This window comes from Arachis hypogaea, chromosome 5, assembly GCF_003086295.3.
Source record: "Arachis hypogaea cultivar Tifrunner chromosome 5, arahy.Tifrunner.gnm2.J5K5, whole genome shotgun sequence".
NCBI lineage: Eukaryota > Viridiplantae > Streptophyta > Magnoliopsida > Fabales > Fabaceae > Arachis > Arachis hypogaea.
Window position 1 is genome coordinate 38,775,404 of NC_092040.1, and position 54,785 is coordinate 38,830,188.

Consider the following 54,785-nt stretch of genomic DNA (forward strand, 5'->3'; position numbering starts at 1 on the left):
GTATAGTGTCATTCTTGCATTTGGTGCTATTCTTGATCCTAGACTTAAGATTTCTACTTTAGAGCTTATGTACGAAGAGATTGATGTTGAGACTGCAAAAGGGAAGGTGGAACATGTGAAAAAGAAATTATATAAGCTTTTTGAAAAATATGACAAGAATTCTCTTCCAACTGTTCAAGCACAAGGACCTAGTAATCAATCTTCATCCATGGCCCATACCCCTGAAAGTGCAAGCAAGAAACGACTTGCGATTGTTGGCGTAAGTAATGTCTAACATATTTAAATTCTCTTATTAATTGTCATTATTCTATCCTAACAAGATGTGCTTATTTCTATTTTGATAGAAATTGATGAAACGTAACCATCAAGCTGAGGTCTCTAGTGGAAAGAATCCACTTGATACATACTTGGAGGAGCCACTTTTGTCAAAGGATTGCTTTGAAGATTTAGATGTTTTGGAATGGTGGAAATTATATGAGAGTCGTTATCCGAAGTTATCAATCATGGCACGTGACTTATTGAGTATTCCAATTACTACGGTTGCATCGAAATCTGCCTTTAGTATTGAAGCTCATGTCATTAACAAATATAGAAGTCGAATGTTGCCAGAAAATGTTGAGGCTGTGATTTGTACTCGCAATTGGAATAAAGGCTTTGTTGATGGTAATTACATTGTTAGTTACTAATTTAATATTTATATGACATTTAAGTATTTATATCTTGTTCTAAATTCGGGTATTCTTCTAATTGTAGGTGAAGGCGAAGGTGAAGATGTGAATCCTCAAGGTGCTAGGCGAGGCGGTGTTTCAACTTCTGGATCAGATTCAAATTTTGTTGATTTAGAAGTTGATAATTGATTTATGTGTGTTGATTTAAGATTTTTTTGGGTATCTTGTTGATTTATGAATTATGTTGTGTTTTGTTTTAATTATAGTAGGATTTATGTGTGGATTATATGTTTGTTTTGTTATTATTATGCAGTTATGTTTGAGACTTTGAGACTTATTATTTGTTATGTTATTTTTATTATTGTTAATTTCAATCAAAAAAATTATTATGGTTAATTATAATTTTTTTATGGATTAATAATTAATTTAGAATATTACTCTATATATTAAAAAACTAATTCGATAAAATAATTTTATTATAAAATAAAATAATTGTTAGTTCTTAGATCGTTAAATTTAATTTTATCATAAAAAAAATTGGTTAAAAAAAAAAGAGGCGGGTCAGCCCGCCAGCCCGCCCTTTGGCGGGGCGGGGTAGCAAGTTGAGCCCATATCAGTTAGGCGGGGCAGGCCAGCCCGCCCCATATTTGGGCGGGCTTTGGCGGGGCGGGGCGGGCCAGCCCGTTTTGCCACCCCTAACCACGAGTGACAAGCAGCATATGAATGGCATTCAAAAACCATCTAGGGGTGTGCATGGCCCGGTCCGACCCGAAGACCCGGTCTGACCCCAAACACTTTAGGGACCTAAACATAAGATTAGGTAACTACTTAATTAAGATTTATTGAGGGACAAATGATAAATTATTATTAGATATTTTCATTTTATATTAAGTGTTTCATTTTAATTTTACACAAGTATCAAGACAATCATTGTATTTAATTGAAAATATAAAGAATCAAAAGAGAAAGACAAAATTATCCTAAATTCTATCTTCTAAATTTTCCGTTCTATTTAATGATAGAAGATATAATATATAAAAATTAATTGATGACTTCTTGAAGTTAAAAAATGATACTTTATTTGTAACGAAACTAAAAATGAAAAGAAATTGAAGGAATAGATCACAAGTGATTTTTTTTAATAAGTGTTTTTGGAATCATACATTAAAAAGAAAACTTGATTTTGTGATCCATATTTATTTTAGAGATAACAAGATGAGGTTTCTTAAATGTGGTCTTCTAGAAACCAAAATACCAAACAGAAGGTAGTCTAGAATCTTAGTCCAAGTGAAGAGTGAGGCAAGTCACTAACCTTTGAAGAATGATTCTGAGGCTCTAATATTTTTGTGCCCATATGTCACCTTTTTTCTTATTCGACAAGTTGATTATCGGCCGTCGCCACTTTAACTTTATGCGAGTGATCTCGGAAATATCACCAGTTGCCGCCTTAACTTTATGAGAGTGCCACCTTAACTTTATGCGAGTGATCTCGGAAATATCCCCAGTCGCCGCCTTAACTTTATGAGTGCCACCTTAACTTTATGCGAGTGATCTCAGAAGTATCGTCAGTCACCGCCTTAGTGATCTCAAAGAAAAACCCGTACCGTGATATTAAATGTGAAGAGTGTTTGGATTTGTTCAATCCATCTGACAAAAAAAAAAGTTTGCAAGTGCTACGTTTTTCCAGGTTTTGGCCCATGCCCAAGGTCCCATGTGATCTGTTTCATCCAATTTGTGATTCCAGATTTAACTTAAACTATCATGTTTCCCCAAAGGGGTAAACATGGGATAAACAGCAGAAAACACTACAGACAAAAATTGAATTATTCTTATTTTAAAATGCATAGTATGCTATGACTGAGGCATAAATGCTTCACCCCTTCATTTCCTTGACTTTCATCACCTTGTAACTTGATGGGAGTGATCTCGGGGAAATACTACGGCATGAGATTAGTACTTGTAGAAAGATAAAGGCTAAAAACTACTAGATACAAATGAAGACCGATTTAAGATATTTTTGTCCTTGGCACTTTAGAAAAATATCTTCACACGTCACCACGAGTGACAAGCAGCATGTGAATGGCATTCAATAACCAGCTAAAATTATACAATAGAGGTTGGTAACTGTTGAGAGATTGTTATGAAACTAGACAATTTTGTTCTCAAGTTTCCTTAATTCGTGCCTTCTTGAAACTTCATGCAAGTGATCCCAACATTCGAGTTCACACCGTCTTGAGACTTCGTGTCGGCAATCCCGGAGGGAATTCTGTAACCCGTAACATAAGATTAATGCTTCAACAAATTTAAACCTGCAACCTAGCTAGTGTTCGCCAACAGATTTTGGCCAAAATTATCACACACACTCGTATGGTTTAATTTTGATGCACTATCAAAAATAAAAAGTTTGAACAGGTGTTCAAGTTTGTCTTGCCAAATCATTTGAAGTCTTTTGAGTGAATCACCCAATACCTTGAAAATCTTACCAATAAAAATATGTGGTTGAATGGCAATGTAAGACTCATACACTGAACTCATCAAAATTAAGTTCAAAATGAAAAGAAAAATGCCATATTCAATTCTGATATTACTTTATGTTCTGTCTTTAGAATAGAGCCTCTAAATGCTTAAGGTATTTTTACATGCCACCACAAGTAAAAAGGAGATATCCTAATAACACTCTAAAACTTAACTAAGAATGCACATCAATCAATGAACCGAGAGATGTTTGTAACTTAAATATTCAGCCACCATGTTTCCTTAATTCTTGCAGTCATGTAAGTTCATGGGGATGATTTCAGAGGAAATTCCAAGTTGCTTTAAAAAAGATATATATCTAAGCTCATTTGTTAGATGAAACAAGCAGACGACACATCTAATAGGAATGTTTATTAAACATTACATAGATAGACACACCATGAGATAATGTGAATTATTACAACTATAGGTGCATCAACATAACTAAATATATATTTAATATTATTCGCAAAAAGTGTTTTATCTTGGTGCCAAAATTGTGCACCAACAATGGAACTGTATAATTAACAAGCCACAATAAGATCATTACTATATCAAGAATAGGTAAAGTACCATTAAAATTTATAGGCATAACACTCCAGGTATATTACATAATTCTGACGACCTTAAAAACAGATTTCTTGCCCAGTCCCAAAATCTATTCAAGATTAATGAATGAGTATATTATACATTTCTTTAATTTGTAATTTCAATTTAAGATTCCAAACATGGGAGACAAGGGAAAGATAACATTTCCCATTAAAAAAGTGAAGAAAGCTCTTATAAATGCTAAGAAATCTCCTCTAACACTCTTCCATTCATTTCGATATACCATATACTTTTGTTAACAAATTTATTTGACCCTAAATATCATTGAGGAAAACAAAACAAAGAAGAGATTATCATCACAGCAATATGAACCTGATTATGAAGAGATTATCATCACAGCAATATCATCACAGCGCCATATAGGGGAACTAATCGTATATTACACTTAACAATATCAAATTTGATAATCATTTCTTGAATCAAAGATAGGTTGAGGTTTAGAACTCACATTCATGTCATAGAATCAGAACAAATAAGCTATTGCCACCCCTGGTGTTCTCCCAAGTCCAGCAGTACAATGCACATAAACTCTTCCTTTTTCCTCTGAGATTGTCCATTCCAATGATAAGACTGCTTTAGGTAGAATATTTTGCAAGGAGTTTGGATCAAAGTCTATATTGCCTAATAAAATAGATTTATAAAATATATCAAGCTATGAATTATAATCCAGTCTCAGAAAAGCAAGCAAAGCATTTAACAAACTTACAACTCTTTCAGAAAAAGGTTTTCTAACCATATGTGAATGTCACTATAAATGCACCTCCTATTGATATTATGCTTCCCACAATTTTAGCTTGGGTTGTTCTAGTTTTTACATCTATCTTTTCCATCCTTAAGTTGTGGTAGTAATAGCATTGTAAACAAACAAAACACGGAACAAGAATGGATAATAGGGTAAGATACTAAGATAGTGATTCAGAAAGAAATTATTAATTACATCACTTATATATGTAATATTGATCATTTATTCCAACTGTAATTAATAAATACAAAACAAGATAACTTTGATTTGACTTGGACTGATTTTTATTATCTTCTGAGCATTTTTGTTTTCATTTTTCTTCTTCTTTGAAACACCTTTGAGCAGCAAATGATGATTGTACAGGTTAGAATTTTGTCAAATAAATCCATAAATTGAGAAAGAGAAAGGAACCTGCAAATGATAACAAGTATGACGGTGAAAGCAGGAATGAGGTTACTGATAGCTGAGGAAAGTGGGATTACTGTAACTAATTCCAGCATAGCCCAGCATCTGTGATGAACATCTGCAAAAAATTCACAACAATTAAGGGTGAAAAGAGCCTTAATGATGGTGAATTCCAATAGTCAACTCAAAGAAAAGGGTATATATAGGAATAGTTAACTTACCCTATGACCCCAAGCAGGGCAATTTTGGAAATGATTGAGAAACTCAGTGGAGGAACCACTCTTGATCTGCAAAAACAAGATGAATTCATATAAATCCATCAAGTGTTGATGTTTTTTCACAATGTATTAACCAGATAGGAAAAATTAAAATTTCTATCTCATGACAATGCCATTATGCAAGATAAGTTGGCCATTGTTGTATATACTTTCATAAAATTCAGAGTGGGAGTCTATTTTCTCAACAAAATTGACTGAAATGCAGGCTTCCCCAATATTCTACATCCTTATCTTGCTGCAAATTCAGAATGTATGTCACCCCCTCTTCCTTCTTGAGGTGATCGATGTCTTCAGGTTTCTGTGGTTGGGATCCCACAATGAGATTGTCAGTTATAAGTGTGTAATTCAAACCTGAAATAAATCAATCACAGATTGCATCAGCAGCAGAAATCATATTACTGTGCTATGCATTTTATAAAATAGACCCAAATTAATACAGCACTAACTGTTCCTTCTAGCACCTTATACAAAATGCAAGTAATTAACAAAGGAAACCCATTATTATATCAAACAGTTGGCAGTCATAACTAACAAAGAGGGAAAAAAGAGGAAACTAACCCAGATCGTGGTGATACTCATAAGGATTCCTCATCATCCTCTTCATAGCAAAATTGTAATCTTCCATTCCGTCCTTGGATTTAGAGGCAGCGGTATTGCTGGTGGAGGGTTTGTGCTTCTTCTCATCAATGCCACTTTCTGATAGCTTCTTGCAGCATATCCGAGTGACAGGACACGATTCAAAAGCAGCGATGTCCAGAGGGGCAGACGACAGCGTGACAGCAGAAGCAGAAGAGGCGACAACCCACAAACGACAACGAGAAGCATCGATGGTGACAACGGCGACGACGGCTTCGCGCAGCTCCAATGGTGACGACGGCGACGGAGCTGGCAGTGACGAGGACAGCCAGGCTCCCCTCCAGTGGCGGCGACGCTACTCCCTCGCGAGCTCGTCTCTCTCTCCCCTCACGTTATTACTCTCCCGACAGCGATAAGACGGCGGCGACGGTGGCAGTGACATCCACCGCCGCCGTCTCCCCTTTTCCCCCTCTCCTTCCTTCTCCTTCTTTCCGTTTCGTGTGTGTATGGTTTAGGGTCTGAGTGTTTGTGTGTGGGGCGGCTGGGGAAAAAAAAGGGCGAGGGTGAGGGTTAGTTAGGTTTTTATTTAGGAATTTTAATAAAATTAAGGTATAAATAAGTATTTTTAATAAAATTAGTAGTAATTAAATTACTAAAGATTTTAAATAAAAAATATCTAAATATTTATAAAAATTATATGAGTTTTAATTAATTTTAAACTCAAAATTTTATAACTTTAATTTAATTATTTTTTAATAAATATATTTTTAAAAATAAAACCATGAATAATTATAATAAATTATAAATAATTTATTATTTATTTTTTAAGAATAGAAGGTCTTATCGGTTTAATGATGGGTGTTAGGTTAAAGTGAGTTTAGGACTAATAGAGGGAGAGAAAAAACTAAATTTTTATATTTTGCTTTTAAGTGAGTTTTTTTTAAATTTATTTAAATGTAAAAATATATTAAATATTAGAGTGTTAATGAAACAAAAAAAATATTTGTTTTAAATTTATTTTAGAGTAGAAAAGGAGGGTGGCTTTGAGTGTGAGAGGTGGAGCCGTGAAGACAGTGAGAGTGGACAAGCGCGACGAACAGCAGAATGAAGAGTGAAGGTGAAAATTAGAATTAGAGTTTTAACTTCTTATATTTGTTTTTATTTTTAAATTTTAACTATTTTTATTTATGTTTAATAATTAATTTTTTAATTTAAAAAAATTAATTTTTAGTCAACATTTAAGACTTAAATATTAGTAAAAATTATATATTAATTTTATAAAAAATATAAAATAATATATACCTTTTTAAAAATTAATCATTTAATCTTTAATTTTTATAAAAAATAATTAATTAATACAAATAATATATTAAAAAATAAAATTTTTGAAATAAAATAAAATTATCTTAAAGATTTTAACATTTTAAAATAAGTTTTATAGTTACAAAAATTTTTATATTTTGTGACAAACAAATAACTTGTTCCAAACAATATTGAATTTTGTGACAAATTAATTTTTTGTTACAAAATAATTGGAGTTTTTGAAACCAATGGACATTTTGTTACAAAATTTTTTGAACTTTTGCAAGAACTTCGTCTTTTATTACCAAATATTATAAATTTTTGCAACAAAACACTGATTCGTTACAAAAGCCAATATAATTTGTAACAAAAAAATCAAATCGTTACAAAATATCAAAAAGTTTTGTAACAAATTGTATTGTTGATACAAAACATTATTATTATGTAACAATTACTAATTTTTGTTACAAAAAAATAATTTTTTGTAACAATTTTAAATTTGTTACAAAGTTTTTGTTACAAATGTTCCATTTTCTTGTAGTGGTAGTTATCATCATCAGAACCCTTCTTCTTAGGCTTGCGATATGTTTCCTCAACTTGCTTTGCCTTGTGCAACGTAGTGTCAATTAGCTTGGTAATGTTAGGAACTTGATAATTTTGAGCCACATAAATGCCACAGACTGTCCCTACTATGAATGAGAAGCAACTCCTGATTATACCCATCAGTACCAGCTCGAGCGATTTCCTGGTGTTTAAATATCCAATATCTGCAAGAATCACTGCCAGAAATCGCCATATCAGATACAATGTCCAAAACAGACTCACTTTTGTTTTTCCAAAGTACATTTACACTAATAAAGCATACAATTCAATTCAGAAAAGAATCCCAAAATCTTTACAAAAAAGTAAAGCCGTCGATTGCAACTCATGACGCCATCTGAATTTTACCTATACGCTTTAATATTAGAGGTTCAAATCCTGAAGTTGCTTGGTGAGATTTTCACCTTATAATCACCTGTTACCCCAAAATTTCATGATCATCGTTGCAAACCAAGATAATAATATTTGTTTTTTTTTTTTAAATAAAGTGTATTTAGACAATATCTATACTATATAAACCAAATCACAAATACAATGTCCATAACCTTAGCCTTATGTAAAACAGAATACAGAAGAGATGCTCTTTGAATCCCTATCTTCCCAAATAACCCTTCCATTTGCATAAATTGAAATGGTTTATCAAGCATGAAAGGCATGAAATTCGACTGTACCAGAACATCTTTTTTCTTTTCGACTTTCCCCCAATCCCAAAAATAAGAAAAATTATATTGTACAATGACTGAAAAAACAAAACAAGGAACAAAGAAAAAACCGTACCGTAGCTAAGGATATTAAGTTGAATTTGAAAACTTGGGCGAAATTACGAAACCCTAAACGCGATAAGGGAAGAAAGATAGTGACGGAAAACTTATGCATCGCCCTGTGAATCCCAAAGTGAATCTCTGATAGTCTAATTTGATTTTCAACTTGTTTCGAAATGCACCGTTTTAGAACTTTTTATTTTTAATATTGAGATTGTGGTGTTATTTTTAAATAATGTGGAGAGTTGGTGTATTTTTTTAGTACTGCTAGAGAGTCAATGGTCTAAGTGTACAATGTATACAATGAGCTAAATCTTTGGCCCAATATGAATAAAATGAACATTACCTATACTATTTAGAATAACCATCTGGGTACGGAGATAATAAACATCTCATGTCACATTATCATGAAACCACTCATCCCAAAAACTTAAACTTTATTTTGAGATTCACCAAAGATCGAACTCTTGATCTCTCGGATCTAGAGCTCTGATACTATGTTATGAAACCACTCATCCCAAAAGTTTAAGTTGATAGAAAAAGATAACACTAATGGTTATATCTCTAATACTGAATCGAACATCTCTAAAATATAAAATAATATATACCTTTTTAAAAATTAATCATTTAATCTTTAATTTTTATAAAAAATAATTAATTAATACAAATAATATATTAAAAAATAAAATTTTTGAAATAAAATAAAATTATCTTAAAGATTTTAACATTTTAAAATAAGTTTTATAGTTACAAAAATTTTTATATTTTGTGACAAACAAATAACTTGTTACAAATAATATTGAATTTTGTGACAAATTAATTTTTTGTTACAAAATAATTGGAGTTTTTGAAACAAATGGACATTTTGTTACAAAATATTTTGAACTTTTGCAAGAACTTCATCTTTTATTACAAAATATTATAAATTTTTGCAACAAAACACTGATTCGTTACAAAAGCCAATATAATTTGTAATAAAAAAAAAATCAAGTCGTTACAAAATATCAAAAAGTTTTGTAACAAATTGTATTGTTGATACAAAATATTATTATTATGTAAAAATTACTAATTTTTGTTATAAAAAAATAATTTTTTGTAACAATTTTAAATTTATTACAAAGTTTTTGTTACAAATGTTCCATTTTCTTGTAGTGGTAGTTATCATCATCAGAACCCTTCTTCTTAGGCTTGCGATATGTTTCCTCAACTTGCTTTGCCTTGTGCAAGGTAGTGTCAATTAGCTTGGTAATGTTAGGAACTTGATAATTTTGAGCCACATAAATGCCATAGACTGCCCCATCAGTACTAGATCAAGCGATTTTCTGCTGTTTAAATATCCAATATCTGTAAGAATCAGTGCCAAACATCGCCATATCAGATACAATGTCCAAAACAGACTCATTTTTGTTTTTCGAAAGTACATTTACACTAATAAAGCATACAATTTAATTCAGAAAAGAATCCCAAAATCTTTACAAAAAAGTAAAGCAATCGGTTGCAACTCATGACACCATCTGAATTTTACCTACATGCTTCAATATTAGAGATTCAAATCCTGAAGTTGCTTGGTGAGATTTTCACCTTGTAATCACCTGTTATCCTAAAATTTTAAGATCATATTTTCAAACCAAGGTAATAATATTTATTTAAAAAAAAAAGTGTATTTAGGCAATGTCTATACTATATACACCAAATCACAAATACAATGTCCATAACCTTAGCCCTACGTAAAATAGAATACAGAAGAGATGCTCTTTGAATCCCTATCTTCCCAAATAACCCTTCCATTTGCATAAATTGAAATGGTTTATCAAGCATGAAAAGTATGAAATTCGACTGTACCATAACATCTTTTCTTTTCGACTTTCCCCCAATCCCAAAAATAAGAAAAATTATACTGTACAATGACTGAAAAAACAAAACAAGGAACAAAGAAAAAATCGTACCGTAGCTAAGGATATTGAGTTGAATTTGAAAACTTGGGTGAAATTATGAAACCCTAAACGCGATGAAGGGAAGAAAGATAGTGACGAAAAACTTATGCAATCCCAGAGTGAATCTCTGATAGTCTAATTTGATTTTCAACTTGTTTTGAAACGCACCGTATTAGAACTTTTTATTTTTAATATTGAGATTGAGCTAAATCTTTGGCCCAATATGAATAAAATGAACATTACCTATACTATTTAGAATAATCATCCGGGTACGGAGATAATAAACATCTAATGTCACATTGTCATGAAACCACTCATCCCAAAAAATTAAGCTTTATTTTGGGATTCACCAAAGATCGGACTCTTGATCTCTCGGATCTAGAGCTCCGATACTATATTATGAAACCACTCATCCCAAAAGCTTAAGTTGATAGAAAAAGATAACACTAATGGTTATATCTCTAATACTGAATCGAACATCTCTAAACCCATTGTACATATTGTACAAATATTTCATTGGCTCCCTATACTTCCTCATTTTTTTTGGTATGGATGGTCACAAATCTGAAGGTGATTTGTGATTTTATTTTTTTTTTAATTTAAATTTGTGGTTTATAATTTTTTTTAACAAAATTGACTAACCGATTTTCATATTCCTTAAAAAAAACTTCAGTCCACACAAATTTGAGACTCAGATTTTTCTATTATCCCAAATCTGACCCTAAGTTTTATTTCCAAAACAAAACTGCTCCTTCGATTTGTGAATTTCAATTTAAAAAAAAATTATCTCCATATCCATAAAAAACACAATATTTTTTTACAATTGAGCATAACACATTTTAAACTTCCATAACTAAAAAAATTACCCACCGTTTTAATCGTATAACGGTCAAAAATTCAAAACTATTTTTACTTGCGGTGCACGTTACTATACACGTGGCCAAGTTTGGTTCATGGTGTGCCAACTTATCGGGGGTGCACTATAATACCTTTTATCTGCTTGATCACTCATGCTCCATCAGCGTCAAGATCACTTTTTCTTTTATTTATTTAGTTTTTATAAATTATATCTTTAATTATGGAAATACAATATATTTTATGATTGGTGGTTCATAACTTCATATTGCGACTTATTTTATTATGATGAAAAGTCATGTGCAGTCAATTTCACGTGAACTTGATAATTGAAAGCCAATAAATAATTTGATCGATTTGACTATATTTTTCAACTTCACATAAAATTGACTGCATCTGAATTTTTACCTTTAATTATTTTGTACCAATGAATACCTTAACTGTATAGAAAAATTCTAATTGTCAACCGATTAAATAATAATCGCAAAATTAACTAGACATCATAGCTTAACTTTAACCTTAAGAGACATCATTGGTTTATAATTCTTAAACCAAACTTAAAAATTAAAATATATAAAATGTACAATTCTCAATTGAAATACAAACAAAAAAAAAAGGTAAATAAATGTACACCTACAATATTACAAAAGAAGAAAAAAATGAAACTACAAGCTAGATAAGAAATTAAAATTAATGAACTACACCATCACCCATCTTCACTCCATGGTAATAATCCTTGCATTCAAACATGTGTGGAAAAGAAATAGCAAAATGTTCTTTGAGGTTCCAACTACACTGATACTGAGGTGGAAAATGGTAACAAGGCTCAGGTGACAAGTCCCTAAGACAAAATTATTCCAAATTCTATCCTCTAAATTTTCCTTTCTATCTAATAATAGAAGATATAATATATAAAAAATAATTAATAAATTATTGAAATTAAAAAATGATACTTTATTTGTTACAAAATTAAAAATAAAAAGAAATTGAAGGAATAGATCACATGTGATTTTTTTATTGAGTGCTTTTGGAATCATACATTAAAAAGAAAATTTACTTTTGTCATCGATATTTATTTTAGAGATGATAAGATGAGGTCTCTTAAATGTGGTATTCCAGAAACTAAAATACCAAACAAAAGGTATTCCTGAACCCTAATCCAAGTGAAGAGTAAGGCAAGAACCCTAGTCCAAGTAAAGAGTGAGGCAAGTCACTAACCGTTGAGGAATGAATCCGAGACTCTAATGTTTTTGCGCCCATATGTCACCTTTTTTTCTATTGGACAAGTTGATTATCGGCCGTCACCACCTTAACTTTATGCAAGTGGTCTCGAAAGTATCGCCAGTCGCCGTCTTAACTTTATAAGATTGACCTTAACTTTATGCGAGTGATCTCGAAAGTATCGTCAGTCGCCACCTTAACTTTATGAGATTGACCTTAACTTTATGAGAGTCATCTCGAAGAAAAACCCCGTACCATGAGATTAAATGTGAAGAGTGTTTGGGTTTGTTGTGTGGTACTTAGGATCGGGAGTTGTTCAATCCATCTAGCAAAAAAAAAAGTTTGCAAGTGCAAAGTTTCATGGTAATTTCAGTTCCAGGTTTTGGCCCATGCCTAAGGTTCCATGTGATCTGTTTCACTTTCATCCAATTTGTGATTCTAGATTTACCTTAAACTATCATGTTTCCACAAAGGGGTAAACATGGGAAAGACAGCAGAAAACACTAAAGACAAAAATTGAGTTATTCTTATTTTAAAATGCATAATATGCCAAAGACACTTATGACCCTATGATTGAGGCATAAATGCTTCACCCCTTCATTTTCTTGACTTTCATCATCTTGTAACTTTATGGGAGTGATCTCGGGGAAATACTGCGGCATGATGAGATTAGTACTTGCAGAAAGATAAAGGCTAAAAACTACTAGATACAAATGAAGACATATTTAAGATATTATTGTCCTTGGCACTTTAAAAAAATATCTTCACACGTCACCACGAGTGACAAGCAGCATGTGAATGGCATTCAAGAACCATCTAAAATTATACAATAGAGGTTGGTAACTATTGAGAGATTGTTATGAAACTAGACAATTTTGTTCTCAAGTTTCCTTAATTCGTGCCTTTTTGAAACTTCATGCAAGTGATCCCCACATTCGAGTTCACACCGTCTTGAGATTTCATGTCAGCAATCCCGGAGGGAATTCCATAACCCGTAACATAAGATTAATGCTTCAACAAATTTAAACGTGCAACCTATTTAAACCTGCAACCTAGCTAGTGTTTTCCAACAGATTTTGGCCAAAATTATCACACACACTCGTATGGTTTAATTTTGATGCACTATCAAAAATAAAAAGTTTGAACATGTGTTCAAGTTTGTCTTGCCAAATCATTTGAAGTGTTTTGAGTGAATCACCCAATACCTTGAAAATCTTACCAATAGAAATATGTGGTTGAATGGCAATGTAAGACTCGTACACTGAACTCATCAGAATTAAGTTCAAAATGAAAAGAAAAATGACATACTCAATTCTGATATTACTTTATGTTCTGTCTTTAGAATAGAGCCTCTAAATGCTTGAGGTATTTTTACATGCCACCACAAATATAAAGGAAATATCCTAATAACACTCTAAAGCTTAACTATGAATGCACATCAATCAATGAACCGAGAGATGTTTGTAACTTAAATATTCAGCCACCTTGTTTCCTTAATTCTTGCAGTCTTGTAAGTTCATGGGGATGATTTCAAAGGAAATTCCAAGTTGTTTTAAAAAAATATATATATCTAAGTTCATTTGTTAGATGAAACAGGCAGACGACACATCTAATGGGAATGTTTATTTACATTACATAGATAGACACACCATGAGATAATGTGAATTATTACAACTATAGGTGCATCAACATAACTAAATATATAATTAATATTATTCGCAAAAGTGTTTTGTCTTGGTGTCAAAATTGTGCACCAACAATGGAACTGTATAATTGACAAGCCACAATAAGATGATGACTATATCAAGAATAGGTAAAGTACCATTAAAATTTATAGGCATAAAACTCCAGGTATATTACATAATTCTGACGACCTTAAAAACAAATTTCTTGCCCAGTCCCAAAATCTATTCAAGATTAATGAATGGGTATATTATACATTTCTTTAATTTGTAATTTCAATGTAAGATTCCAAACATAGGAGACAAAGGAAAGATAACATTTTCCATTTAAAAAGTGAAAAAAGCTCTTATAAATGCTAAGAAATCTCCTCTAACACTCTTCAATTCATTTTGATATACCATATACTTTTGTTAACAAATTTATTTGACCCTATATATCATTGATGAAAACAAAACAAAGAAGAGGTTATCATCACAGCAATATGAACCTGATTCTGGAGTAGCGCCATATAGGGGAACTAATCGTAGTTATCATCATCAGAACCCTTCTTTTTAGGCTTGCGATATGTTTTCTCAACTTGCTTTGCCTTGTGCAAGGTAGTGTCAATTAGCTTGGTAATGTTAGGAACTTGATAATTTTGAGCCACATAAATGCCACAGATGTCCCTACTATGAATGAGAAGCAACTCCTGATTATACCATCAGTACCGGCTTGAGCGATTTTTTGCTGTTTAAATATCCAATATCTGCAAGAATCACTGCCAAACATCGCCATATCAGATACAATGTCCAAAACAGACTCATTTTTGTTTTTCGAAAGTACATTTACACTAATAAAGCATACAATTTAATTCAGAAAAGAATCCCAAAATCTTTACAAAAAAGTAAAGCAATCGGTTGCAACTCATGACACCATCTGAATTTTACCTACATGCTTCAATATTAGAGATTCAAATCCTGAAGTTGCTTGGTGAGATTTTCACCTTGTAATCACCTGTTACCCTAAAATTTCAAGATCATATTTTCAAACCAAGGTAATAATATTTATTTTTTTAAAAAAATAAAGTGTATTTAGGCAATGTCTATACTATATACACCAAATCACAAATACAATGTCCAGAATCTTAGCCCTATGTAAAACAGAATACAGAAGCGATGCTCTTTGAATCCCTATCTTCCCAAATAACCCTTCCATTTTCATAAATTGATATGATTTATCAAGCATGAAATTTGACTGTACCAGAACATCTTTTTCTTTTCAACTTTCACTCAATCCGAAAAATAAGAAAAATTATACTGTACAATGACTTGAAAAATAAAATAAGGAAAAAGAAAAAACCGTACCGTAGTTGAGGATATTGAGTTGAATTTGAAAACTTGGACGAAATTCCGAAACCCTAAAAGCAATGAAGGGAAGAAAGATAGTGTTGAAAAACTTATGCACCACCCTGTGAATCCCTGAGTGAATCTCTGATAGTTTGATTTAATTTTCAACTTGTTTCGAGACGCACCGTTTTAGAACTTTTTATTTTTAATATTGAGATTGTGGTGGTGTTTTTAAATAATGTGGAGAGTTGGTGTATTTTTTTTAGTACTGTTAGGGAGTAAATGGTCTAAGTGTACAATGTATACAATGGGCTAAATCTTTGATCCAATATGAATAAAATGAACATTATCTATACTATTTAGAATAACCATCCGGGTATGGAGATAATAAACATCTCATGTCACATTATCATGAAATCACTCATCCCAAAAACTTAAGCTTTATTTTGGGATTCACCAAAGATCGAATTCTTGATCTCTCGGTTCTAGAGCTCTGATACCATGTTATGAAACCACTCATCCCAAAAGTTTAAGCTGATAGAAAAAGACAACACTAATGGTTATATCTCTAATACTGAATCAAATTAAACATCTCTAAAGCCCATTGTACACATTGTACAAATATTCCATTGGCTCCCTATACTTTCTCATTTTTTTTTGGTATGGATGGTCACAAATCTGAAGGTGATTTGTGATTTTTTTTTAAATATAAATTTGGGGTTTATAATTTTTTTTAACAAAATTGACTCACCAATTTGCATATCCCTTAAAAAAAACTTCAGTCCACACAAATCTGAGACTCAGATTTCTCTATTACCCCAAATCTGACCCTAAGTTTTGTTTTCAAAACAAAATTGATCCTTTGATTTGTGAATTTCAATTAAAAAAAAAAATCTCCATATCCATAAAAAACACAATATTTTTTTACAATTGAGCATAACACATTTTAAACTTCCATAACTAAAAAAATTACCCACCGTTTTAGTTGTGTAACGGTCAAAAAGTCAAAACTATTTTTGCTTGCGGTGCACGTTACTATACGCGTGGCCAAGTTTGGTTCAAGGTGTGCCAACTTAGCGGGGGTGCACTATAATACCTTTTCTCTGCTTGATCACCCATGCTCCATCAGCGTCAAGATCACTTTTTTTATTTATTTAGTTTTTATAAATTATATCTTTAATTATGGAAATACAATATATTTTATGATTGGTGGTTCATAACTTCATATTGCGACTTATTTTATTATGGTGAAAAGTCATGTGCAGTCAACTTCACGTGAAGTTGATAATTGAAAGCCACTAAATAATTTGACTGATTTGACTATATTTTTGAACTTCACATAAAGTTTATTGCATCTGAATTTCTACCTTTAATTATTTTGTACCAATGAATACCCTAATTGTATAGAGAAATTTTAATTGTCAACCGATTAAATAATAATCACAAAATTAACTAGACATCATAGTTTAACTTTAACCTTAAGAGACATCATTGGTTTATAATTCTTAAACCAAACTTAAAAATTAAAATATATAAAATGTACAATTCTTAATTGAAATACCAACAAAAAAAAGGTAAATAAATATACACCTACACTATTACAAAAGAAGAAAAGAAAATGAACCTACAAACTAGATAAGAAATTAAGAATTAATGAACTACACTATCACCCAACTTCACTCCACAGTAATAATCCTTGCATTCAAACATATGTGGAAAAGAAGTAGCAAAATGTTCTTTGGGGTTCCCACTACACTGATGCTAAGGTGAAAAATGGTAACAAGGCTCAGGTGACAAGTCCCTAAGACAAAATTATTGTTGTCAAACTCTCGAGTTAACTCGTAAACTCGTACGAGTTTACGAGTTTAGGTAGTGAAATCAAGTTAACTCGGACACAAACTCGTTTCTGGGTAGACTCGGGTAGACTCGGGTAAAATCGCATAAACTCGGTCAAACTCGCGAGTTTACAGGCGAGTCAACGAGTTTGCTTTGTTTGGCCTTTTTTCGCAAAAACGGAGCCGTTTTGGCCCCAAAAAAAGAGGAAAAAAAGGGAGCAATGTATGAACGTAACCCTAAATAGCTAAATCCCTCACTTTGATCGCCGCACTCACTCAGTCACTCTCTTCTATAATCCCTCTTCGCATTTCGTCTGTCCTTCGTCGCCGTTCGCCATTTGTCGTTCCCCAAATAGCTCGTCGCTATCTCTCTCTCTCTCTTCGTTGTTCTCTCATTCTGCTCTCTATTGACTCTGTTATGCATCAAATCTCATGGACTTGTGGAGCCTTTGCCGTCGCCGCGTCCTCTGCCGGTTCATTGTGTCCTCTACCGGTTCGTCATGTACTCTGTTGCCGTTCGTTCTTGTCTGCTTGCACAGCACAATAATGCCTGGTTCTTCAACTGAGCCTACTCCATTCAGCCATTCAGATTCAGGTATGTTTAAAAAAAATAGTTACTGAATTACTGCATGTTGTAGTTGTTACTAGTTAGTGTTAGTTTAGTTTATTCTTATTTGCTACTTCTTGTAATTTGTAGTTGTTACTTGTTAGTGTTAGTTAATTGTTACTTGTTACTGAATCTGAATGTTTGAAACTCTGAAATTTCAAATCTGAATTTACCAACTTTGATAGTGGATAATTTTACAACTATTAGTGGATAACTATGTAATAACTGAAGGATTTGAATATGTGTTCTAGAGTACTTGTTATAATTGTAGTATTATGTTAATTTATTATATTTTTTTACGTTAAAATTGTTGAGTTTTAATGCCTATATTTGAGTAAACATATATTATACACGACATATATATTTTTTACAAAAAAATTATAACAGATAAACTCATACGAGTCTACGAGTTGAGTCTATGAGTCGAGTCTACGAGTCGAGTCTAGGTCAGCTCCACGAGTTTACCTAGACTCGCGAGTTTGACAACCTTGGACAAAATTATCCCAAATTCTATCCTCTAAATTTTTCTTTCTATCTAATAATAGAAAATATAATATATAAAAAATAATTGATGAATTCTTGAAATTAGAAAATGATACTTTATTTGTTACAAAACTAAAAATGAAAAGAAATTGAAGGAATAGATTACAAGTGATTTTTTTTATTCAGTGCTTTTGGAATCATACATTAAAAAGAAAATTTGATTTTGTCATCGACATTTATTTCAGAGATAATCAGATGAGGTCTCTTAAATGTGGTCTTCTAGAAACCAAAATACTAAACGAAAGGTATTTCAGAATCCTAGTCCAAGTGAAGAGTGAGGCAAAAACCCTAGTCCAAGTAAAGAGTGAGGCAAGTCACTAACCGTTGAGGAATGATTCCGAGACTCTAATGTTTTTGTGCACATATGTCACCTTTTTTTCTATTGGACAAGTTGATTATCGTCCGTCACCACCTTAACTTTATGCGAGTGATCTCGAAAGTATCGCCAGTCCCCACCTTAACTTTATGAGATTGACCTTAACTTTACGCGAGTGATCTCGAAAGTATCGTCAGTCGCTGCCTTAACTTTATGAAAGTGATCTCGGAGGAAAACCCATACCGTGAGATTAAATGTGAAGAGTGTTTGGGTTTGTTGTGTGGTACTTAGAATTGGAGGTTGTTCAATCCATTTGAGAAAAAAAAAAAGTTTGCAAGTGTTACATTTCATGGTAATTTCAGTTCTAGGTTTTGGCCTATGCCAAAGGTCCCATGTTCTCTGTTTCATCCAATTTGTGATTTCAGATTTACTTTAAACTATCATGTTTCCACAAAAGGGTAAACATGGGATAGTCAGCAGAAAACACTAGAAACCAAAATTGAGTTATTCTTATTTTAAAATGCATAATATACCAAAGACGCTTGAAAGCTTAAACTATGACCCTATGACTATGAGGCATAAATGCTTCACCCCTTAATTTCCTTGACTTTCATCACCTTGTAACTTTATGCGAGTGATATCGGAAGAATACTGCGGCATGAGATTAGTACTTGCAGAAATGCTTCACCCCTAGAGGCATAAATGCTTCACCCCTTGATTTCCGTGATTTTCATCACCTTGTAACTTTATGCGAGTGATATCAGGGGGAATTATGCGGCATGAGATTAGTACTTGATTTCCACCTACTTATTTTTTCATGTAGAGAAGAGTACATTAAACATAAGATTAGGTGACTACTTAATTAAGATTTATCGAGGGACAAATGATAAATAATTATTAGATATTTCCATTTCATATTTAGTGTCTCATTTTAATTTTACACAAGTATTAAGACAAAAATATATATTTTATTGAAAGTATAAATAATCAAAAGAAAAAGACAAAATTATACTAAATTCTATCTTCTAAATTTTCCTTTCTATTTACTAATAGAAGATATAATATATAAAAATTAATTGATGACTTCTTGAAGTTAGAAAATGATACTTTATTTGTAATAAAACTAAAAATGAAAAGAAATGATCACAAGTGATTTTTTTTATAAGTGCTTTTGGAATTATACATTAAAAAGAAAACTTGATTTTGTCATGGATATTTATTTCAGAGATAACAAATTGAGATCTCTTAAATGTGGTCTTCTAGAAACTAAAATACCAAAGGGAAGGTATTCAAGAACCCTAGTCCAAGTGAAGAGTGAGGCAAATCACTAACCGTTGAGGAATGATTCCGAGGCTCTAATGTTTTTGTGCCCATATGTCACCTTTTTTTTTATTGGACAAGTTGATTATCGGCCGTCGTCACCTTAACATTATGCGAGTGATCTCGGAAGTATTGCTAGTCACCGCTTTAACTTTATGAGAATGATCTCGGAGAAAAACCCGTACCGTAAGATTAAATGTGAAGTGTTTGGATTTGTTATATGGTACTTAGGATCGGGAGTTGTTCAATCCATCTGACAAAAAAAAAAAAATTGCAAGTGCTACATTTCATGATAATTTTAGTTCCAGGTTTTGGCCCATGCCCAAGGTCCCATGTGCTCTACAACAATAACAACAACAACAAAGCCTTGTCCCACTAAATGAGGTCGGCTACATGAATCAAACGACGCCATTGTGCTCTGTCATGTATCACGTCTACAGAGAAACCGTTTAGATGTAGATACCGATGCAGCGGCTCTTGCTTTGACACTGTACTCGAGCCATACGGCGCGTTGCTTCCGGACAACGACCTAACTTTAGCGCAATAATGTCTTTGATTCATGTCATGGGGAGTTCGGCTATATTTTTATGTTGGTTGCCAAAGACCTAACACAACCCTCCTCCTTTATCCGGGCTTGGAACTGGCTATATACCGCAAGTGTAACATAAGCGGAGTTAAAATCGCTAGAAGGAGGGCTTGAACCTCCGACCTTGTGGTTAACAGCCCATGTGCTCTGTTTCATCCAATTAGTGACTCTAGATTTACCTTAAACTATCATGTTCCCACAAAGGGGGTAAACATGGGATAGACAGCAGAAAACACTAAAGACAAAAATTGAGTTATTCTTATTTTAAAATGTATAGTATACTAAAGACACTTATGACCCTATGACTGAGGCATAAATGCTTCACCCTTTCATTTCCTTGACTTTCATCACCTTGTAACTTGATGGGAGTGATTTCGAGAAAATACTGCGGCATGAGATTAGTACTTGCAGAAAGATAAAGGCTAAAAACTACTAGATACAAATGAAAACAAATTTAGGATATTTTTGTCCTTGGCACTTTGAAAACATATCTTCACACGTCACCACGAGTGACAAACAGCATATGAATGGCATTCAAGAACCATCTAAAATTATACAATAGAGGTTGGTAACTGTTGAAAGATTGTTATTAAACTAGACAATTTTGTTCTCAAGTTTCTTTAATTCGTGCCTTCTTGAAATTTCATGCAAGTGATCCCCACATTCGAGTTCACACCGTCTTGAGACTTCATGTCGGCAATCTCGGAAGGAATTCCGTAACCCGTAACATAAGATTAATGTTTCAACAAATTTAAACCTGCAACCTAGCTAGTGTTCACCAACAGATTTTGGCCAAAATTATCAGACACACTCGTATGGTTTAATTTTGATGCACCATCAAAAATAAAAAGTTTGAACAGATGTTCAAGTTTGTCTTGCCAAATCATTTGAAGTGTTTTGAGTGAATCACCCAATACCTTGAAAATCTTACCAATAGAAATATGTGGTTGAATGGCAATGTAAGACTCGTACACTGAACTCATCAAAATTAAGTTCAACATGAAAAGAAAAATAACATATTCAATTCTGATATTACTTTATGTTCTGTCTTTAGAATAGAGCCTCTAAATGCTTGAGGTATTTTTACATGCCACCACAAGTAAAAAAGAGATATCCTAATAACACTCTAAAGCTTAACTAAGAATGCACATCAATCAATGAACCGAGAGATGTTTGTAACTTAAATATTCAGCCACCATGTTTCCTCAATTCTTGCAGTCTTGTAATTTCATGGGGATGATTTCAGAGGAAATTCCAAGTTGCTTTAAAAAAGATATGTATCTAAGATCATTTGTTAGATGAAACAGGCGGACAACATATCTAATGGGAATGTTTATTAACATTACATAGATAGACACACCATGAGATAATGTGAATTATTACAACTATAGGTGCATCAACATAACTAAATATATAATTAATATTATTCGCAAAAGTGTTTTATCTTGGTGTCAAAACTGTGCACCAACAATGGAACTGTATAATTAACAAGCCACAATAAGATGATGACTATATCAAGAATAGGTAAAGTACCATTAAAATTTATAGGCATAAAACTCCAGGTATATTACATAATTCTGACGACCTTAAAAACAGATTTCTTGCCCAGTCCCAAAATCTATTCAAGATTAATGAATGAGTATATTATACATTTCTTTAATTTGTAATTTCAATGTAAGATTCCAAACATGGGAGACAAAGGAAAGATAACATTTCCCACTAAAGAGTGAAAAAAGCTCTTATAAATGCTAAGAAATCTCCTCTAACACTCTTCCATTCATTTCGATATACCATATACTTTTGTTAACAAATTTATTTGACCCTATATATCATTGAGGAAAACAAAACAAAGAAGAGATTATCATCACAGCAATATGAACCTGATTCTGGAGTAGCGCTATATAGGGGAACTAATCGTAGTTATCATCATCAGAACCCTTCTTCTTAGGCTTGCGATATGTTTCCTCAACTTGCTTTGCCTTGTGCAAGGTAGTGTCAATTAGCTTGGTGATGTTAGGAACTTGATAATTTTGAGCCACATAAATGCCACAGACTGTCCCTGCTATGAATGAGAAGCAACTCCTGATTATACCCATCAGTACCGGCTCGAGCGATTTCCTGCTGTTTAAATATCTAATATGTGCAAGAATCACTGCCAGAAATCGCCATATCAGATACAATGTCCAAAACAGACTCATTTTTGTTTCTCCAAAGTACATTTACACTAATAAAGCATACAATTTAATTCAAAAAGAAACCCCAACATCTTTACAAAAAAGTAAAGCCGTTGATTGCAACTCATGACACCATCTGAATTTTACCTACACGCTTCAATACTAGAGGTTCAAATCCTGAAGTTGCTTGGTGAGATTTTCACCTTATAATCACCTATTACCCCAACATTTCATGATCATCTTTGCAAACTAAGATAATAATATTTGTTTTTTTTTAATAAAGTGTATTTAGCAAGGTTGCGAGAACCGAACCGGTCAATGAATCGGTAGAATGACTGATTTACTGATTCAGTGGTTCAACCGGTTTTATTAAATATTAAACAAAATTATTAAAAATTAAATATATAATTTCAAATATTTAAAAAAACATCATCAATCATCAACAAAATTAATTCAGAAAATTTAACAAAACACCTAAACTATCATCCATCATAATTTAACAAAACCATTCACCATAAGTTCCATACTAATTGGACAAGGACAAACCACAAATGTTTTAGTCCATGCCAAACATTGTTTCAACTTCCAAGCAGGTACTTCATGGCCGCAAAGGGTCTTCATGGATGCTCTAATCTCAGTTGACAACAAAACCACCACAGCTATATTCCAATACAAAGGCATCTCAAACACTGATCCCTTCTCTTCCTTAACTTCAACTTCATGCCAGAAATGACTCATCTTTTGGACAGAGTCTCAACAAAAAACTCCCTTCTCTTCCTCAACTTCAACTTCCTGCCAGAAATGACTCATCTTTTGCACAGAGTCTCAACAAAAAACTCAGAAGCCTAAACTCTGATCAATACCTTGCTCTTGTTCCTCTCAAAGTTGATAGAAACCTCGTCTACACTATTGGTTTAGGCATGAATCCTTGCCCTACGTGTGTCAATGGAACAAGACTAGTTGTTTCATTGAACAAAATTTCAGAAAATTATGAACAAAATTAACTCAGCAAACTCCACAAACTCCACAGTAAAACTTAAATCAGTAAACAATAACCTCAGAAAATCCAGCTAATCAGCAAATCAATTTGAAACAAATAACAAGTATTATCAGAAATCAATTGCTAAACCCTAAACCAGCAAGCAGACGCCGAGGAGATGGCTATGTAGTGCGAAACTGCGAACAAAATATTACTTACCGGCGGCGAGGTGGAAGGCGAGCAACGGCGACGACAGAGGACGCGACACCAGCGAACAGAGAGAAGGCGAGCTCGGCGATGACAACGATGCGGTGGGGGCTGCGGTGGTCAAACCCGTCGCTGCGGTGGCTGCGGGATGCTGTGGCGGCGGGATGCGGTGGCTGCGCGATTGGGGGCTGCGGTGGCTTCTATGGTTCTCAGAGAAGAGAGGAGAGGAGATGCGTTTGTGGCTTTGTGAAGAAGAAGAACAAATGGGGGCTGCGTTTGATTTAGGGTTCACTGCTTCAGTTTTGCCGTTTTGTGTTTTTCCTTTTTTTTTTTTTTAATTTAAGTGACAAAACGGTGCGTTTAGGAGGGTGTATTTCCTTTTTTTTTCTCCACTTCATCTTTCCTTTTATTTTTTATTTATCCTTTACATATTTAAGCAAGCTTATTTCTTTCAAATCAAAATTATTTGCTGTAGGTCAAATCTGTTAAACATGTATTTTGACTATGTTCCCATTTATAGGCTTGCTGCAATCGGCTTTAAGGCATGCAAATAATCTAGATGGATACATTTTTTTTTTTTGGGGGGGGGGGGGGGGGCGGTGGGTTTCAATTATTGGGTGTAAGCTTTTTGTATTCTGACTGTGTTCTTGTTATATCCGGAAGTACAGAGCCTTGAAAAGGATTAAAGAAGTTTGATATTGAATTTTCTGTTGACATTTTCAGGAAATGAAAGACCTGAAGATGAAAGCAGATATGGTTTAAAAGTTAATGGAGAAGGAATATCGTGTGAAGGTACTCTCTTTTTTTCATATATGGAATATGCACTCTGGTTTTGGATTAGGTTACTGCTTAAGGCTTGTGTTTAGGTTCTAGGTTTGAGAAATAATAAAAGAACAAAAAAGAGATAATCTAATAAGATCTTGCTCTTTATCACATCAAATATCACATTAGTCAGTTGCATTAATGACTGAGGATAATAATGATGGCGAAGAAGACATTGACGACGAGAGCAATGGTGATGATGGCTAGGTTAGAGTGCACTTGGTTTCCCTTAACTCGGTTAGGTTAGTACTTACGTGAGTTACTAAGTTTGGGATAGTTTAAGAGAAAATCACCTGTATGTGGTAACTCTAGAGTCATTATTACCATTAGAATAAAACAGTGGTCTAGCATAGTTATGTGTCTGACCAAAAACAAATAGCTTAGTGTGTAGAGTAGATTCTTGACGTTTTTATATGTTTATGACACTGCATAACAACCTTTGAAGCTGTGTTAAAAAAAAAATAGAGGATTACTGTTATATGTTCAGGGAAAAAATGCTTATAACATTTGCGAGTTAGAATTTTGGAAATGGTTTAGTTTCTTGTTAGGACACTAGATACTATTATTATCTTTTCCTATTTTGTTAACCTATAACTCTTCAGGATTCCAATTAACAATTGAGCTTTTAGGTGTGGCTTTTATTGCTGTAATTCTCTTCCTGACTTTGTTCTCTTGGGTTATGTATGCAGGCCCTTGCCCAGCAACATAAGTTCTTATAAGGTACTATTCTTTGCTATCATGAAACAAATGTTATCAAGTGACTAATGTTTGTCAGTTTTGGTCCTTCATTATATGTAGCTGCAACTTTTCCATTGTAGTGCTATTAGTGATAGTTGAGAGTGCCTTAACTTGTCAACTTTTACTTCGTCTTCATAGTACTTAGCTTCAGATTCTTAGATGCACTTGTGGATATTGTCACAATCAATAACAACATTTTAAGATATGGCGCACGGCTAACTTGAATTCTGATCTAAAATGACATTTTACTTATTATTGATTGTGAGCACAGTTCATGTGTGTCGACATATAAGTCTGTTTAGTTGATTTTCATGTCTATGCTTTATGTTAGGCTAACATCAATTTCATGCTTCAAGTGGCATTGTTCTAATTCACGGTTACTTGACCTTTATGAGGCATGCGTCTCAAAGCATTGCACATAATTGTCTCAAATTCCTAAATATTTCAAGGGATCTTCAGATGAGTTCATTGATGCCAACATTCAACTCGCACTGGCTGTTGTGAAAAAGCTCCAGGAGAAACAGGAGACCCGAGCTTGCTTAGTAAGAAGACGCATTATTTTCGTCCCATCCTTACTTAGAAGAAATATTTATTTTCATGAATAAATTTTTACCTTCTGTTTTTCTGGAGAAGATCTTATGATATATGTTCCCGGATGTAGGTCTTCCCTGATAAGCCAGAAATGCGCAGAGCCTCCGAGTTGTTCAAATCAGCTCTGGATTCGGTAATGAAAATACACTTATTATGATTTTTTCCCATCTTTCTCATGGATTTATCTTATTTTCCTGCATCTTTCTTATTTTGAAGTGTCATTTTTGTTGTGCATTCAGATTGATGGCATTACCATTGGTTCCTTAGATGATGTCCCTGCTGGACCTATGACTTCATTTTTCCGATCCGGTAGGAACACCCTTGATTTTGATTTTGAAGATGAAAATGAAGGTTTGTTCTTTGGGGAAAATGGCATTAGGATATTGTACTAAGTCAATAATTTTTTTCCAAATTATCATCTTCGAAACTTAGGGATGAGAGAATGTATCAAAAATTCAAAATTAATAATAATGCATGATGACTTGATACCTGAACTGCAGATAGATGGAAGTCTAATGAGCCTCCATCACTCTACATATTCCTTAACTGCAGTATGCGTGAACTTGCAAATATAGAGAAGTATGTGGTATGGTGTCTCTGCCTTTTGAATGTTTCTTGAACCTCTTTTCACTTTTAATATTTGATGTGCTTATGAAATTTCGCTATTCCTTATTTGCATTGGCTTGTTGTTGGCTTATTCATTCAGAAAATGTTTAGTTTTTTTCTTTGGTGATAACATGCAATGGAATATAAAGCTTGAATCCTTTCATTTGATTTTGGGACAGCATGTAACACTCTTTTTTGTATACTATTTTCTTCCAACTCTAGATTTTGTTAGCCTTTGTTGGCTGTATAAGCGATTCTTAATTATTAGCTATTGAACAGGTTATATTTCTGACTTGTTTCATGTAGGTGGCAGTTACTTTAATGTATTTTATATATTGTTACCCGTTGAATTTTGCAGGAAAAATTTGCTGTGTGCCTGTGTCTACACTAACACTTCTATTTAATCTTGAACTAGACACACTACGGTATATCCCCCTCCCTCAAATAAGTCTATCGGATTTTTGTTCAAGAATGAAATCTTATTGGAACTGTCCAGTTCATCCTTCGGAACCATATCCCATCCCGGATCTGATGAAATAGGATGAATTGAGACAGTATTTTGTAAATACATAATTATCTTGAATATAATAACAATTTCTTTACTTTCCGATCGCCCGGAAAGAACAAAAGACATCTTGTTCTTTCTTCAGCAATTTCTGATCTCTAGTAGATACATGTTGCAGTGCTAAATCCATAATTTTAATATAATTATTTTTGACAGAAAGTTAGTATTGCATTTACAGTGCTGATTTAGGCCTTTTGGGCTTCCCTCCCAAAGATTTGCATTACCGCTTCCTTTCACAATTTACTCCATTATTCTACATTAGAATCAAAGAGTATTCAAAGGTGCCTCTTCTTTATTGAATTGTTTTTACCTGATCATTTTCTCAAATAATTGGTATTGATTGTTTTCTTTTTATGTTTTTAAGACAGTTGCAATAGCACCTTATATTGTCAATTACAGTGGAGCAGTGTTCCGCCAGTATCCAGGTATGGCTATATGGTATTTTGATCTTAGTATATAACTGGTGCACAAAATTGTTACTTCATGGTTTGTGGTTCAGGTCCTTGGCAGGTGATGCTTAAGCAAGCAGATGGTTCTTACACTTGCATAGCGGAAAGCACAACCCGCTTCACCCTTGGTGAAGTAAATACATGATCTTCAACTCTATTCACTTTTTAAACTGTAAACACTTTGTTATTAACTTTTAAACTGATGTAGGCCAAAGAAGAGTTGTTGAGAGTCTTGGGACTTCAAGAAGAGGAGGGAAGCTCTCTAGAATTTCTTCGAAGAGGCTACAAGGTGTTCTATTTTGTTAGTTTATCAGTCTATGTTTTTGTTTATGCTTGTTGCTTGTTTGTTGGCGTGTCTCTTATTCACAGATAAGGCCATAAGGGTGCTTTTCTTCAGCTTATTTTGCCAAAATACTGTATAAGAAAGCCAGGTTTCACATATTTGGATAAAATTTAGAAATAATCAGGATTTTGCCAGTTTTAAGCTTTTTTATTTTGTTGGAGCTGAAGATAGTAGCTTATAAGAAAATCAAATTTTAGTTTTTTCAATTATAAAGAAACTTCTGTCAAACATGCCTGAAATCTTTTACCTGCCTCATTTGATATTGCAGGCAAGCACATGGTTGGAAGATTTTGATTTGGAAGCATCTTCTGCATGGAGGAGCTGATCACTACACTGTAAAACTACTATAAGAGATTCTCTCTGTTTTTTTTTTTTAAATTTAAATGTAAGTTTTATGTAATATTCCCAATTTTCTGTTCAGTTTGAAACCAATGTGACCCATTTGTGGCATTTATAGTTGAATTGTTGCAAACAAATATCAGATGGAATTTCCAAACCCAATTGTATCAAATCAAATTGTGGGAATCCACTAAGGTATATCAGCAATTAGTTTGATAAAAGATTAAAGAAACCCATCATATCCCTGAAAAGACCATTAATCTCTCTATCTTGCGGAATTGATTTGGATCCTCTCATACTTAGAATAAAATAGCTTGCTCTAACCAGATCATGTTTGCTTCAAACATGAGAGGATTTAACTATGTAATCCCATAGTTTGATTTGCTAACATGCATAATAAATAGATGATGATTTGAAATGTAATTGTATTTATGCAATCTGCACAAGCAATACTATAGTCTTCATTTCTTGTGACTATCACCATTTAAACTTTTTATCTTTTGTTTATAATTATGACAAGAACTTGATATTGCCATATTAGTTGTAACGTTTCTCCTCTGATATACTAGGAAGCCTAAGCTTATATTGGTGCAGATTTTTTGCCAAAATTTTACATGCCAGACTTTGTTAGCTAACATGTTTACAGCACTTTACAAATGCAAGAAGTCTTACACTGAGAGACTGCAATTGGTCCTCGTTTCTACAAACAGAAAAGAAAAAGATAGAGGTCACTTTGGACCATAATGACTGAAGTCAGGTTCAGATGGTTTTTGAATTCTTCCTAGACTAGTGGAACTACCTGCTTCACGAAGCCTATGACCGTGAAGTACATTCGCGGCAAAGCGTGAAGCATACATGGTTGTGGCAAAGCTAGATGAACTTGAGGAACGTTTAACCAAGGCCTTTGCAGAATCACCACCACTGTCATCAGAATCATAATAATACTCTTCCTCCTGCCTTCTTTGCATGGTGTGTTTCCTCCTCATATACCTCCTCCACGCGGCTTGAATGTAGATAGCGGCCCATGTCCTCCATTGCTGTGAGTAGAACCTGAAGGTATGCTGAACCTGCCTACTATGAATGTATCTAAACTGCGAAGCGACAAACTTAAGCTCCTCAGCTTCCAATGCGAATGCCTCGACCTCATTTATGGCCTTCACTGTCCTAGTAGATGATGGCAAGTTTGCTGCAGCTTTTGGATCTAGTGCCCATGTTAGTAGCTCCTCACCACAGAAGTCTCCTTCTTTGAGAAGCCCTCTGTTAAAGAATCCACTCCTTCCACCATCTGTGGTGACACTCTCTAGGCGTCCACGGATGATGAAGAGCATCTCGTTGACAGGGTCTCCTTCCCTAACTATGTCAGTGCCCTCTGTGTACAGAGTAGGTTTCAGTCGCTCGCATATAGCATCGAGCAGGCGTTCCTCCATGTTAGCAAAGAGAGGAACCTGAGTATACATATCCCATGCACAGGAAGACCAATGAGAAAATGAAGATAAATTCTTAGATTCTGAATTATTTATAACATAACATATCTCAGAAAGCAGAAGTTAGTATTCTTAAGACTCACCCTTTTAACCAGATTCAAACAAAGATGCCGTTTGATATCTCTCCTTAAATCTTTTGGAAGGCTCTTCATCAAGCTCTCTTCATCCACGCCTCGGGTATTCAGCCACTTGTATTGATCATAGCGTCTGACTCTTTCCCTTAGTTCTGGAGGAAGCGAGCGATGATGCATCCATAGCTCAGAATCACGTCTTTGGATCCTCATTTCGTCAAGATGAACCGACATTGAGTCAAGGTATGTCTGTTCATTTCCACAATGACACAAAGATTAGAACTTGCCATGTAAATTTTTTGAAGTACGTTTGATTTTATGACATGAACATGAAATGTTTTAGTGTCCTAAAGCATAAAGATGTTTTGATTCATCTATTGAACATTTCAAAAGATCATCTGCTGACAGTTTAAGTTGAGCAAATAAACACAAACTGCAGCTCCGGTCATTTCACATGGAAGAGAAACATAGAATGAGGTTTGTGGTAATTGTGAATGATATGAATGCACACAGATGAAGTACCTGAGTCCAAGGGTGGTTATGATGAAAACTGTAGTGAACTATTTTCTAGGGAACAAAAAAAGTGCATGGAATTGAAATTCCTCCAATTTTGAATTGGATACCAAATATACATAGAATCTTAAATCATATAAAAAACTTGAAACTAATACCGAAGTTTGTAGAGACCATGTAACAGTTACTAAACCCAACTCTGCCTATGTTACATAGCCGGTCCCAATCCCAAGCTCGGATAAAAGAGGAGGGTTGTGCTAGGCCTTTGACAACTAACATAAAACTTTGTCGAATTTTCATGACGTAATACAAATGTCTTGACTTATCAAGTCAAACAAAGGAGTAGATCAAACTTAAGCCATGTATCTTTTCCAAGGAAAACTAGTTTTATGTCTCACAAATTTGCATAGCAATAAGCATCCTTAATAAATTGAATATCAATAGTGCTTGCTGTGTTGTTCACCTGCATGTTTCCAATCAGAAGTGCGAAAAGGATGAGCCCCATAACAGCTATTGCTATGGAAAACCACACCTCTTTACTGTAGGTGCTGGTTGAAAGCCCTTGGCCAATTGTACTGTCAAACTCAAAACAGAAGGAAGCTCAAGCTTGTTAAAAATTTGCCAATGCATATTTAAATTGCAATGGTTTTCTCCAATGTTAAATTATATTACATATGACATTCCCTTGATTTGTATGCCTATATGGATATCCCTTAGGTTACTTATTTTAACTTTACAGGGGAGTCCCTACTGAGATTTGGAAAATCTTTAAGATAATACAATTGTAAGTGCATATTTATCCACCATTATTTATTACATTTGACCTTACACTAAGATAACAAGATCATAGGTTCAAACCACGGAGTTAGCCACTAATGCAGGACAATTTGTGCCAAGATGGCGCATATATATACTATCTAAATTTTCTGAATTCGTCATTGCCTACTGCTTTTGCTAGTTATATAGTGTAGGCAGTGCAACAATTTACCTCAGATTTTGAAGGCCCCACCATAAACAGTAACAGAACTTAGGAAAGACTTCAACAGAAGCAACAATACCACTCTTGATTGCTTGAGCAAAGATTCCATAATTGAACTCACCATCAACAAAGCACTTCTTTACAAGAACATCCTCACTGACATTTTTCCAAGCATCAAACCCTGGGATGTGCTTATTGGTACTTCCACAGTACAAGAAATGACTGTTACATCTATTATCTTCAAGACAAACATTGTTCCAACATGTGTCATTGCGTTCTATGGCAAGTAAGTACCAAACGGAGCCAGTTATCTGGAACAAAGTAGAAGAATGTTCTTAGTAAAACTTTTTACACTGTCAGTCTACGATGTATCAATCATTATGCCTATGTTCTTAGTTTATAAAATCCTAAACCTTTTTTTTCTCATAAACAGTTGAAATGTTGCACTTTTGAGTTGAATCCTTGGATTTATGGATGGAATTAGTATGAAAGGACTAATTCGTCACCATTTTTTGAATGGTGAGAGATGAATTCATCATTTTCAAATCTTGGTGGACGACTTTGTCCTCTATATGGTGACAAATTCTTGATTTAGCAGGCTAGTAGAGATTAGTGGTGATACTTTTGGTGATTCTTGCTATAAACAAGACATCTCTAATTAATTAAAAGTACATATGATGATCAAATGAGGACCCTAAAGAAAGAAGGTTCAATCATGCAACATGCACTTACATGACTAGCTAGCATAAACCAAATCAAATAGTAAATGGCTCCAAGCAGTGCATTTTCTGCAAAAACACCAGCTGTCTTTTTAACTTCCGATGCTAATGGAAGAAACCTTAGAAATCTTGGAAAATATTGCAGGATCACAGTTCTCAACAGTGCCGTTTTTGTACTCAATACCTCTGAATGTCTTGTTTTGTATAGATATTTCCACACTATAATCTGCATTAGAAACATGTAGAAAATGAACCATATTGACAAAGCAATTTTCAAATATAACTAAAATCATCATCAACTTGTATTGAAGTTAGAAGTTTTGTTCAGTAGCCCTTGACAATTCAAAAGGCATGGTTTTCAAACCTGTGGCATAGGAAACACAGACATGAAGTCGATAATGAAATATCGCTGTAAATATCTACTGGCAATCTTTGCAGGATCTATGACAAGTTCACCTCTTCCAAACACACGAGATGAAGGCGCGATATAAGCAGTTCGGAACTGAAAGCTTATGCGCAGGAGATAGATAAAATCCAATACAGTCCTCAGTGCTGCTGTAAAATTCGCCAGTGTGCTATCTATGGCAAGGCAGAATGACTTGACGTTGAAGTAAGGGAGATAGAAGAAGAAAGGGTCAACAGCTACTGAAAAAATGCAGAGGATCTCAAAGAACTTGTTCCAATGGAGAAGGTGCTTGTCTTGAGGATCAAACACTTTCTTCTCTGAAACTTTGAGATCTTCAGGGAACACTGCCCAAGTAGTTACACCAGTTTTCAGTGACCTTCCAAATGTTCTGAGTCCTGCTGATCCTTTCTTCACTCCTAGCCTAAAGGATTGTGAAGGATTCTTCCTTGCGCGGCTGCCAACATGGAAGATCGATCTTAGCCTATCCATCAAACTCGGTCTGCCTGAGAATGACATGTTAGAATCAAGATCATCCAACCTGCATTATACACTCTATGTTAGCTTCATTATTGGCCTTTGAGTGAATTCGTCACAATGACATAAAGATACTAACAAGAGACACAATTTATTTTTTATTTTTTCTTTCATTATTTCTATCAAATTTTGATAATTATATTTTTCTTCCAAAATTTTTTGTACGGAAAAAATAAAGTAAATTAAACTTTCATAAATTTATTCTAGTTTATCACCAAACAAAATATAAGAACACTAATTTTTGTGTCTTGTTCTTAATGTCCTGTACTCAAAATCAAACGCAATCTAAGAGACTATTTTGTATCACTTTTTTTAGGACCAAAATGGTAGCCTACTCTTAATACTTACCTTGTTTCATAACCATGATAATCATGAAACTTTTATGTATGTAAGTAACACTTGTGAACATTTGAAGCAATTGTGTCTTTATTGTGTATAAGAATTTGTGTACCTTACAAACTTCTCCCTCTGGCCTCCAATATACTGTGACTTGTAACCAGTGTCAAACATTTTGAGGAAATTACATAGATACCTCGCCAGGAATTGGTGATCTTCCTAGCAGTTTACTGTCTTGTTATTATACCAGATAGTTTAGTATCCCATTTCCTGCAATGCAGAGAGAAAGAGAAAAAAAAAAAGGAAGCCAAACATGTTGGAAATTTTTTTTATTTAATTCAAAGAAAACTAATTATGAAAAAAAAAGGTGACAAATGATCCTTAGGAAATAATGTAATTGCTTATTCATCCAAGGCTAGAAACCTATCTAATGTTCATTGGGTTGTGTTCTTATTGATTTGATAATCATAATGCTAATTTCTAAGAATGATTTGTTTAATTTTATTTTATTTTTTCCCTTCAAAGATCCCTAATTTCCATGTTCATATTAAAGGAGATGTATACATAATCATGTAAATACAATGTTGAAATGCACAATTGAAACAACATTAAATTAGGAAGGTTAAAAAAATAGAGGAAGACTTACTGATGAGAATTTTTAAGGCTTTGATTTGAAGAATCAAGAGAAAAATGACATAAGATGCAGATTGATGAATAAAGAAAAGAATGTTTTTGTTTGTGATGATAAAGGAATTGGAATTAAGGTGGTTTGGTTTGGTTTGGTTTTTGGAGTAGATTTAGGTAGTTTAGACCGTTATGGTAGTTAAGGTTATTGTCCCCGCCATGCATGCATGCCATCACAACCTTCACACGTGCTATACTATATTTATTTTTCAGATATCACTCAAGTCTTCTTGCTATTTTACTTATGATATCACAATTGTCTTTCTTTAGTCCTTAAATTTTATAAACGTGACTCACGTTAGCCCGGGACAATTTCTGGGGCAAAAACGTTAATGAAACTCTGACATGGACAACCAAATGTCATGCTTGAACTTGTAAAACAGCATCGTTTTGGTTTTGGCACTTAAATAGTCCAAAAACGGCGTTGAAACACTTATTTTAAGAAAAAAAGTTTCAATAAATACTACTTACGATGTTTTTTTTAGACTATTGGGGTGTCAAAACAAAAATGACGTCGTTTTACAGAATCAATGTGATATTTGGCTATCCACATCAGTGTTCTGTTAACGTTTTTGTGTCGAAAATTAGCTTATAGACTAATGTGAGTCACATTCGCAAAGTTTAAGGATTAAATAGAGGTAATTGAAACTTCAGAGACTAAATTGAAGATTGCATACAAGTTGATGGACTAAATTGCATACAACTTTATTCGGAATTATAAAAATCTACACATATTATTATTTAAAGAAAATATGTATATAATCCTACAGAAATTAAAACCATATCCGATCCTGACTTTTATATAATAACTTACTAGTAGAAAAGATCTCCTTAGATGTAGAGACTTCAAAATGTATAGTATATTGCTCATAATTTTATATGAAAAAAGGTATATTTTTCATAATCAGTTACTATTATTTGTTTGTTATCAATGTATCACATATATTCATGTTGAAATTAAAAATATATTATGAAATTAAAAAGAATGTATAACTATCAAGGATCTCGCAAATTAGGAAAGATCCTATCACCACCAAAAATTTCCGATGAGGCCAAAAAACACGTTGAAAAATTTATAGCCACTAGAACCTTATCCTTTTTCTGAATGTAATATTTTTGTTATTTTCTTATCATTGGAAATCTCCTTTTTTTTATTGTGTTGATTGATGGTCGGATCTTTTGTATTCATTCTCACATAATCCTATATTCCTATTATATTTTTCTTGGAGTAAAATAACAATTATATTCTCAAAAAATTTAACTTTGGACTAATTAATTTTTTTTAAATATTAATTAAGTCCTCCGCGATAATAAATGATAGACATGTATGTCTTTTTGTCAATAGATGATGCGAAACGAAATAGGGTTGTGCATGCATTTCGTTATTTACAATGGTGTGTATTTCCTTATTAACGAAATCTTCGTTATTTTTTGAGTTTTCATATAACTTTTATTAGCGATTTTTTATTTATCATAAATCCTACCAAAACAGGTAGAGTTTCACTCCAAAATGGTTGATTATCTTTGTGACGATCTTTCATAAATAAATATGTGACTTTCTTTTTTTTTAAGACATTATTAGTCCTCTGTTTATTATAAAATAAATATCAATATATTTGTACTCCTTTCACACTATAGATATCAATTAGATTAAATGTATTGATAATATGATATACTTAATAGCCTTGGCTTTTTTAGTGAGGATATGATTCTCAATGAACATTTCAAGAAAGTAATTGATACCTTCTTAAAACACACAATTTGAATTGCTTAGCCTCAAATTATGCTAAGCCTATTCAAAGGGGAAAAAACAAAGAGAAAAAGTTGAATCTAGAAACTTATGTATTTTAACAAGGTTGTCTCTGATTATACCCCCAAAAAAATACTGTCTTTGTGGTGCCTCTATACAGAACCCCTGAATATTTTCTCCCACAAGGTATTTTTCTTTTTTTTTTTTAATTACGATCACTAGGACTAATCTGGTTTGAGGAGTTGACTTTTTTCCCATCTCTTTATTGTTTATTCTTCTGTTCTGTAAATGTTTTTTTGATGGATCCTCTTATTGAGAAGCACACTTATGAGTTAGAATCATATAACATATGTGTTTCACTTAGCTTTATAAATATCCTGTAGATAAATTCCTAAGTTTTGAATAATCATAATCATGTTGATATAGCATAATTCATGATATATAGTTATATACCCTTTGTTTATTTTTTGAATAAATTCCTTACATAATTCAGAATTGAAATGATATACTCAGATTAAAGCTTCAAGAGTCTAGATTAATTCTATGATGTTCTGTTTATTGGATGATGATGATGATAATAATAATAATAATAAAAATAAAAATGGTAAGATTATTTAATTTATTATTGAATAATGACATAATCATGATCATATATCTAACAAATAAACCATGCTAAATGTAATGATTTTATATGATTTTTTTAATTACAAATAGAATAATAATACTAAATAAAATATATATTCTTATTGTTCTCATATTTTGATTGATTATTATTTTTGGCAGTAAATATCTAATTTAAGGGCCATGGAAATACTTGATGATGCAGTTGACAACATGGGGTTGAGTAACAAAAAAGTTTCAAAGCTTCTACTTGTGCTTTTCATAGCTATTCCTTTGGTTTTCATCACAATTACCTCAATGTGCAAAATCTCAAATAGTAAATTACCAATTATGCCCCCGAAATTGTAAAACGCTGACATTAATAATCCTAATATTTGTTAACGACAATTATATCCCTGAAAAGTCTAAAAACGCTACAAATATGCCCAACTGTGAAGTGAGGCCTTCTCCGTTAAACGGAACATGGTGATGTGGCAAACGGGAATCCAACGTGGCATTCTCATATGGCGTTGTGTGTCGTTCCTCCTTTATACGGAATCTGAGAGAATGTTTTCCCCAATTCATTACAAACATAAACCCTAATTACTATCATGCATGGTGGAAGCAGAGGCATGTCCCATAACAATCGAAGGACACAGTCAGTGGAAAATAGTAACTCTGAAGGGCTCGACGAACAGGGGAGCAAGCCATATGACGGGACATGCTTCTGCCGTCTTCAAGTGGTGGCGTTGAAGTCGAAGACGAGGAGAAATCCAGGGAGATGGTTCTTCAGATGTCCTCTGTGGAAGGTATGTATGAATTTTCGGCTGAATCTGTCCCCATTCCCTATTGAGAGTTGAGTTTGATGAATGGCTTCTGTGCTGGGCAGACGAAGAACACTGGGTGTCGTTATTTTCAGTGGATGGACGAAACCAACGAGGAATCAGTGGGGCTGGAGGAAATCTCGAAGAATGGAACACAAGTATGCAATGAATGTGGAGTCTTGAAAGGGAGATTTACCAGTCTTGAGACAGAGACCATACACAGAGATGGGAAGATGATGAGGGCACACATGAAGAGAGTTGAATTGTTTTTATGCATCATTCTGTGTGGAGTTGTTCTGAGTTTGATTTTGAGTGTGATTTGTTTGGTTAGGTAGGAGAAGGGATGCATGCAGGACAAACAATGGATGTTATGTGTTACTGTTTTGTGGAATTTATGTTGACATTGTTGTAGCTATTGTTGTTGCTTGTTAATGAATTAGAGCTGTGTGTTACACTCAGTTGAATACTGACAATAACATGAATGGAGTGAATACAAATAAGTAAAAAAGGGCAACTCAGATACCCTAACTAATTTGAGATGGGTTTAAGAAATGAAACACTGCCAAAGGAACACGAATAGTACCAAAATATTTCATCTGCATAACATTTAGCATTAACACATTGTTCCAACCAAAAAGTTTGATCTGGATAACATTTAGCCTTGAAACATATTGTTCCAACCAAAATACTGAATACTCGGTAATTAGTCTTAATTTCAGACACCAAAAGACTTAAATTGTGCAGCAAAGGCCAATTGCCATGAATGCTAAGATCAACATATAACTCAAAAAGTAGAAACAGTGTAACAACTAATCTTTAACTTATAACTCAAAAGAAGAACTAATCACAGATCCAAGTCCCTTTCAACCAGACTGATTTGGCATGAACTTAGAGAACCTAGAAGTTGTTGCTTTACTAGCTCCATTCATGGTTTCATTTGACACCACAGGAGTCCTTGTGGTTTCTGCAACTCCTAAACCAGGGACAGCAGTTGAAGTAGGTCCAACGGGCCGTATTTGTGGGGGCCTAAATGGTGGGTTGGGCCTTGGAGTGGCTGTTGGACTTGGAGCTGTGGGCCTTGTTGTGGATGCTGGACTTGGAGCTGTGGGCCTTGGAGTGGCTGCTGGACATGGAGCTGATGGGGGCCTCATAATAGGCATCTTTACCCTGATTCCTTCCCTGCTAGAAGAAGCAGCAGCGACAGCAGCAGTATTGGAGGGAGTTTTAGGAGTTGATGCAGGACCTTTGCTAGATCTGGTTGCTCTCCTCCCAGGGTTGGTCCTAGGAGCTCTCCTTCCAGCAGACTGACTTGTTGAACCAAATAGGTTGATATTGACCTACAAAAAAAATAACTCTAAGTATAACTTCTCAAGTTACTACCTCAATATTGATTCATACATGTAATACCTCTTCATCAGCTTCAGAATGTGGATGGCCTTGTGTGAGCTCTTGTTCAACTGCATCCATGGTCTCCTCCCAAAACCTCTCTTGCTCGGAGTCAGACATGTCCTCTAAATCCATATGTGGCAAATTTTGTTGAGTTGGTGGCTGAACATGTCCTCCATCTGCCTGACCATCTTGAGGTGCTTGCTGTGCGTTTGCATCTTCCTCAGATGCCACATGCGACTTCTTATCAGGACAGGTTCTTGAGTTGTGCCCAACCTACAAATACAACATCATTCCAACAATCAATATATGACAATACTCAACAGCAAGTTAGATTATTTTTTACCTTTTTGCAAAGTTTACAACTTGTTTTGCCATAACTCCTCTTAAGTTTGTACTGGCTACCACTCTGCCTCTCTGATTCATGTCGAGCTCTTTTTTTTGTAGGTCTTCCTATTGGCCTCTTATAAGGTGGAGGGAGACATGGCAGTCCCTCTGTATCAGCCCAATACTCTTGACTAGGGACTGTGTTGATATGAAATTGGTAAGTTCTGTTATATGCCTCCATAGTCAGCCAATGGTGGGCATAATCTTCTGGCCTTTGATTTTTTCTTTGAATTGCAGCAACTCCATGACAGCACGGCAGGCCTGTCAGTTGCCACTTTCTACAGGTGCAAGTCCTCTCTTGAGTGTTGACCCGAAGTGTGCGACCATGCCTTCTTACCTCAAACACATTGTGATCATCATCTCCCACCCACTGAGCTTCCCAGTAATTTCCTTCCTTCTTTTCTTTCTCCAACCTGCTCGTCTGGATAGGAGCCAGCTTGCCCGTGTAAGCCATCAATGCATCTTTGTGGAATGCCATAGTTTTCATCAGGTAATATCTGATATCCTCCAGCATGGTAATTATGCTCTTGCCTCTTAAACCCACCATTGTTGCATTAAGTGATTCTGCATTATTATTTGTTATGTTATCTACCTTTGCCCAGGTAGAGAATCTTGACCTTGACCATGTTCCTTGCTCATATGCAGACAAGTATTCCCAGGCTGCTGTATTAATCCTTTTGATTGCAGCCATACCTTCAGCAAATTCCTGATCAGTCAACGCCCTTGCACATTGAAACAACAATTGTTTAAGTTCCAGATCTTTCCAACGCTTCTGGAAATTCCTCCACATATGCATAGTACAAAACCTGTGATTAACCCCTGGCATAACTTCTTGCAGAGCAGGAATTAGGCCCTGTCATTAAGTAAGTTAGACACTATATACAATAGCTTGAGTAATTAGTTGAATAAAGTAATTGAATACACAGATTGAAAACTAACCTTCTGCTTATCTGACATGAAGTGCCAACCAAATTGCTGATGGTCCCCTATATCTGCCAACAAATATTCAAGGAATTCTTTCCAATTTTTTTTGTCTCTGCATCAACTACTCCATATGCAACTGGGAATAGATGATTGTTGGCATCTTGAGTAACGGCAGTCAGCAGCTGTCCTCCAAAGTAACCCTTCAAAAATGCTCCATCAAGACATATGAAAGGCCTACAACCTTGCTTGAATCCCCTTTTGCAGGCATCGAGACAGATGTAAAGACTTCTAAACTTAGGCAAACCTTCCGGTTGTGGAGTTGTACCCATATGGCAACTGGATCCTGGGTTGGCCTTACGGAGCTCATTCAGATAAGTCCTCAACTTCAGATACTGTTCCCTCTCTGTGCCCTCAATGACATCCTTAGCCTTTTCCATTGCCCTAAACATCATCCTCTCTCCAACACATATATCGAACTCCACCTTGAACATATCTCTAGCCTCTTTCTGGGACAAATTGGGACAGATCCTAATCTTACCTATCAACTCTTCCGAAACCCATTTACAAGTGACTGACCTACTTCTATTACTCCTAGGGCATGTATGCTCATCAACAAGTGTTTTTATTTGGTAACTAGGTGGCTGGTTTCTCCTTGCACAGTAAACCTCCCATGGACACGTTTCATTGTAACAGATGACCCTGCACCTGTGTGGTTCAACCTTCAGAAAAAATGCCTCTCTTCCCATTTGAATACTATATTTCCGGACTGCATCCTTAAACTGCTGCATCGTCCCAAATTCCATACCTAACTCCAGTCTAATTTTGCCAAACTTTGTATCAGGATTGTACTGCGGGAATACTGGATTTTCATCCTCAGAATCAGAACCAGGCGGGGTCTGCAACTCCTCAGACTGGTACTGATATTCAGTTGGCCCACCATCAGGGTCATTTTGGTTAGGAACAACCACCCTTGGAGCCTGATTCTCCTCCCTGGGTGGTAGGATCTTCTGACCTGATGGAGGAGGTCTTGGATGATGCCTACGACCTTGTGATGCATTCATATGATTAGGTAAGTATCTAACAAACAACTTTTGGCAATCAAATTAGAATTTCAGCAGTAAGCAATTTTCACCCTATGCTATACAATTAATTAACAATACAATTATGAATATTTGCATGTTTTAAGCTACAAACATATACAACACATTTTCTAACCTGGCAGTTCGTCACCATTGTCCTGTGCATCAGGTTGCGCTCTACCAGACGGTTGGGGCCTTCCATGTTTCTTCCTGCGCTTTCTTCCCCGGCCTTCAGCTTCCTGACGCTGAGATTGTCCCTCTTCTGGTTCAGCTTGTGTCTCATGGTTACTTCCTAAATTGGGTGCCTCATTTTCAACAGTTGCAGCCTCAGTTTCAATGGGTACGTTATCAGTACCTACGTCACCTTTCTCCGATTGATCATTCCCTCCATTACTCAACATTGATTCACCCTCCTGTTGCTGTTGCTCCTCGTACTGTGTGGGATCATCTTGATGAGTGGCCTGAATTTCTGAGATAGCTCCATCCACTACTATATCATCTGGTCCTCCATGTTCATCATTCTGTGGGAGATCCTGGTCATGATTTTGCTGGTCTTTTGAAGGAGGTCCCTCAACTACATCAACTAACTCTGGATCGGCGTCAACAGGATGCTCAAAATATAAGTGGACCCTGTTTTTATTCTTCAGTGCAGCAACACACAACTTAACCACATCGTCATCCCTTCTCAGAACTCGTAGCCCATTAGCTAAATCCATCCCCGGCTCCAACCAATACACTTCATTGTACCTAGTATACCCTAAATCCAGAAACAAACCCTCAACAAGGAACAAATTACATGTATCAACATGCACCCTGTCGATGACACTCACTAAACCTTCGTTATACCTCACCACACCATCAGCATCCTTCTCTAACCAACCCCGATGGTGATATACAAACGTGATAGGACTTGCCATCTAACAAAAAACATCAAAGAAGTAACAATCAGATAAATCAACACATGAAGACAACCATCAGAAAAAAGTTTCACTTCATCACCAACAACATGCAAACCCCAACGAACTGATAACAAGAACGAAAACAATGAATGCTTACCGAAACCTTCGTTGTTCAATGGAGATTTCTTCACCTAGTATCAATGCCAAACGTCAGATTGCAAGTGATGTTAACAACTTCGACACGCGAATGCAGAGACACACGAGACGAAGAGATACATAGACCAACACTAAGAAACTCTTCAGTTTCCCGCATCCAAAATGATCATAGTTAAATGGATTGTTTCACTCAAGGTTAGCCTGGTCATTTACTATGAATTGCACAATTAGGGTTTCACGAATTAGGGGGAAACCTGAAACGGGACGGAAGGCCTAATGAGAATGCCACGTTGGATTCCCGTTTGCCACATCACTATGTTCCGTTTAACGGAGAAGGCCTCACTTCACGGTTGGGCATATTTGTAGCGTTTTTAGACTTTTCAGGGGTATAATTGTCGTTAACAAATATTAGGGTTATTAATGTTAGCGTTTTACAATTTCGGGGGCATAATTGGTAATTTACTCATTTTCTTCCTTTTGAGGGGTTTCAAAAGGTATTATTAGGAGGAAAATATCAGAATAATAATAATAATAATAGCATGGAATTGGAAGAAAGAAGAATAGTCCAAAATATGACACATGAGAACTTAGGAGGAGGAGGAGAAGAAAAGAATAATACTTTTGAGGTAAGCAACATTGTAAAGTTGTAATGTCCTTGTTATTTTTTATATATGATTTTAGTTTAAATAAGTTTTAAATTTCTAGCAAATTTATTTATTTATTTATTAGTTCTTTGTAATTTTTGTCAAATTCTTTTAAAATTTAGGATATTTTATTTTGGTGTCTATTATTTCCTAAATATTTATGTATTTTGTTTTATGGGTTAATATTTACCAGAGCAAGTTAATAGTAGGTCTAAAATAAATTAGACAATAACTAAACAAAAAAATATGAGTTTTAGATAATAAAAAAAAACTTAATTTTAACCCAATAATTTCAACCTATATTTCTGATATCATTTTTTTTTTTGGATAAAATTTTAGATATTGGAGGATTGGCCTAAGAAAAACAACTACTTGTGGCAAAAATAATCATCTAAAAAATGAAATTGGTTGAATAAGTTGTGTGTGAATCAAAATCAAACTCTCTAAAATTATTAATTAGGAATTTTGATGGTATTTTTTTTATTTTTAACTTGTAATTCATTCTAAAGTCTAATCTAAACTTAATTAATGGCTAAATTAAGGTATCTCAAGGGAAAGTTCAGAATAATTGCACTGCTTCACAAGAAACAGTAACAGGTGGAGGTTAGTTATATGCTTCTTCTTTTTTTTTTCCCTATTTTTTTCAACTTAAGTTTTTTCGTTTTTATTAACCTTAAGTTTTCGTTCATTATTATATATTGTGTTCTTATGAGGTATGATTATGAAGTATATAAAATTTTGTTAAAACTATAGTACAGATTAGATAAGGCACAAATTTAAAAATCGAGAAATAATTTATGATTTAAGATTTATAATAAGTGCTCTTATTTGATATTCACAGTAAGTAAATGGAATAGTAGTAACTTAATTATAAAAATTAAAGTACCAAACTAAGTTGTACATAAATTTTAGAATAAACTCTTCTTTTTTTTTTTAACTCTAATTTATAGAGTTGTAATGGCATTTTATCTCCAAGACAAAACAAATAGATAAAGAAAAAGACAAAAATATTAAAATTTTCTATCTCTATTTATATTTTTACAATTAAATAATTTTTATTTTGCTATATTTATATTTTTATCTCAAAAATTAAGACTCATTCTTAATTTTTTTTATTAAATAAAAAATATTACACTCGTTATTAATTAAACAAATTTTAATTCTTTATTTTAAATTAAAACTCATAATTTATTATTTTATTTATTACTTCTAATAATAAATCATTTTTAAGAAGTGTTACAAATAATGTCTAAATATTGCTTATACTTATATATGGTATTAGGAAAAGTATAGGGAACCAATATACTATCTGCCAATTTATTACCAACAATAATTAATTATTATATTTTAAATACATGTATAAAGAGACACATCTAGAAAATACATCTATAAAGACATTTCTATTAGACACTTTCATTAAACACAATCATAAATAAGAATTGAGTTGACAGAAGTTGGTAGAGATAGCGGGATTGATGATATTATTGTTCTCTAATTTTTCAGGGCCAAAAAATAATACACAAAAACTTTCAACAAATGATTCAAAAAATTCAACCACACATGACAAATTTCTTGATGGACTTTTAGCTTCTGAATTTGATGAATCAACATGCCTAAGCAGGTATCAATCCCATTTATACCGCAAACCTTCTAATCACAAGCCATCTCCATATTTGATATCTAAACTCAGAAACTATGAAGAATTTCACAAAAGATGTGGACCAAACTCTAGAGCTTACAAAATAGCCATGCAAAAAATAACAACCCCAAGTTCTAAAACACATCATCATCATCATCACAATGATAATGTTGATGCTGCAAAGTGCAAATATCTTGTATAGACACCTGCAAATGGACTGGGAAATCGAATGATTAGCATCGCCGCCGCCTTCCTCTTCGCCGTCCTCACAGACAGAGTTCTGTTGGTAAGATTTGAAGCAGATATGAATGGCCTATTCTGTGAATCATTTCATGGGTCAACTTGGATTTTGCCTATGAATTCACCCTTTTGGAACCATGAGAATATTGAGACATATCAAAGTGTAGTGTTAGCTAAGGTGGACAAAGCTAGAAACTTGACATTGGATCAATTGTTATTGCCTTCTGTTCTGTTTATTAATCTACAACATACAAAAGAAGATCCTGAAATCTTTTTTCATTGTGATCATAATCAAAAAGCTCTCAAGAAAGTTACTGTCTTGATTGTTCAATCAGATCAGTACTTTGTGCCTTCTCTGTTCATGACTCCATCTTTTAGTCATGATATGAACAAGATGTTCCCGAAAAAGGATGCTGTTTTCCACCACGTCGGCCGGTACCTTTTCCACCCTTCGAACGAGGCGTGGGGACAAATTAGTAAATTCTATGATGCATACTTGGCGAAAGCAGAAGAGAGGATTGGACTACAAGTAAGTAGCGACGGATTCAAAAAATTTTGTTACTAAAAGCATAAAAAAAGAGTAAAATATTTTTTTTTTACTATTCAATGTATTATTTATGGTGAAAACTCAGGTGCAGTCAATTTCACGTGAAATTGATAGTTGAGAGGTGTTAGATAAAAATTTAGTCAAATTAGTAAAATCATCTAACGGTTCTCAGTCATCAATTTCACATGAAGTCGACTGCACCTGAATTTCCACAATTATTTATAATAGTAACAAATACGACATTAGTTAAGACTATAAAAATATTTACATATTGCTCATAAAATATTTGTAGATAAGAGTGTTTAGACCCACTTTCACGCCTCAACAAGCAGTTATGGACTTGCTTTTAAGCTGTGTTACAAGTAACAAGATACTTCCGGAGGTCGATACGCGAAATTCGGCCGGCACGACGGCTTCAAATGTGGGGAGAAACAACCATACTTTAAAGGCTGTTGTTGTGGCATCTTTGTATCCAGAGTATGGTGAAAATTTGAGAAGTATGTACCTTAAAGGACCAACTATTACCGGAGAAGTAATAAGAGTTTATCAACCAAGTCATGAAGAAAAGCAAAAGTTTAATGATAATGTGCACAACATAAAGGCATTGGTGGATATGTATCTACTAAGTTTATGTGATGTGTTGGTGACTTCTTTATTGTCTACTTTTGGGTATGTGGCTCAAGGTTTTGGGGGTTTGAAGCCTTGGTTACTCTGGGCTGGTAAGTAATGAAACACATTTTCCACCTTGTCTTAGGGACTTGTCACCTGAGTCTTGTTACCATTTTCCACCTCAGTATCAGTGTAATGAGAATCCCAAAGAACATTTTGCTACTTCTTTCCCACATATATTTGAATGCAAGGATTATTATCGTGGAGTGAAGCTGGGTGATGGTGTAGTTCATTAATTCTTAATTTCTTATCTAGCTTGTAGTTTCATTTTGTTTTCTCTTTTGTAATATTGTAGGTGTATATTTGTTTACCTTTTTTCTTTTGTTGGTATTTCGATTGAGAATTGTACATTTTGATCTTGTTTGGATGAGCTTTTAAGAAAAGATCTTTTTTTGAGTTATCTTTTTTTAAAAGATCTTAGGAAAAAAGTAAAAGTAATTTTATGTTTGGGTTTCTCATTTAAAAAGATCTTTTATCAATTACATTTGGGTATAACAATATAAAAGTACTTTTTTGTTTATTTATTACATGAAAAATATTTTTTTTAAGAAAAAAAAGATGTAAATTACAGCTTCTCAAAAAAGATTTTTTTATTTTTCTAGTGCTTTTACTTTTACTACTAGAAATTTGCCAAACACGTTAAAAAATAAAAAAAATCTTTTTTTATTTTTTATCAAAATAATGACGCCCAAACAAGCACTATATTTTAATTTTTGAGTTTGGTTTAAGAATTGTAAACCAATAATGTCTCTTAAGGTTAAAGTTAAGCTATGATGTCTAGTTAATTTTGTGATTATTATTTAATCGGTTGACAATTAGAATTTTTCTAAAAGCTCAAGTATTCATCTATTCTTAGTATATAAAAGTAGATACATAAGTTTACCACATTATTTTTAAAACATCTTTTTCTTTCTATTAATGCCATGTCAGCAATATCGCTTACTTGGCAAAATTATTTTAAAATTTTATTTGGCTGTTTTTACAAAAAAAATCCAGAAAATTCATTTTTCACCTGTTTAAACCTATTTACTTCTAAAATAATATCAATAAAAGTTCTCTTTAATAACAAAAACAAAATAATAATACAAGATTTAAGTTTAATTATTCTAAATTGAAGTACAATATAAAAAATTAAAAATAAGATATCATAAAATTCATAAAATAACAGACTAAAATTCATATCACATTAGGGTTTACTTTCTTAAACTATGCTATTTATATGAAATATGTAGATATGCGAATTTGCGAATCGGATCCGTGGATATCACTGCCATATCCGCAATCGATAGTGCGGATCAGATAATATCTGCAAAATTCGGATCGGATGCGGATAATTACCGCAGATATGCGAATATTATCCGATTCATGTGCAGCCCTAGGCACACCATGAACCAAACTTGGCCACGTGTATAGTAGTAACGTGGGCCGTAAGCAAAAATAATTTTGACCTTTGACCGTTACACGATTAAAATGGTGCGTTTCGAAACAAGTTGAAAATCAAATCAGACTATCAGAGTTTTCACTCTGGGATTCACATGGCGGTGCATAAGTTTTCCGTTACTATCTTTCTTCCCTTCATCGCGTTTAGGGTTTCAGAATTTTGCTCAAGTTTTAAAAATCAACTCAATATCCTCAGTTACGGTACGGTTTTTTCTTTGTTCCTTGTTTTGTTTTTTCGGTCATTGTACAGTATAATTTTTCTTATTTTTGGGTTTGAGTGAAAGTTGAAAAGAAAAAGATGTTCTGGTATAGTCGAATTTCATACTTTTCATGCTTGATAAATCATTTCAATTTATGCAAATGGAAGCGTTATTTGGGAAGATAGGGATTCAAAGAGCATCTCTTCTGTATTCTGTTTTACACAGGGCTAAGATTCTGGACATTGTATTTGTGATTTGGTGTATATAATATAAACATTGCCTAAATGCACTTTATTTTTTAAAAAAATAAATATTATTACCTTGGTTTGAAAAGATGATCATCAAATTTTGGGGTAATAGGTGATTATAAGGTGAAAATCTAAGAAAGTAACTTCAGGATTTGAACTTCTAATATTGAAGCGTGTAGGTAAAATTCATATGGTGTCATGAGTTGCAATCAACGGCTTTACTTTTTTGTAAAGATGTTAGAATTCTTTTCTGAATTAAATTGTATGCTTTATTAGTGTAAATGTACTTTGGAAAAACAAAAATGAGTCTTTTTTGGACATTGTATCTGATATGGTGATGTCTGGCAGTGATTCTTGCAGATATTGGATATTTAAACAGCAGAAAATCGCTCGAGCTGGTACTGATGGGTATAATCAGGAGTTGCTTCTCATTCATAGCAGGGACAGTCTATGGCATTTATGTGGCTCAAAATTATCAAATTCCTAACATTACCAAGCTAATTGACACTACCTTGCACAAGGCAAAGCAAGTTGAGGAAACATATCGCAAGCCTAAGAAGAAGGATTCTGATGATGATAACTACGATTAGTTCCCCTATATGGCGCTACTTCAGAATCAGGTTCATATTGCTGTGATGGTAATTTCTTCTTTGTTTTGTCTTCCTCAATGATATATAGGGTCAAATAAATTTGTTAACAAAAGTTTATGGTATATCGAAATGAATGGAAGAGTGTTAGAGGAGATTTCTTAGCATTTATAAGAGCTTTTTTCACTTTTTTTAATGGGAAATGTTATATTTCCTTTGTCTCCCATGTTTGGAATCTTACATTGAAATTACAAATTAAAGAAATGTATAATATACTCATTCAATAATCTTGAATAGATTTTGGGACTGGGCAAGAAATTTGTTTTTACGCTCATCAGAATTACGTAATATACCTGGAGTTTTATGCCTATAAATTTTAATGGTACTTTACCTATTCTTGATATAGTCATCATCTTATTGTGGCTTGTTAATTATACAGTTTCATTGTTGATGCACAATTTTGACACCAAGATAAAACACTTATGCGAATAATATTAACTATATATTTAGTTGTAATAATTCACATTATCTCATGGTGTGTCTATCTATATAATGTTTAATAAACATTCTCATTAGATGTGTCGTCTGCCTGTTTCATCTAACAAATGAGCTTAGATATATATCTTTTTTAAAGCAACTTGGAATTTCCTCTGAAATCATCCCCATGAACTTACATGACTGCAAGAATTAAGGAAACATGGTGGCTGAATATTTAAGTTACAAACATCTCTCGGTTCATTGATTGATGTGCATTCTTAGTTAAGCTTTAGAGTGTTATTAGGATATCTCCTTTTTACTTGTGGTGGCTGGTGCACGAAATTGCAATCACACTTTTGCAACTCCGCACAACTAACCAGCAAGTGCACTGGGTCGTCCAAGTAATACCTTGCGTGAGCAAGGGTCGATCCCACGGAGATTGTCGGCTTGAAGCAAGCTATGGTTATCTTGTAAATCTTAGTCAGGATATCAGAAATTATCAGGATTGATTGTGAAAGACAAAAGAACATGAAATGATTACTTGTTTTGCAGTAATGGAGAATAGGTTGAGGTTTTGGAGATGCTCCATCTTCTGAATCTCTGCTTTCCTACTGTCTTCTTCATCAAACACGCACGGTTCCTTCCATGGCAAGCTGTATGTAGGGTTTCACCGTTGTCAATGGCTACCTCCCATCCTCTCAGTGAAAATGTTCCTATGCTCTGTCACAGCATGGCTAATCATCTGTCGGTTCTCGGTCAGGCCGGAATAGAATCCAGTGATTCTTTTGCGTCTGTCACTAACGCCCCGCCTGCTAGGAGTTTGAAGCACGTCATAGTCATCCAATCATTTAATCCTACTCAGAATACCACAGACAAGGTTTAGACCTTCCGGATTCTCTTGAATGCCGCCATCAGTTCTAGCTTATACCACGAAGATTCCGGTTAAAGAATCCAAGAGATAACTACTTAATCTAAGGTAGAACGGAGGTGGTTGTCAGGCACACGTTCATAGTTGAGAATGATGATGATTGTCACGGATCATCACATTCATCCGGGTTAAGAACAAGTATTATCTTATAATGGAAGCAAGCATGATTGAATGAGAAACAGTAGTAATTGCATTAATCCATCAAGACACAGCAGAGCTCCTCACCCCCAACCATGGGGTTTAGAGACTCATGCCGTGGAAAGTACACAAAGAAACGTGTAAAGTGTCATGAGGTCCTGATACAATGTCAAAAGATCCTATTAATAGTAAACTAGTAGCCTAGGGTATACAGAAATGAGTAAATGACTTAAAAATCCACTTCTGGGCCCACTTGGTGTGTGCTTGGGTTGAGCAATGAAGCATTTTCGTGTAGAGACCTTTTCTGGAGTTAAACGCCAGCTTTTATGCCAGTTTGGGCGTTTAACTCCAAGTTTTATGCCAGTTCCAGCGTTAAACGCTGGAATTTCTGAGGCTGATTTGCCACGCCGGTTTGGGCCATCAAATCTTGGGCAAAGTATGGACTATCATATATTGCTGGAAAGCCCAGGATGTCTACTTTCCAACGCCGTTGAGAGCGCGCCAATTGGGCTTCTGTAGCTCCAGAAAATCCACTTCGAGTGCAGGGAGGTCAGAATCCAACAGCATCTGCAGTCCTTTTCAGTCTCTGAATCAGATTTCTGCTCAGAACCCTCAATTTCAGCCAGAAAATACCTGAAATCACAGAAAAACACAAAAACTCATAGTAAAGTCCAGAAAAGTGAATTTTAACTAAAAACTAATAAAAATATACTAAAAACTAACTAGATCATACTAAAAACATACTAAAAACAATGCCAAAAAGCGTATAAATTATCCGCTCATCACAACACCAAACTTAAATTGTTGCTTGTCCCCAAGCAACTGAAAATCAAAAATAGGATAAAAAGAAGAGAATATACTATAGACTCCAAAATACCAAGGAAACATAGCTCCAATTAGATGAGCGGGACTAGTAGCTTTTTGCCTCCGAACAGTTTTGGCATCTCACTCTATCCCTTGAAGTTCAGAATGATTGGCATCTATAAGAACTCAGAACTCAGATAGTGTCATTGATTCTCCTAGTTAAGTATAATGATTCTTGAACATAGCTAATGTATGAGTCTTGGCTGTGGCCCAAAGCACTCTGTCTTCCAGTATTACCACCGGATACATACATGACACAGACACATAATTGGGTGAACCTTTTCAGATTGTGACCCAGCTTTGCTAGAGTCCCCAATTAGAGGTGTCCAGGGTTCTTAAGCACACTCTTTTTGCCTTGGATTATAACTTTATTTCTTTCTTTTTCTCTTTCTTCAACTCTTTTTTTTTCGATTTTTTTTTAATTCACTGCTTTTTCTTGCTTCAAGAATCAATTAGATGATTTTTCAGATCCTCAATAACAGTTCTCTTTTTCCTTCATTCTTTCAAGAGCCAATAATTTCTAACATTCTCAAAACAACAAATTCAAGAGACATATGCACTGTTCAAGCATTCATTCGGAAAACAAAAAGTATTGTCACCAAATCAAACTAATTCAACTAGTTTCAAGGATAAATTTCGAAATCCTATACTTCTTGTTCTTTTGTGATTAAAGCATTTTTCATTTAAGAGAGGTGATGGATTCATAGGACATTCATAGCTTTAAGGCATAGACACTAAGATACTAATGATCATGTAATAAGACACAAACATAGATAAACATAAGCATAAAAAATCGAAAAACAGAAAATAAAGAACAAGGAGATTAAAGAACGGGTCCACCTTAGTGATGGCGGCTTGTTCTTCCTCTTGAAGATCTTATGGAGTGCTTGAGCTCCTCAATGTTTCTTCCTTGCCTTTGTTGCTCCTCTCTCATGATTCTTTGATCTTCTTTAATTTCATGGAGGAGGATGGAATGTCTTTGGTGCTCCACCCTTAGTTGTCCCATGTTGGAACTCAATTCTCCTAGGGAGGTGTTGATTTGCTCCCAATAGATTTGTGGAGGAAAGTGCATCCCTTGAGATGAATCTCTCCATCTCCCATGGCTCGGAGGTGGAAGCTTTTGCTTTCCCCTTCCTCCTTCTAGAGGTTTCTCCGGCCTTAGGTGCCATAAATGGTTATGGAGAAACAAAAAGCAACGCTTTTACCACACCAAACTTAGAAGGTTTGCTCGTCCTCGAGCAAAAGAAGAAAGAAGAGAGAGAGTGGTGGGGTAGATGGGGATCCTGTGGGGTCCACAGATCCTGATGTGTCAAGGAAAAGTCATCCCTGCACCAAGTGGCATGCAAAAATGCGTTTTGAGCCAATTCTGGCGTTAAACGCCGGGCTGGTGCCCATTTCTGGCGTTTAACGCCAGCTTGGTGCCCATTCCTGGCGTTTAACGCCAGTCTGGTGCCCCTTTCTGGCGTTAAACCCCCAGAATGGTGCCAGACTGGGCGTTAAACGCCCATCTGCTAGCCTCACTGGCGTTTAAACGCCAGCAAGTTCTCCTCCAGGGTGTGCTGTTTTTCTTTCTATTTTTCTTTCTGTTTTTGCTTTTTCAATTGATTTTGTGACTTCTCATGATCATCAACCTATAGAAAACATAAAATAACAAAGGAATTTAGATAAAATATAACATTGGGTTGCCTCCCAACAAGCGCTTCTTTAGTGTCAGTAGCTTGACAGTGGGCCCTCATGGAGCCTCACGGAGGCTCAGAGCAAAGTTGGAACCTCCCAACACCAAACTTAGAGTTTGGTTGTGACCTCCTAACACCAAACTTAGAGTTTGACTGTGGGGGCTCTGTTTGACTCTGTTTTGAGAGAAGCTCTTCATGCTTCCTCTCCACGGTTACAGAAGGAGAACCTTGAGTCTTATAGTTTGCACTGTCTGCAAGCCACGGAGTTTCCTGAATAGCAAACAATTGCTCATCCGGAAAGGTTTCAGAGATCTCAGTAGGAGGGAGGGATGCTCCTGCTACTGGTTCTATCCGGGACAGGTGATCAGCTACTTGATTTTCTGTCCCTTTTCTGTCTCTTATTTCTATATCAAACTCTTGCAGAAGCAACACCCATCTTATGAGCCTGGGTTTTGAATCCTGCTTTGTGAGTAGATATTTAAGAGCAGCATGGTCAGTGTACACAATCACTTTTGATCCTACTAAATAAGATCTGAACTTGTCAATGGCATAAACCACTGCAAGTAACTCTTTTTCTGTGGTTGTGTAGTTCTTCTGTGCATCATTTAGAATACGGCTGCCATAATGAATGACGTGCAGAAGCTTACCATGCCTTTGTCCCAATACTGCACCAATGGCATGGTCACTGGCATCACACATTAGTTCAAATGGTAATGTCCAGTCTGGTGCAGAGATAACTGGTGCTGTGACCAGCTTAGCTTTCAGGGTCTCAAACGCCTGCAGACACTCCTTATCAAAGATAAATGGCGTGTCAGCAGCTAGCAGATCACTCAGAGGTTTGGCAATTTTTGAAAAATCCTTTATAAACCTTCTGTAGAATCCTGCATGCCCCAGAAAGCTTCTGATTGCCTTAACATTGGTAGGTGGTGGTAATTTTTCAATTACTTCAACTTTAGCTTGATCCACCTCTATTCCCTTGTTTGAAATTTTATGCCCAAGGACAATCCCTTCAGTCACCATAAAGTGACATTTTTCCCAGTTTAAAACTAGGTTGGTCTCTTGGCATCTTTTCAGAACAAGTGCTAGATGGTTAAGGCAGGAGCTGAATGAGTCTCCAAATACTGAAAAGTCATCCATGAAGACTTCCAGAAATTTCTCTACCATATCTGAGAAGATAGAGAGCATGCACCTCTGAAAGGTTGCAGGTGCATTGCACAGACCAAAAGGCATCCTTCTGTAGGCAAATACTCCAGAAGGACATGTAAATGCTGTTTTCTCTTGGTCTTGAGGATCTACTGCAATTTGGTTGTATCCTGAGTAGCCGTCCAAAAAGCAGTAGTATTCATGACCTGCTAGTCTCTCTAGCATCTGGTCTATGAATGGCAAAGGAAAATGATCCTTTCTGGTGACTGTATTGAGCCTTCTGTAGTCAATACACATACGCCACCCTATAACTGTTCTTGTAGGAACCAGTTCATTCTTTTCATTATGAACCACTGTTATGCCTCCCTTCTTGGGGACAACGTGAACAGGGCTCACCCAGGGGCTGTCAGAAATAGGATAAATAATCCCAGCCTCTAGTAACTTAGTGACCTCTTTCTGCACCACCTCCCTCATGGCTGGATTTAGCCGCCTTTGTGGTTGAACCACTGGCTTAGCATCATCCTCCAATAGGATCTTGTGCATGCATCTTGCTGGGCTAATGCCCTTAAGATCACTTATGGACCACCCAAGAGCTGTCTTGTGTGTCCTTAGCACTTGAATTAGTGCTTCCTCTTCCTGTGGATTTAAAGCAGAGCTTATGATCACTGGAAAAGTGTCACCTTCTCCCAGAAATGCATATTTCAGGGATGGTGGTAGTGGCTTGAGCTCTGGTTTAGGAGGTTTATCTTCTTCTTGAGGAATTTTCAGAATTTCTTTTATTTCCTTTAGTTCCTCCAGATCAGGCTGAACATCTTTAAAGATGTCATCTAGCTCTGATTCAAGACTTTCAGTCATATTGACCTCCTCCACCAAAGAGTCAATAATATCAGTGCTCATGCAGTCATTTGATGTGTCTGGATGCTGCATAGCTTTGACAACATTCAACTTGAACTCATCCTCATTGACTCTCAGGGTTAATTCCCCTTTTTGGACGTCAATGAGGGTCCGTCCAGTTGCTAGGAAAGGTCTTCCTAGAATGAGAGTTGCACTCTTGTGCTCCTCCATTTCCAGCACTACAAAGTCAGTTGGAAAGGCAAATGGCCCAACCTTGACAATCATGT

The 54,785-nt window shown here is 34.7% G+C and overlaps 2 protein-coding genes, 2 long non-coding RNA genes and 2 pseudogenes across 4 annotated transcripts; 4 read left to right on the forward strand and 2 right to left on the reverse strand.

The window, feature by feature from the left end:
* Nucleotides 1-2,673: 2,673 nt before the first annotated feature.
* Nucleotides 2,674-6,380, reverse strand: LOC112801336 (uncharacterized). The gene is made up of 6 exons (XR_003201889.3): nucleotides 5,775-6,380; nucleotides 5,366-5,567; nucleotides 5,160-5,225; nucleotides 4,945-5,056; nucleotides 4,240-4,412; nucleotides 2,674-2,934 (listed from the first exon to the last, which is right to left on the reverse strand). It is a non-coding gene; the product is annotated as an uncharacterized lncRNA (long non-coding RNA).
* An 18,076-nt stretch (nucleotides 6,381-24,456) lies between these two features.
* Nucleotides 24,457-28,725, forward strand: LOC112801338 (protein LPA3-like; annotated as a pseudogene).
* Nucleotides 28,726-28,957: 232 nt separating this feature from the next.
* Nucleotides 28,958-33,803, reverse strand: LOC112801337 (putative cyclic nucleotide-gated ion channel 7). The gene is made up of 7 exons (XM_025844007.3): nucleotides 33,651-33,803; nucleotides 32,624-33,203; nucleotides 32,273-32,485; nucleotides 31,550-31,851; nucleotides 31,025-31,136; nucleotides 30,061-30,297; nucleotides 28,958-29,938 (listed from the first exon to the last, which is right to left on the reverse strand). The coding sequence occupies exons 1-7, from the start codon at nucleotides 33,707-33,709 to the stop codon at nucleotides 29,222-29,224; spliced, it is 2,220 nt and encodes a 739-aa protein (XP_025699792.1). The 5' UTR covers nucleotides 33,710-33,803; the 3' UTR covers nucleotides 28,958-29,221.
* A 2,112-nt stretch (nucleotides 33,804-35,915) lies between these two features.
* On the forward strand, nucleotides 35,916-37,804 carry LOC112801340 (uncharacterized). Its single transcript, XR_011881657.1, has 3 exons — nucleotides 35,916-36,155; nucleotides 36,753-37,378; nucleotides 37,459-37,804. It is a non-coding gene; the product is annotated as an uncharacterized lncRNA (long non-coding RNA).
* Nucleotides 37,805-42,213: 4,409 nt separating this feature from the next.
* Nucleotides 42,214-46,476, forward strand: LOC114927765 (probable fucosyltransferase 8; annotated as a pseudogene).
* A 1,728-nt stretch (nucleotides 46,477-48,204) lies between these two features.
* LOC112799670 (uncharacterized) lies at nucleotides 48,205-48,612 on the forward strand. Its single transcript, XM_025841731.3, has one exon. The coding sequence runs from the start codon at nucleotides 48,256-48,258 to the stop codon at nucleotides 48,439-48,441; it is 186 nt and encodes a 61-aa protein (XP_025697516.1). The 5' UTR covers nucleotides 48,205-48,255; the 3' UTR covers nucleotides 48,442-48,612.
* The last annotated feature ends 6,173 nt before the right edge of the window (nucleotides 48,613-54,785 follow it).

What these genes read in the sequence shown, in the direction of transcription:
- LOC112801337 (XM_025844007.3), bottom strand. Translation starts at nt 33,709, where the DNA reads ATGTTTGACACTGGTTACAAGTCACAGTATATTGGAGGCCAGAGGGAG. An exon ending in CTGTGTTTCCTATGCCACAG is followed by an intron (nt 32,486 to 32,623) that starts GTTTGAAAACCA and finishes TTTCTAATGCAG; the next exon opens with ATTATAGTGTGGAAATATCT. An exon ending in GTTTGAATCTGGTTAAAAGG is followed by an intron (nt 29,939 to 30,060) that starts GTGAGTCTTAAG and finishes ATGTATACTCAG; the next exon opens with GTTCCTCTCTTTGCTAACAT.
- LOC112799670 (XM_025841731.3), top strand. Translation starts at nt 48,256, where the DNA reads ATGGGTATAATCAGGAGTTGCTTCTCATTCATAGCAGGGACAGTCTAT.